Genomic DNA, 72,089 nt, shown 5'->3' on the forward strand with positions numbered 1-72,089 from the left:
GTGAGTTTATTCTGAGCCAAAATGTGACGATCACAGCCTGGGGCCTTCCTTCCCCAAGGAAGGGAGGGCACTAAAGAAGTGGGGTGTACAGAGTGGTTATATACCCTCAAAAAGCATGTTTCACATGATTGAAATGTCCCTTTTACAATAGTCACAAGCCTGCTCTGTTGACACAGCGATTGATGGACACAGCAGGGTGGCAGTTATGTTGTCTTGAGCTGGGTCGTCACAGGTGAGCACAGTAATTAGTTCCTAGCCTGAGGAAAGATGCTTATCTTTAAGGAAATGACAACATGAGGGGAAGTTGCACCTTTATCTTAAGGCAGTTTCTTCTTGTCATTGGGACATAGCCAATGCTCAAAGCAGATATATGATGCATGCTCAACGGCCATGTCAGGCCCTTTTGGAAAAAACAAAGTCAGGCCTAATTAGGTTTACACCAAATGGCTTCCTCATATACTCCAATATATCTTATTGCTTGCCATTTATTTGTCCGGGTGAATAGAAACCTGGCAACTGGGAAAAGGAAAAGGTTATATTTGCTTTGGCTACTTGTCAAAGGCCACCTGAATCTTTGATTTCAAGTGAAGAAAGCATTCTCCAGACTGCATACAATCCCAAGGAGCGCCTACAGTGTATGACCACAGCCTGGAGAGGACAAGGGATGAAATGGGGACTTCCTATTTTGGTAAAATTTCTGTTGCAGCTCAAGTCTCATGATGGGCCATTTAATTGCTGTGTGACCTTGCCAAGAGATTAAATCTAAGCTTCCTCAAATTTAAGAGTAAACATCAGTGGTACCCACCGCATAGATTGATTGTGAAAAAAAATGATGCATGATGCATGGTGAGCACATCATGATGGTAGCTTAGCCTGCTTTGTATCAGTTTTCTTTACTAACTTAGCACACTTTCTATTTTCTGGATTCTACATATATTAAAGTTCCCACAAATATCTCAGGGTTTGTAGAATGCTTGTAAATTTCAACTTATTTGCAGACTATTGCTGATTGATGTGATCAAGATCCAAGAAATGGTCAAGCTCATTTTAGCTCAGAAGATTCTTTTTGACTAATGGAATAAACTGAGATCAGGGGAAATATGAGGATCAGAAAGAATCTGGATGGGGAGGGAGTTACCGTCCTTCATAGCTCAGACCCATTCTGAAGTATGTGCTCCTTCAGTATAATAATCTTAAATTTGTCTTTACAGGGAGTAGGGTCAAGTCATAGAAGAAATGTTATTTCCCAGCAGGAAATTAGATGCTGGACTTCCTTCAAGAGAAGAAACTTCCCCACAGGGTTAGCATCAAAAGAAAGCTTACTGGTATCTGGGTTGAGCTGTCTTTGGCCTTAGGTAATTCAGGAGGAAGCAGTTTCTCTTAAATGATGACTGCATTGCAATGAAAGCCCAGAAGACATCTCTCAATCCCATGAGTGTTCATGAGAAATGCTTTCAAAGGTTAAAAAGTGAACACTGCCTTCCTCTACCTCCATTTGTTGTATTTTAAAATTTTGGTTAACAAATTCTTATAATGTTAACCATATGCTAAGCACTGTTCTAAGTGCTTCACACACACACACAAAATAGCTCACTTAATCCTCATTACAAACATGAAGTAAATACTATCATTCTCCTTTTCTGAGGCACTGAGAAGTGAACTAACTTGCCCAAGGTCACATAGCCTTGGAGCTGCAATTCACAGCCAGGCAGTTTGACTCCAGAGTCTACCTTATTAACCACCACAAAATTCTGCCTTTCAAATTTATAAAGTGGAAAAATATCAAAGTAAAAACTCCTGGCACTCTGTTCTATATCGTTTTGTACTTTTACTTGACCTTTCAATTAAAAGGTCTTTAAAATGTCATAAGAATTCTTTGTGTGTCCAGTTTGGGGAATACCCAAAATTTCAAAGGCAATTTAGCTTCAGAAAAGATAGTCATGGTGTCTTGCTCATGTCAGGAAAAAGACATCCAAGACTTGGAAATTACAGGTCGTTAACAATGGAGTGCTGGACATTGTCTAGCAGATCTTCCTGAGAGTAGCTGATTTTATGAGAGTATACGTCTTTGACTTTCCATTATCCAGGCTATTTTATAACTCTATAAGGATAGAAATAACAGAAAACTGATAATAATGTAGATGGTTCTTTTCTATAACAATGCAAATAAGTGTTACCTATTAGAGATACAACTGATTTCTGCCTGGTGGAAGAGACAACCTCAAACATTATATTATATTGCCCTATAAGATATTGTAAGGCCGCAAGCCCAGCTGGGTTAGGGCGGCAGGATATCTTGCCGAGAGACCGAAGAAACGACCTGGAGACTGCGACCGAGATATATAGGTTTATCGGGCTCTACTTACAGGAGAGTGTCCAGCGGCAGCTGGCTGTACGGAAGTGTGCACTGGCAAGTGACCCCTAAGAGAAGCTTGCTTAAGTAGCTAGAGGAACAAAGGCTGCATGCTTGCCAAAGGGCTGTCCTTGGTATGACCAGCTTTCCCAGGAACAGTAGCTCACATGGAGGGGCTCTGTGTCCCTGTAAGACTCAATGTTCTTCTCGTGGGATAAGGGAGGATCTGGGCTGGCCAGGCCCAGATCATTACAAATCCCGGTAGCGGTGGGCCTGCCCAGAAGGGAGCTAGGAGGACACACGGTTGCAATGGGTCTGGGAGTTTCTGCTGAGTAAGCAAGGCCCAGGCCCTACAGGTATTAATGCATCTATGTCACTAGAAAATTTATTTTAGCATTTCTTACTGCATATGTATCCGTTCTTCAGATCCTTATTTGAACTAATTCCCTCATTGTTTAGTGAGTTGAATAATATCTTTAACATGTTCATTTGATATTTGCATGAAAATCATTTTTAACTTTTTTGAAAATTATACTTTAGCATTAGTTAGCCAACAGGGAAGAGCACAGGCCTGCCCATCTTTTGGACTACCAGGTGGAAAAAATCACATACTAGTAGGCAACTCCCCAAACCTGACAGAAATAGAGTCTAGTTTTCCTGATCCTGTCTACCTCCTTACCCTCTAAAGTGTAATGAGGAACACCGCCCCTGTACAAGAGAAAGAAAAGGATATGACACATTTGAGTGGCATACAATTTCCCAAGTTCACTTTTTTGACTTTGTTTATTCATTCAAAAATATTTATTGAGAATCTGCTAGATTCTAGACCCTGTGATAGGCGTGAGTGATCCAAAGATGACGAAGATAGTCTCTCCCTTCAAAGGCATGCAATAAGATAAAACCATAAAAAAGACAGACATACAAACAACAAATCATTATGCAGTGAAGTAGGTAGACTAATAGAAGCGTGTAAAAGATTAAAGAGTGAGTCATCACTGCAGAAGGGTTCAGGGACCACAGAATACTTACTGTGGAAACAATACTTGAGATGTGTTTTAAAACACGAGAGGGATTTCTTAGGTGGAAAAGTGGACTAAAGGGATTCTAGGCAGAAGAAGAAGCCTCTTCAAAGACCCATTGTATATAAAGAATAGTTTTTGTAAAATTGGAACATAAAATATGAAGGAATAAATGGCAGAAGATAAGACACTAGATTATGAAGGACCTCTACTGTCATGAGTTTGACTTTTATCTAATAAGCGATATGGTTTTATTTGAAGGGATTAAGATGGGGAGAAATGACTAAATTTCACATTAGAAGATTTTTTGTTGGAAGTATGGAAGATAGATCAGAAGGAATTAAGGCTAGATTCAGAGGAAAACAACTATTATACTATTGCACTAGTCCAGGCAAGAAATACTGAACTTCTGAATTATAGCCATGGGGAAGACAGAAGTGGCATCACAGTGAGGAGGATATTATAACAGCGAGAAGGGAGAATTAACAGAGTCTGATGACTGTGTGTGGAATATGACTGAAAAGGAATAACATGGGGTGATATTTAAAGATCTGGTTTAAGAAGTGGTCTTGAATAGGGAATAGAGAAGGAAAAGCAGGTGTGGAGAAAGTGATAGTGTGGTTGATGGAATAGATATATTTGAGTCTGTTGAGTCTGGGGAGCCTTGAAGCATCCATACGAGGATGTCCTGTAGGTAATGGGATGAGATCAAGGCCCAGTAAAGGGATCTGGACCAGAAATTAAAATATTGGATTCTTCAGCACGTAGGTAAAATACAACAACTTGGAAGTTGATGGGATATCCCAGGAGGAGCATAAATAATGGTCTTTCCTGTATATGCCATCCCTTTGGGTGACTTTCTAGATTATAGCATTTTTACTAGACTATCAAAATATTTTAACAAGGTTATAATGTACCACAGGAAAACGATTGTGCTTACCCATGCAAGGAAACTCCAAGCTCATGGGAATTTAAAGCTTTTGTCTTTTTATGTATTAGTATATAAACACAACAGCCAAGGATCACTTTTGTTTCTGGCCATGTTGGGGTAAGTAATACTGGATTTTCCTCCCTGCTGTGCTTAACTAGAAACCTGGGGAAAATGTATGATTCCATTCATTATGCACCATGCTTTCTATCTTTAGGTAATTTCCAGAATACAGCACAGAGGAAGGGAACCCAACAGAACACAGTGGTCTCACTGAGTAGAAGAGACAGAGATTAAAGTTTAAGGATGTGGACGTAGCTATAATTTGCAGTTCCCTTAATTGGAAGGCTAAATTAGCCCTAGAGTAAAGGCTACACTAGACTCACTCTAAAAAAGCTTAAAACCAAACTGAAAAGATCAGGCTGATCTAAAAATTACTTGACTGTCTGCCAAAACTAAATTAAACACTTTTTAAAGGGAAAAAAAAAACAAACCTAATCACCTAATAATACAATATTCACAACGTCCAGCATCCAATAAAAATTTACTGGACATGCAAATAAGTAAGAAAATGTGACCCCTAATAAGGAGAACACTTAATCAATAGAAACAGATGCAGAAATGACAGAGATGATGAAATTATCAGAAAAAAGACTTAAAAACATTTATAAATATTTTCAAGGATTTAATGGAAAGCACTGGCATAATATGGAGAGAAATGAAAGATGAAAAAGAAGCAAATGGAACTAGAGCTGAGAAAGACAATACTTGAAATGGAAAATAAGCTGACTGGTCTTAATAACAAATTAAATACTACAGAAGTAAAAGATAGTTAAATTAAAAATATATACAGTTTCAGTGACCTGTGGAACAATCTCAGGCAGCCTAATCTAACTGATATCCTGAAAGGAAGAAGGGCAAAAAATATTTGAAAAGATAACAATAAAAAGTTTTCTGGGGCTGGCCCATTGGCATAGTGGTTAAGTTCACTCCACTTTGACAGCCCAGGGTTCGCTTGTTCTGATCCTGGGCACAGACCTACACACTGCTTACCAAACCATTCTGTGGCAGGCATCCCACATATAATATAGAGGAAGATGGGCACAGATGTTAGCTCAGGGCCAATCTTCCTCAGCAAAAAGAGGAGGATTGGTGGCCAATGTTAGCTCAGGGATGATCTTCCTCAAAAAAAAAAAAGATTTTTCCAAGTTTGATGAAAACTGACCCCAACAAGCTCAACAATCTCAAGCAGGATGAGCACAAAGAAAACCACATGAAAGCACATCATAATTAAATTGCTGAAAACCCATGATAAAGCAAAAAGTCATAAAAACAGCCAGAGGAAAAAAGACAACACGTATCACAGAGCAAAGCATGACTGCAGAATTCTTATCAGAAACAATGTAATCAGAAGACAATGATGTGGTGTATTTAACATGTTGAAAGGAAAAAAAAGACATTATCAATCTAGAATTCTATATTTAGCAAAAATAACTTTCAAAAATAAAAAAACAATGCAGACTTTTTCATACAAGCAATAGCTGAGAGGATTCATTGTCAGAAGACAAGCACGACAGGAAATGTTGGAACAAGTTCTTCACGTGGCAGGAAAATGATACCAAATGGTAACATACCAACACAAAGAAATGAGGAGCACCAGAATTATTAAATGCATAGATATATACAAGTCTGTTTTTCTATTTTTAATTATTTTAAAAACAATTGACTGCTTAAAGCAAAGAAATAAAATTGTGCTGCAGAGTTGATAAGATATGTACAAGTAAAATGTATGATAATAGTACAGAGGATGTGGGGAAACATGTCGCTGTAAGGTTCTTATATGTGAAGTGGTGTAAGACTATTTGAAGGCAAACTCTGATAAGATGAAGACTGTAATCCTAAGAAAAGCCACTAAAAACTAGAGAAAGGGGTACAGCTAATCATCCAATAGTGCAATACTAAAACTTACTTTATTCGTTCAAAAGAAGATACGATATGAGGAAAAAGGAACAAAGAACAGATGAGATAAATAGAAAGCGAATAGCAAGATGTTAGACCTAAGTCATTATAACTTATCCAAACACTCTAATTGAAATAAAGATACTGTCAGACTGAAACTATTTCCTGTCTATAAGAGACTCACTTTAAATATAATGGTACCGATAGGTTAAAAGTAAAACGATGGATAAAGATACACACTGCAAACAATAACCATAAGAAAGCTGAACCACTTAGGATACTAACAGCAGACAAATTAGACCGCAGAACAAGGGAAATTACCAGATATATAGAGCTCTGGTTCTCCAACTGTGGTGCCTGGACCAGGAGCATCAATATTATTTGTTAGAAGTTTACTAGAAATGCAAATCTCAGGTCCCATCCCAGACATACTGAATCAGAAACTCTAGGGGTGAAGCCCAGAAATCCACGTTTTATCAAACTCTCCCGGAGACTCTGAGTCATTCTAAAGTTTGAGGGCAACAGATATAGAGGAATATTTTATGATGATAAAAAGGTCGGTTGATTTAAAAGACCACACAAGATACCTCAGTGGAATTTAGATTGCAGTGCTACTACTTATCTGGTCACATAACTTTGTGAAGGTTATTTAATCATGGGGAAGCTTGGTTTACTCATCTGTGAAATGCGGCTGTCAAATGATAAAGACCGAATATATGTAAATATATCACTGGCACATAAGCAGTGATCAATAAACTGTGCCGTTAGGGTTATGCAACAATTTCGTGCATTCTTACTGATTCTCCCATGCCATATCAATTTCTCCCCTGCATATTTGTTCTTGCTGTCTCTTCAAAAATGCTCTACTTTTGGTCTCCTACACAAATCCTAACTACCCTTCTAACCACACACAAGTCCTTTACTCATCTTCATCTTCTCTGATATACTTTTTTTCACTTTTTTATATTTTTTTCATAGGTACATCATAATATATTTCGAATTCTGTGTAGATGAATCATGTTCACCACCCTAAAACTAACTATATACCGTCCCCTCACATGTGAGCCTAATCACCCCTTTTGCCCTCTCCCCTTCCCCCATGGTAACCACCACTCGAATCTCCACTCCTATGTGTTTGTTTGTCGTTGTTTTTATCTTCTACTTATGAGTGAGATCATATGGTATTTGACTTTCTCCCTCTGACTTATTTCACTCAGCATAATACCCTCAAGGTCCAGCCATGTTGTCACAAATGGCCGGATCTCATCATTTCCTATGGCTGAGTAGTATTGCATCGTGTATAAATACCACATCTTCTTCCTCAATTTGTCCCTTGATGGGCACCTAGGTTGCTTCCAAGTCTTGGCTATTGTGTATAATGCTGCAATGAACATAGGGGTGCAAGTATCTTTATGCCTTTGAATTTTCAAGTTCTCTGGATAAATACCCAGCAGTGGGATAGCTGGATCATATGGTAGATCTATTCTTAATTTTCTGAGGATACTCCATACTGCTTTCTGTAGTGGCTGAACCAGTTTGCACTCCCACCAGCAGTGAACAAGGGTTCCCTTCTCTCCACATACTCTCCAACATTTGTTGTTTCCTGTCTTGTTAATTATAGCCATTCTGACTGGAGTAAGGTGATACCTCATTGTAGTTTTGATTTGCATTTCCCTGATAGCTAATGATGTTGAGCATCTTTTCATACGCCTGTTGGCCATCCATATATCTTCTTTGGAGAAATCTCTGTTCAGATCCTTTGCCCATTTTTTAATTGGATTGTTGGTTTTTCTGTTGTTGAGCTGTATTAGTTCTTTGTATATTTTGGATATTAACCCCTTATCTGATACATGGTTTGCAAATATCTTCTCCCAATTGTTAGGTTGTCTTTTCATTTTTTTGATGGTTTCCTTTGCTGTGCAGAAGATTTTTAGTTTGATGTAGTCCCATTTGTTCATTTTTTCTTTTGTTTTCCTTGCCCGGTCAGACATGGTACTCGAAAATATGCTGCTAAGACAAATGTCAAAGAGCGTACTGCCTATGTTTTCTTCTAGAAGTCTCATGGTTTCGGGTCTTACATTCAAGTCTTTAATCCATTTTGAGTTGATTTTTGTGCATGGTGTAAGGGAATGGTCTACTTTCATTCTTTTGCATGCGGCTATCCAGTTTTCCCAACGCCGTTTATTGAAGAGACTCTCCTTTCTCCATCGTATGCTGTTGTCTCCCTTGTCGAATATTAGCTGTCCATAAACATGTGGGTTTACTTCTGGGCTCTCGATTCTGTTCCATTGATCTGTGTGTCTGTTTTAGTGCCAGCACCATGCTGTTTTGGTTACTATGGCTTTGTAGTATATTTGGAAACCAGGGAGTGTGATACCTCCAACTTTGTTCTTGTTTCTCAGGAATCCTCTGGCTATTTGGGGTCTTTTGTTGTTCCATATAAATTTTAGGGTCCTTTGTTCTATTTCTGTCTGATATACTTTTTATATCTCATATTTTGGTACTTATGTGCATAGTGAGACCTCTCAAAAATTTTTTGTGACAATTGATAGTACCAGAGGGTAGTTGTAGCATATATACACTGATGCTTAATAAACTTATAGAGCATTGTATAAATATACTGCAATTTACCCATTCTCTGTCAATGATTATTTGGGTTAATAATTGAGGCTACAGAATCTTGTCCATGTCTCATAAAGCACATGTGCAAGACTTTCTCTATGGTATATTTCTAGATATAGAATGATGGGGTTTTGGAATTATAGAATGTTTAACCACTCAGGCAGCTGTGATGTTATGCAATTGTTGCTGATTATTTTTGACAAATGCCCTGAGAGAAAGGTTGATTGTACTGGGTGTGTCCTCAGCCAGATCAAACAAAGACAAGCCTTGTGACTGGGGATTTTCTAGGGAATTTCAGGCAAGTTAAAAAATTCTTTGGAAATAGGGCTTTGAAAGAGCTCTAACCTGTTCCAATTCAAGTGGCTGCTACATTGCTTGTTTTTACTGTAATTGTGGGCTGTTGGGTTTCAAGGCTACTATGTAAGTGTTCTTAGTGAGATTCAGCTATTTTTTTGAATATATGCTCTCTAGATTGTTGTAAGCTTTGGTTAATTTCAAGAGTTATGAAAAAGTTTATTCTGACATTTTTTTTCCAGTGTTCTTATTGTTTTTATGGAAGAGGATATTTTGGAAGCCCTTACTTCTCCATCCAAGCTGATATCACTCTGGAAATTCTTAATTTTGCTGTAGGCAAATTAATCAGCCTTTTAGTCTGCAATGCCATGTTTAAGAAGTCCTTTCCTGTCACAAATCATAAGAATAGTCTTGTATATTTTTCTCAAAATATTCAAAATTTTAGTTTTTAAATATCTGCCTTTTAGATATTTTACATATTTAGATATTTTTAGATAGATATTTTTAACTAAACTTTTAGTTATATCTGTTTATTCATTCTTGATATTTGCGCTTTCTCTCCTTTTTCTTGATCAATACCACTAGAAGATTTTCATTTTTATTATTATTTTTCAAAACCAAATCTAGAATTTGTTAATCAATTTTTTGTACCCTTTATTTCTATGTCACTATTTTCACTTATATATATTATCTCCTTCCTTTTACTTTCCTTAAGTTTAGTATAATGACATTTTTCTAAATTCTAAAGTTAGATGCTAAGTTCATTACTATTCAGCTTTTCTTTTTTCAATATAGACCTCTAAGCTACACATTTCACTTAAATCACTCTTTCACTGTCACCCGTAAGTTTTAATATGTAGTATTTTTAGTGTCTTTTGAATGAATGACATGATAATTTTTTTTTTTATAAAAAGCGGAGGTGCCACTAGCTTACGTGGCATCTTTTTGTGAATTAGAAAAAGACTGCTCTTTGTCAAGACCCTTTATTTCTACCTGATGGAAAATTATTGTAACAAATACGCAAATCTACAATGTCTATTATGCTAATAGAATCTTCTCTATAGAGCCCCCGTGTAGTGTGCAACCTGCACAACAGCATACAGCAGCTTCTGCTTAAAAGCGTGATAAAAATTTTCTAAACGTATTATGTTTTTAACGTTTTTCCTTTTGTTATTTATTTCTTACTTAATTACATTGAGTTAGAGAAATGACAACAATTATTTGAAACATTTTAAAAGCCCTATGAAAGGGGTGATTAAGCACATGTATGTGGTGATGGATTGTAATTAGTCTTTGGGTGGTGAACATGATGTAATCTACACAGAAATCGAATATAATGATGGACACCTGAAATTTATATAATGTTCTAAACCAATGTTACCACAATAAAATAAATAAATAAATAAAAACCTTAGTATGTGGCAAATTTTTATAAATGTACCATGTGTGTTTTAGTGAATCAGGATTCTTAATTGTGAGTGCATAGTTCTATATTGATGTATAATATTAAGCTTATTAATTGTGTTGCCTTAATATTATCTATTTCTTTTTACCATATATTTTATTTTCTGTTCTATCAGTAATTGATAAATGTATGTTGAAATTTGCCACTTGGTGAATTTATTTCTTCCTATAGTTTTATCAATTTTTGCTTTATTTTTTTTAAAGTAATCTCATAAGGAAACAAGTTCAGAAATTTTATATTGTCATCATGAATTGAATATTTCATAATGAAATATTCTGCCCCTATAATTTTTTTCCCCTTCAAGTATATTTTGTCTCCAAAGTAGTTATCTTAGCTTCCTTTTGTTAATTGTTTGCCTGGTATATTTTTTCTTTCGATTTTTACATGTCTTTAAGTTTTAGATTGAGTTTTAGTTAAAGAGTAAATGGCTGACTCTCTTTATATCTTCCCTTCTTTTTAAAGCATAATCTAGCAGTCTTTCCATCCTATAACTGGTGACTTTAGGGCCGTTACACGTATTGTGATATTGATATGTTTGGACTGGTTTCTACAGTCTTTTCATTCTGTGCTTATTGTTTATATCTATGCATTTTTACTCTTTTTTTGATAGACTAAATTTTATGGACATTAATTTTCTTGTTCTATATTTATTTCACAGTTCTGGTTTACAAGATTTTAGCTATCTGTCTCTCTCTTTCTCTCTTTTTAGTGATAATCCTTAAATTTCACAATGCCTATCTAACAAAGTGTAAAGTGTGTTAGCCTCCCTCCTGAACGTGATAAAGGTCTTGAAATATTTTAAGTCCTATTACCATTCTTGAGTTACACGGTATTGTTGTCAAGAATTATAATTCTTTTTAACCGCCCCCACAAATTAGAACATTATTATTATTATATACAATATTTAGATTAATCTTCATGTTTTCCTCTCACTCCATTACTTTCTGTATCCCATATCTTGTGTCTGGAGTAATTTTTCTTTTTCCTACAGTACATCCATTAGAGCAGTGGTTCTCAAAAAGTGATTGGGAGACTCCTGGGGGTTCTTTTGACCCTTGCAGAGATCCTGCAAGGTCAAAACTGCTTTCTTAATAATACTAAGAAATTATTTGCTTTTCTCATTTTAATTCTCTCACGATTCCTCTTTCTCGTGGCAACTAAAAGAAACTATCATTTGTTGAGTTCTTGTGTAATATCAAAGAAGAAAATTCTTTTATTTCCCGAATAGGCTGTTAAAATACTCTTCACTTTTCTAAAGACATTTCTATGTAAGGCTTAGTTTTCTTCATATATTTCAACCAGAACAACAAATCACAACATATCAACTGCAGAAGCAGATATGATAAAATAGCTATCTTCTGTTAAGCCAGACAGAGATTTAAAAGTGTAAAACAATGCCCCTCTTTTCATAAGTATTTTTGGAAAAATATAGTTATTTCTTATTAAAAATATGCCATTTAGGTTAATATTTATTAGTTTATTATTGCTATTTTTAGGAGAATTAATAAATATTTTTCATTTCTCAAATTTAATTTCTAATATGACAAATGTTGATAGATATAACCCAATAAACAAAAGCTCTTCAGAGTCCTCAGTGACTTTTAAGGGTGGAGAGACGTCCTCAGACCAAAAAATTTAAGATTTTTCAAAAGCTTTCGTTAGTGGATTTCTATTGGCCATAAAGTCCTACACTTTTGTTTATTTGAAAATATCTTTATTTACCACTCATTCTTGAAAAATTATTTTTGCTGAGTATATGTTCTTGATTAACATGAATATTCTCAGGCCTTTGAAGATGTTACACACTTTCAGGCTTCCGTTTTAACTCTTAAGAAGTCTAGCACATTTGTAGATGATTTCTCTTTTCCTGCTGGCTAACGTTAAAAAATTTCTCTTTATGTTGCTTCCCATATATGTAAATTCAGTCTTTCTTCCATTTTGGATAATGTTCAGCTGTTATCCCTCTAATAGTATTTCTCTTAATTATTTTTACTTTTTTCTTCTGGGACTCTGATTAAAAATATTAGCTCCTCTCATTCTAATGCCTGAATTTCTTAACTACTTTTTCACATGTGTGTTTCTGTCTTACTCTGCTGCCCTCTAGGTAGCTTTTTCACATCTATCTTCCAGATTAATAGTTTTCTCTTCAACTGTTTGTAATCAACTCTAACCCGTTCATCAAGTTTTATGTTTGACAAGTAAGTTTTTCATTTCTAAAATTTCCATTTGTTTCATTTTCAAATCAGACTAGTCATTTTTTACTTTCTTGTTGCGTGCTCATTTTTGTGATTCCATCTTTTATTTCTTTATACCTTAAATTCCTTGTTATTATATAGTCTGTATTTGATAATTTAAATATCCAAAGACTTTGTGGGTCTACACCTATTGTTTGCTTTTTCTATTGACTTTTACTCCTAGAGTTTGCTTCCTTGTGTATTAAGTGAACTTTGATTGAGAGCTCAATTTTTTAAAATCTTAATTTGTGGCAATCTAGAGAGCCTAAAGAGGGTATGCTGTTTTCTTATGAATATTGACGATTGTTTCTATTAGGAAGCAAGAGGATTTTCTCTCATCTGGAACTATGCTGGCCTCTTTCTAGGATTTGTAGCAGGACCCTAGATGCAGTTTCTCCACCTTACAGATTGCTCAAGATTTAGTATCCTTAAAGTCCTTCTGATATCAGCATTTGATCTTGGGGAATTTCTTCCCCTCCCCCCATTTTTTCCCCATCATTCTTTGTTGGCTACTCAGTCATCTTTAATCTAGCTTCAACTCACTTGTGTGTGTGTGTGTGTGTGTGCATGAGTGCATGTTGAAGCACTAGGGAAGCCCTGGAGGGTTCCATTATCTCCTAAAAACCCAGAAATGCCTTGAAAAGTAGATTTTAAGACTGAAGTTGTTTTTACTGTGAAAGGACCCTTTGGAATACATAATCCGATATACTGCAGGAAGTAGAGTTGTGGCTTATCTCTTGACCTGTTGCACACATCTTGGAAGGCAGAATTATGGGCAATGACTGGTTGTACAAAATCTATGATCGTGATAAGGTAGAAATTTTGCACTCTGACTCACTGTGTGATCTTAGGCAAGTTAGTTGACTTCTTTGAATCCCAGGGCAAAAAATATCTTCCTCTTAGGTTTGTTCTGAGGATTAACATAGGTGAAGCTCCTGGCCTCAGTAGATACTCAACTGAAGCTTGTTTTTTCCCACTCAACTTCCCCTTGACCCAGAATTCCCAAGTTATGCTGCTTTCTTCCCCAAAAGGTATGTTCATATTCTAATAATCACGCTGAACTGTAGGGACAGTAGAGAGCCAATGTGGCCTCTCTTCCATTTTCTCCATATTTCCCTCATTTCCAACTACTAAAGACCAACCAAATTTAGAAATATGGTACAATTTTTTGCCACCACTCTAAATATCTGATTGTTCTAAATAATAATATTATGTGCCTAGAAATTTATAATTATTTTCCATTACATACACCAAGTTCATAGGATAGACACTTTTACTGTCATTTTAAGATTGAAGAAAAAAGAGAATAGAGAAGATAAGCAATTTATTTGATGTCACAGAGCTAGTGAGTGCCGAAACTAAGATTCTAACTGAAGGCTATTTAACCTAAATCTCTTGTTCTTTCTGCTATACCACTTTGATTCTTTTGGCTGATAATCTTTTAATCAACAAGAAGCATAATCTGATACTGTTCACCTCAATTATTAGGGACAAGATAAAATGGTTAACTAATTATCAACAACAACAAAAATCCTACTCCTATTCTGTACTTTTTTGAAGCAGTCAAGTTGACAATAAAATCTTAAGGGAGATGTGACTATAAGTGAGGTTTGAGGAGAAGTTTTTCCACTTATGCTCTAAACTCATGACTTGGAACAGCATGTTCTCATCTTATAATTGAATAAAATCTGACTTTCAAAAGAAACAACAATTGTGAAATGTTTTGGGCCACAAAGGTACCAAATTGTGCGTTCATGCTCAGAAACTTAGTCTTGAATTTTTTTGACAAGCACTTAGGAATTCGCAGCAAGATTTTGCTGATTTTTTCAGGAATTGGAACATTGACCAACCTTGGTGAATGAGGAGGCTTTGGGAATTCTGAATCTTAATGACACACAGTGACTGCTCACAGGCACGTGTCCTAACTGAGTCACATCTGGGCAGCATGAGTGAAGGATATTGGCCAGGAAAGACTAGGCATGAAAAGGCGAGAGGGAGGTTAGAAAGTCAGAAATTGATGAGAGGTGCCCCCCCAAACTGAAGAGTAGTTATCAGGTAGACACTTGGTTAAGAGATGTGTCCAAGATTCCGTTTTCAAGACTGTGAACATTTGAGAGAGAAAATTTGCAGGAAGGGTTAAGTCCAGGCTAAGAGGGTGTAATAAACAGATGAGATGCAGGGATTGGAATTAGTCTGCAGATGCTGCAAACTTGTTTCTCTTTGTTTGGTTTTAATTGGATGATGTTTGCGTCATCTCTGCTACTTACTGTGTATGTGGACTTGAACAAAAGTTTAACTTTTCTGTGCTTCAATTTTTTCATCTCTAAAATACAGATCTTTACCTTGCAATATGGGTGTAAAGATTAGACATGTAACATGTTGAGCACACAGTAGATTATCAATATGGAGTGGTTTTCTCCTTTCTTAAAGGACAGTTTGTCTTACCATATTAAGAGTCAGAGGCATCAATTACCTAAAACTATATAAAATAATGAAAGCTCAGAGCCCTGATTCTATTCTCACAGTATAGTTTTCATGGAGGATAAGCTAGCACACCAACACATACAACTCCTACAACCTCTGTGGGGTTGTATGAGTTAGCTGTGCCTTGGGATGAATCCAACTCTAGTTTTCGCTGTTACTACAACACAAAATTTCATTCTGTCATTCTTACATAATGTGATCCATCCAAAAGATGGATCAACATTAACAAATCATGACTCAAAAGAAGATGAGGTGTCTCAGAGCTGTGGCAAAGCAGTGCCTAGGACCATTACCACAGATTTGTCAGGGCAATGAGTATTACTGGGTAAAGGTATTTGACCTAATCCCCAGAATAAAACACTTATAAATTCCAGGGTTTAAGCAAAGAATTTGTGAATAGCAAAAGAAGTCATTCAGCCAAGGGAAAATACTCAAAACTTTCCTCTATTACAGAGGTGCATAAGCCATGGAGCAGAGACAAATTTTCTAGTGAGAGACTGAATTTACAAATGGACAATGGCCAGACCATATATAAAAATACAACTTTGACCCATAACCTGCAGCAACCTTTGCAGGAAACCAATCCTTTTATCTACAATAAATAACTCAGAAAGCCAGCTTGCTATAAGTCTGACTTACAGGAAGCTGAATTGTTATCTCTAGTGACGAGCCAGGAAGCTAAACAGTAACTCCTGTTACAATCTGCCCAAAATAACCAAGACTTGACTAATAACTGACAACTTCTTTGATTTTTGTCCCTGTTTCCAACTGAAGACCAATCAGAAAAAGTCAAATATGCACTCCTAATCAACTTCTAGTTAGCCCACCTGCAGCTTCCCCATACCAACAGCCTCCATTCAGGATATCTATGAAGGCTTTCCTTTTTTCTGCTTTAAAGTTTCCCACTCCTCTGCCTGCTGTTGCGTCTCTGCCAAAACACTAGTGATGGTGGCTGACTCCCTTGCTATAGCAAGCTCTGAATAAACAGCCATGGCTTGTTCTCATTTGGTTGGTCTTCCTTGATTATGTTCACACCTGTCGAAGATCTGCCAAGTCACAAAGAAAGGAGCTCAACCTTGACTACAGACTAGCTAGTTTCAACTCTTCCCAATTTACAACATTTAATGCCATGCCATGCCTCTTTCATCCTGCCTATCCTTTTTCTGTCTGTATCATCTTTCCTTTCTTGATTCTTTTTACTTATATCTGCAGTCTTTCAGGTGCCCCTTACAACTCACTTGGATAATTATAATAGTCCCTAAACCAGTCAACCTCACTTTCTTCGTGTTCTAATCTGCTTCAATCACCACTACCAGATAAATCTCAGAAAAGAACAGTTTCTATTTTGTCACTGATCTGACCAAAAACATCAAACGGGAAAATTTTCAGTCTAGGAAGACAACTAGCCTAATCAAAATCCCAGCAAGTTGTTTTGTGGATATCAACAAACTGATTCTAAAATTTATACGACTAGGCAAAAGATCCAGAATAGCTAACACAATGTTGAAAGAAAAGAACAAAGTTGGAGAACTGACACTATCCAAGTTTAAGACTTACTATAAAGCTACAGTTATCAAGTCAGTGTAGCATTGTTGAAAGAATACCCAAAAGGATCAATTGAACAGAATAGAGAGCCCAGAAATAGATCCACATATAGTCAACCGATCTTTGACAGAGGAGTAAAGGCAGTACAATGGAGCAAAGACAGTATTTTCAACAAATGGTGTTGGAACACCTGGATGTCTGCATGTAAAACAATGAATTGAGAAACAAATCTTACACGTTCGCAAAAATTAACTCAAAATGGATCACAGAACTAAAAAGAAATAAGATAAGTATTTTTTTAGAAAGAAGACACTGGCTAGTAGCCATTGAAACAGGATTTCTCAAACTTGCACTATGGCACATAAAATGAAAAGGAAAAAAGTTATAACATTGAAAATAATGTTGCTTGTTTTAGAATGAATTTTTCCACTGTTTACAGGGACACTAAAGTTATATTGAAAAAAGAACGATTTGGAGGCCCACCAATGTTTGTCTTATGAAACCTCAGGAACTTCTGGTCCTCTGAAAGAACTAGAAAAATATTTTGTTCCTCACATGCCTGCTCAGGGACCAGGATACATATTTTTCTATGAACTAGAAAACATTGAAGCGATATCTCTACTGGATGAGTGTTGATGTTGGAAAAGAGAAAAGAAATTGTGACCCTTGAGTTTTATACCCATCCAAGATATCTCCTCTATGAGCAGTTAAAAAAAATATCCCAGGTATGCTAAAATCAGTAAACTTCTCTTGAACCACCCTTGGAAAAAAAATTCCATGAAGTCATACAATTGCCAACTGATTCAAAATGAACAATTCCAGAACATATAGGTCAGGTTACAGAAAGCTTAATGGAGCAGCCTTTCCTCGGTTTGTTTGACAATGTCAGTTTTCTAATTGCAAGATGCCTTGTCAGGTGGGTTTGGGAGTTCAGGGTCATGCCTGGTCCATGCTGGTTCTCACAGCAGCTCTCCTTCTGCTTCCACTCTAATCCTCATATGAGAAAAATTTTTTGTGCTACAAACAGATGGAATATACTGCCTGTTGGAGTACCACTAAAAGCTTTGATTTACGTTATTCTGCTTGCACAGTAGAAATATTTATGCCAAGAATATTACAAAATGCTGTCCTTCTTTCCATAAAATCAGAGTTGCCTAGAGACACATAAAGGCCATTGTCATTGCCAAGGAATTTGAATAATGGATTTCCACATTTTTACCACTCACGTTGAGTGATCTGAGTCATTGCACTTTTATAAGTAAAAAAAACCTGAGCCATCCACGTGCTGATATTATCTGTTCCTAATACCCTTTTCACCTCTAGTTTGTCTTCCAACTAAAATGGTTGAAAGTTTCTGTGGCAAATAGGCATAAGTATTAGCAAGTATGATCTTATTTCAACTATGAAAAACATGCATTAAAAAACCCAGTAAGTAACGTGTTTTATCCTATAATTCAAAGGGAATACATTGCCTTATTAGTACTTCTTTCTGACTGGTAAGATTCAAAATTGTGGAAAAAATAGTAAAATTTTATAAATTTCCCAAGATCAGCATGATGTAGAAAAGAATATACAGATTTTTAAAAATTAGAAGAAAATACAGTGAAGTGTTAATAGCGTTTTTCTCCTTGTGGCATGACTATAAATGATTTGTTTTCGTCTTTCTATCTTTCTTCTATATTTTAAATTTTCTGTAATAAAAATAGAAAACTTTACCAAAATATGAAAAATTATATTTAAAATATTTTGTAGAAACATGGCTTTCCATCACCAGCAGAATAAACTAAACATCTTAGCTACAGACTAATGGTCTTCCACAAACGAGCTCCAACCTACCTTCTCACAATTTTATTTTTCATTTTTCACAACTACCTTTCATGCAATTTTTATTTCATTAAAAAATTAACTCTTTGTCATTTTCCATATAGACTCTTAACTTTCTTGACTCTGCGTAGTTGTTTATTCTGTTCCTGGATTTTTCTCCATGTCCAAATCATTTCAGGCTCCATTCATTTGTAGTTTTACCTATGGAATTTTTCTAAAGTAAACACCTTTCCTTCTGCATAATTCCTGTACAACTTCTTTCTTTATTCCTTATAGAATTCATTAGGCAGTGATCATCTCCTCTACTGGATATATATGTTTCCTTTGTTCTTTCATTCCTTTGTTTTATCCTTCCTTCCTTCCTTCTTTCCTATTTATTTATTTTGAGGAAGATTAGCCCTGAGCTAACATGTGTTGCCAATCCTCCTCTTTTTGCTGAGGAAGACTGGTCCTGAGCTAACATTCATGTCCATCTTCCTCTATGTGTGGGATGCTTACCACAGTATGACTTGATGAGTGGTATGTAGGTCCACACCCAGGATCTGAACCAGCGAACCACAGGCTGCAGAAGCGGAATGTGCGAACTTAATCGCTACGCCACTGGGCGGGCCCCCCTTCTTTCCTATTTTTAAATAACTAATTTAGTCACTTTCCCTCTAAATTTCTCTTTTAAATATTATCTCCAAATCTACGCTCCTAGTTTTGGTATTCTGAAGGATTTAAGACTTAGACACTTGATAAATGAATGTATAGCTGAAAGAATGATTCTATCAGCTGGAGGTAGCAAGGATCCTGTATTATCTTGTCTAATTAGTCATGGAAAAGCATGATAAATATGAGGAAAATGTGAAAAGTTACCAGATAGAATATTACCTGAACTAACTGCCACCTTTGAATCCAAGTTTGAATCAGATTGAAGTCAAGTTTATTTCTAGGCCTCTGATGCCTGGAGGTCAAATTTATAAAACCAGCCATTATCTGACCCTTGTGTGTGCTTAGTCATATAACAAATGATTGTTCTGTGGAACAGTGGTCATCAGGCATCCAGACACTTCCAGTTATAGGAATCTTACTACCACTGAGGAATCCTATTATATGTTTTATACATATTGGGTGAAATCTCTCCAATGTTTTTTAATAAACATACAAAAAATAAAACTAAAAAAGAAAATGCAAAAGAGATGCAAATGGGAGGGAGCAAAACTTATTACACGTTCACTAAGTGCACATTTCTGTTCATCATTTTACTTAATTCTCACTCCCAGGATGTTCTGCTCTTTAGTAAACAAAGAAGCAAGCAAGAAAACCAAGAAAAAACAAGGTGTGGTGATGAAGAAAAACGTGGTGCACTTCTTGAATGTTTAGTAAGTGTAAGTTTTGCGCCCTTTAATTTGCATCCTTTTTGCATTTTCTTTTTTGCTTTATTTTTGTAAGGGTAAGTAGGTGAGGTTGGTGGGCATGAAGGGTGGGTGGCAAGAGGATTGTAAAAAGTTTAACAAAGTTTCCTTCTCTGGGAATGTTTAGGGTCTTCCCTACAAGCATTTACTATACACAATTGATATGAGCAGTGCTCTACTTGACAGAGAAAAGGAAAGAAAAGGAAACAAAGAGAAGGAAAGAACAGAGAACAGACGAGAAAAGAGAAAAAAGATGAGCAATATAAAGAGAGAATTCAGGGTGGTTTTTTTTTTTTTTCTGTTTGATGAGGAAGATTGACCTGAGCTAACATCTGTTGCCAATCTTCCTCTTTTTTCTTGAGGAAGATTGTCACTGAGCTAACTTGTGTGCCAATCTTCCTCTATTTTATGTGGGATGCCTCCACAGCATGGCTTGATGAGCAGTGCTAGGTCCGTGCCCGGGTTCTGAACCTGAGAACCCCAGACTGTGAAGCAGAGCACCTGCACTTAACCACTACACCACCAGGCCGGCCCATAGTGGCTTTTTTTTTTTTTTACTTCAAAGTATCTACTAATTTGAATTTAGGAAAGAGGGAACAAGGTTGAAAAATAAGAGAAGTGCAGAGGAGAAAGACAGAGGAGTTCTTCAGTTCAGTGAGCAGTATAATCATTTCAATTTTACTGCTATTTATGGAGCAGCTATGACAGATCCATCACTCATTAATGAATTGGGTACAGAATTCAGACCAGCCAAAGGAGAACGAATACACATCCTTCTTCTTCACAGTCTTTGTCCTATCCTGCCCCTGAACATTCCCTCTTCAAGAACTAACAAATCCAACCAGAAAGCTACAGTAGCGATTTCAAATCAAACATTCAAAAAATGAACTCTCTCTTCCAATTTTATTCATTATTATTTATCACAGAATCTGAGTGTAAACTATAGCTATAAAAATGTAGCTTTTTGTTTACTTACATCTTATTACATTTGACTTTAAATATGTTCTTTTCAAAATAAAACTTCCTTTAAAAGTTCTGCATAATTCTGACTTTTTTGCCAAGTCAGCCTACCTCAGCCAGAGGAAAAAAAATGCCCTAGTTTTCTCCTTAACAAGACAGGAAGCATTTCCTGGAGATTAATCACTGTTTTGACTTGCAAAATTAGGAAGTTTGAGAGAAGTTAGTAGTAGGTTGTATCACCCTACTTTGGACTTTGAATTTTTGGCAATGGTCCCGCTGCCACTTGGATGAAAGTAATCATGAGTCAAACTGCGGATGAACTAAACAAACACTGTCACCGTATAAAAGTTGAGCTCCAGAGGATGGGCTAGAAGCTAGGCAAAGAGCAAGGCATTAAGGCAACGTAGAGCTGAGTAAAGCCATCGGAAATGAAGAATCTTCCAATTCTGCTGTTACTATGCGTGGCAGCGTGCTCAGCCTATCCGTTGGACAGATCTGCAAGGGACGAGGATAGCAACATGGACCTTCTTCAGGTAATTAATGGATACAGCCCTCACACTCATTGACAGGAGCATGCAGGGAAACCCTCTCTACTTTGCATTCATAAAACTCACACAGAATGGTTTGAGCTTACTGGGTAGGAATAGTTCAAGGACTGAGAGTTAAAAAGTGTTGGAAGTGGAAAGGGCCCCAGTATCATGCTGTTGGGGTCCTCCTTTCATGTAGGAAGAAACAAAGGCCAGAAACATTAGATGTTTTCCTAACATCATGCAACAGCACTGGGGCTTCAGGAAATTAATAACAAGTGAAGAGTATATAAAACACTTGCATTGAAACTTCTTTAGGTATTTTAATCCAATGTAAGTTTAGCTAGATATTTATATTGCTAGTGTCATGTTTAGACATAGAGATTTGTCCGATTTTTTTCTTAAGCCAGGTCCTTGTGAGAAGCATAATGTAGAAAATTGAAGGAATTGAATAAATTTACCTGAAATATACAATTATGTCCCAAAAAGCTTGATTGTTTTGTTTTTCTCTTTTAAGTTCACTGGATATATATTACAATTTCCCCCTCTTTTTCATTGCTTTGCTAGTAAACTAAGCTGCAGAGATTAATCAGTCACAAAGATAAAACAAAAGTGAGGAGGAGTCTGTAATTAAAGAATTAAACATACATGACATTTACTTTGGTTTCAGCAAACTACAGGAATAGAGGAAGTGAGCAACTACACAAATTTACTATAAAGGCTAAAAATCATAAGAATGACCTAAAAACTATACTTGTTATTCTATTAGGACTACCTAGAAAAATACTACGACCTTGGAAAAGAAATGAGACAATATGTTAGAAGAAAGGACAGTGGTCCTATTGTTAAAAAAATTCAAGAAATGCAGAAGTTCCTGGGGTTGAAGGTGACAGGGAAGCTGGACTCTGACACTGTGGAGGTGATGCACAAATCCAGATGCGGAGTTCCTGATGTCGGTCACTTCACTACATTTCCTGGCATGCCAAAGTGGAGCAAAACTCACCTTACTTACAGGTAATAGGCCCAAAGAGGTTTTGACATAATATTGAAAGTTTATAAATCACTATCACAGGAGAAAATATCTTCAATTTTTTTTCATACAGGATTGTGAATTATACACAGGATTTGCCAAGAGATGCTGTTGATTCTGACGTTGAGAAAGCTCTGAAAATCTGGGAGGAGGTGACTCCACTTACATTCTCCAGGATTTATGAAGGAGAGGCTGACATAATGATCACTTTTGCAGTTCGAGGTAAAAAACAAACACAAACAAGAAAAACAAGAAATGCATCCATTTATCTGGTGCTGTTTCACTGGAAAATGTTCCAAAGAGATTCTAATTACCTATCTTTCCAATAAAAACATTTTCTCTATTAGAACATGGAGATTTTTTTCCTTTTGATGGACCTGGAAAAGTTTTGGCTCATGCCTATCCACCTGGGCCAGGGGTGAATGGAGATGCTCATTTTGATGATGATGAACACTGGACGAAGGATGCATCAGGTTAGTTACACATCTCTCAGAAAGCTTTTGATGTTGACTCTTTTTTTATTGGGAAAACTCTTAATAACTAAGTATATTCAAGAAATGGGATGTTCTGGATTTCCCAATGGGTCAAAGATCAGCAGAATATATTTTTGTTTCAATTATTGTTGAAAACATTTTCAGATGTTTAAAAAGTTTATTCTCAGTCTTGCTAAGCTCAACATAGGAAGCATCATTAAGTATTTCTTTGATGATTGTAGTTCTTGTGCGATCTTGGGACCACCATTAAAAACATTTCTTTGGGCCCTGCCTGGTGGCACAGTGGTTAAGTTCACACGTTCCACTTCAGCACCCCACGGTTCGCCAGTTCAGATCCCGGGTGTGATCCTATGCAGTGCTTGTCAAGCCATGTTGTGGCAGGCATCCCACATATAAAGTAGAGGAAGATGGGCACAGATGTTAGCTCAGGGCCAGTCTTCCTCAGCAAAAAAGAGAAGGATTGGCAGCAGATGTTAGCTCAGGGCTAATCTTCCTCAAAAAAAAATTTCTCATTATGTCAGAGTGCTGATATCTAAGGGATAGTATATTGCATTGAATCTACACTAACATGAATGCTGGATATTGCTTATACCCAAATGGTGGAAATTTCCCCTAATCACTTCTTTACTCTTCAAAATAGAAATGAGATTTAAATTCCAGAAACTGAGATTCCCATTTAGATTTTTCTGGTTAAATCAACATTTTACTCTCTCTAGGTTACGAAGAGTTTTTACAGACTTATTCTGAAGGAAAGGATTAACTTCCAAATACAGTGTCCAAACCACTTATGTAGAAGAGTATTACTCAGCTTGTAACTGTATACTTTGAGAAATGGCTTCCAAAGTTTTCAGACAATTGGCTGAAATGAATAATACCATCTCTGAAATTTAGTCAGGATTTATAATTAAAATGCAAACAGAATCTCTGTAGAGAGTGCAAATGTGGGGTTAGTGCTAGATAAAATTCTTGGTTTGATTGAATTAACAACTTCTTCTTGCAAAGTCTGAAACAGAAACTTTGCTAGGATCACAAGTTACACAAATAAGCCCTACAAAAGTAAAGTCGACTTACTTGTTATGTCAATTATAATTACCCAATGCCTTCCAATTTCAGCATTGTTTTTTTAATAATGTGAAGAAAAAAATCTGAATACAGCTAGTGTTTATGTCATTATGCAAAATCTCTTTTGTGACAAATCCTAGACGTGATCCGTCATGTTGTGTTTTAAACCAATCTTGCAAATTCTATGACATCTATTCTTATTAATATTTTTGGACCTAATATGTACTTAATAATGATCATGAGCCTGAAAAATTATCCAGGCAATATTCCAAGGAAAATAACAGGAGTAAGATTGTTTAAGGATTTCCGAATTGAGATGAATAAAGTGTGATTCATTTAACTGAGACTGCGACCAGCACATGTGACACATTGAAACACTGTTTAGCTTTCCATTGACAAAGAGAAATATTTACTGACGTGCTAAACAAGCGGGTTCATTCCATTCTAGAGAACAAGAAAAGGGGCGAGCTTCTCATGCTGTTAATAGAATCCGAGGCTGGACAGGGGAGTAGTTGCATATGGCTGGACACTTTGTCTCCAAGATTGATGTCAAGAAAGAGCCTTGAAAAACACTTGGCTTTCCATTAAGGGTGTAATCAAAGCAACGAATTGATCAGTTAACGAAAAAGCAAGGCAAAAAAACCCCTTGTGTGCTTCCAGGAAGTAAACAAATATAATACACAGCTGACCTATGTAAAGTCCATGTATTTAAGGTATAAGCAACTACTATTTTTGATTTCTTAAATAGGGATCAATTTTCTCCTTGTTGCTGCTCACGAACTTGGTCATTCCCTGGGTCTCTATCACTCGACCAACACCGAAGCTTTGATGTACCCACTCTACAATACACTCAAAGGCCCGGCCCGGGTCCGCCTTTCTCAAGATGATGTGACTGGCATTCAATCCCTCTATGGTGAGTGATGCTGGAAAAATTAGGCATTGTAGCTTTGCAATGATGGTCTTCAGGAAAGCTCTAAAATGCTGCATAAAGCATTTGCAATTCAACTCAAATCACTTTGAGAATGTTTGGAAAGCACATAAATTGACAGGAGCACCACATTTCTCCTAATGTTTGTGTCCTGGCATCTGTTCCCTTTAGGACCTCCCCCTGCCTCTCCTGATAGCCCCGTGGAGCCCAGGGAACCTGAGCCTCCCGCCCCTGGAACACTAGCCATGTGCGATCCTGCTTTGTCCTTTGATGCAATCAGCACTCTGAGAGGAGAAATTCTGTTCTTTAAAGACAGGTCAGACCAGAAAAATTACATTTTCCCATCTATTCGTTTAATGTACAATGCTTAGAAAGGAAAACAAACAGAAATTTGATAGAGATTTTTGAACGTTTAAAACAAAAATGCTTTCTCTAAACTTGAAATCATTCTAGTGCTGCACGTTCCACATTTTCCTAAAACTGTCAAGTTCACCTCCAAAGAACTTATACAGGATGATTTGATCCTTGTCCTCGAATTGTCATTCCCAAGTGTTGTAAGTCATGCTTGCTTTTCAAAAGGCACATGAATTTAGAATGAGAATTTTATCGTTACCTCCTTTAAAAACGACACCAGGATAACATTACATTATGAGGGGATGGGGAAAGATGAGTGAGGCAGGACAATGAGGAAAATATGCTAAAAGTGAAAGACTGTTTCTCAATTTTCATTTTTTTTCACATATATTTCAGACATTTTTGGCGCAAAACCTTCAGGACACTTGTCCCTGAATTTCATCCGATCTCTTCGTTTTGGCCATCTCTTCCTTCAGGCATAGATGCTGCATATGAAGTGACTAGCAGAGACAGTGTTTTCATTTTTAAAGGTAATTATGATGTAATAATTTCTTTAATTGATGAAATAAACCCTCCCACAGGAAAACTAAACAGGACTTTAATTTTCTCTATGACAAATTTTGTCCACTTCATTACTTTAGGTGATGAAGAAATAACTGGGACTGGTATTATTTTATTTATATTTTACAGATGATAAAAGTGAACACAGGAATGCAAATTGCTCAGAGTTGTAAATTCCCTTGTTTGATCTGTGTTCATTCACTCGATCTGCACATTTTTGTCAAATGCCCACTCTGAGATGGTGACTAAATCTAAAATTCTGGCTTCCTCTTTATGATGAAAATCAAAGGTGCTAAAAAGTCTTTCTAAAACCCAAAGGCTTAGCTGTTATAAATTCAATTGTGATTCTACATTATTTTTTTTTTAACAGGAAATAAGTTCTGGGCCATCAGAGGAAATGAGGAACAAGCGGGTTACCCGAGAGGCATCCACACTCTGGGTTTCCCTCCAACAGTAAGGAAAATAGACGCAGCCATTTTTGATAAGGAAAAGCAGAAAACATACTTCTTTGTAGAGGACAAATACTGGAGGTAAGATGCGTTTGGAGTGACTTTGTATGAACCTAATTGGGGAAATTATTTTCTTTCTCGAAGGAAATCCCCTGCCTCACTCTTAGTCTTGCTTCTCTCTCAGTAGGAAGGACGGGGCCTTAGACAACTGTGGGAAAGTGCTTACTTTCAAATATAGAAGCATCTGATAACAGGGGTTCTTAAGCACCCCTGTTTTGAGTCCCACGTGCCACAGGCTAGAGCTTCCCGCTGTGCTATTGCCCTGCTTGCTTGGATAGCCCTCTTTTTCCCTCCCCTTACCCAAATCCCACCCATCCTTCAAGTCCTATATGATTCTCAAGGGCTTCTCTTACCCTCACCCATTCTTTACCTCTGCCGGTTTAAGAGGATGATGAGCAGTAACAGTCCGGTTTCATGGATAGAACCTGGGACTCACAGAGAGACTGATTCCTGGGCCATCTGCCCAGACTCTGAGACATCTGGGCAGACCAACCAAGGTCGAGCCAATAAGTCCAAAACACGTTTACTGTGTTTTACTTCTCGTTCCAATCCTTTTTTCCAAGGAGGCTGCCATAGGAAATCCAGATGTGCAGGTTGGGGAGGGCACATATGAGCCAACGAAGGTAGAGAACTTGAAATTTGTATTTATTTGAGATGAATGATTCAATTCACTTTAGGTATCTATTCACACCTTAATGACTTTGTGATAGAAAGATGATTAAGGTTCTTTCTGCCCAGGCTTAAGAAATATGATAACAAACAACATCTGCCAAATCAGGATGTTGCCTCTGTTCCTGGTGGAGATACAGTTTTAAGAGCTAAATTTGCAGTACCATTAAAGTCACATATTTCTGTAGTGCTAAACATGTTTGACATTTATTTGCAGTACTAGGAAAGTTTACTAGAATTCCACGTTAAACCTAATGTAATTTATGAATTTTGGTAACATGGCCTCCATGTAATGCTGAACTGTGTTTCTTTTACTTGGTGCAGATTTGATGAGAAGAGACAATCTATGGAGCCAGGCTATCCCAAGCAAATAGCAGAAGACTTTCCAGGGATTGACTCAAAGCTTGATGCTGCTTTTGAATCATTTGGTAAGAGGATACTTATTTTATTGTCAATACGGTACTTGAAACATTCTATGGTATCAGAGGGAAGAGGAGAATTGAAATAATTTTTAATAACAGGTTTTCTTTAACCCATTCCCTCCTTCTTTCCCTAAATTTCAACTTACCAATTTTGTACTAATTATAGGACTACTTCATAAAAGTTTTGAGTCATAAAGATAATTAACACAAATTTCCGTACTCTATTTTACACGCGCAGGTAAAACCAAAGTGCTCAAGTGTCACTTCCTTACACTTAGAGTTATTACCTTTCAGATTCCCATGTCGTAATAAAAAATCTCCTCAAGTGGTGCGTCCAAGTTTAGTACTGGCTGGCTGGCCTCTCCTCTGCTCCATCCTATTGCTGCTACCAATTCTCAGGGAGATTTTCTCTGTCTTTCCTGAAGAGTCAGTCATTGCCCACGTTAGTCAGTTGCAAATACTTATCTTTCCAAGTGCCCAAAGTTAAAAAAAAAAAGAAGATTGTTTTTTTTCCTATTCAAGGATAGGTGGGTGGAGGCTGATGATCTTTACTGAAGGGTAACCTGAGCACCATGATGGCAGAGCCATGGAGGGTCCTCTGGTGTTCTGAAAGACTTACTGTGCTTCTCTGAGACCAGAAATGCCCCTCAGGCTGCAATATAGGGAAAGGGGAGGAGGAGCATTGGGAAGACAGAAAGTAAAGAGATTGTAGATTCCAAAGAAGCAGAAAATTGTATCTGATTGGAAGCAGAATACCCTGATAGCCTGGAGCCTGGCTTTGCTGTCAGATAGAGCTGGAATGGAGCGCTGTCTTCATCCCTTCCTTGTTGAGTGAACTTGGGAAAGCATCTAAATGTGTCCAAATCTCAACTTGCTCATCTGTAAAATCAAGTAGATACACTTACCTCATAGGATTGTTGTAGAAATAAATGGTAAAAAAAAAAAAAAAAAAAAAAACATGTAAAACGCTTATAATCCCTGGCACATTAGTAAATCTCTATAAGCACTTCTTTTTTAGTTATCTATTATTCTGAGTTTTGCATGTTGCCAAATTTATTTGTTTGAAAAAATATTTCACTTTCTCTTGTCTGTATTTGCAGGTTTTTTCTATTTCTTCAGTGGATCTTCACAGTTTGAATTTGACCCAAATGCAAAGAAAGTGACACATGTTCTCAAGAGTAATAGCTGGTTTAATTGTTAGCAGAGATGCTTAGCAAGCACAACATGGACATTTTAAATGAAGCTAATAATTTTGCACCTGAGTCTTTGTGAACTGGAATTCGTTTTCTTCTGCATGTGCAGTGACTGAGAACATAAGTGTGAACTGTGTGTCTTGCCAGTCAGCTTCATATATTACAGGGCATTCAGACGGGCTGCCGAGCTTTGTCACATGGAGTCACCTTCCATAGGAGAAAGGAGACACTCGTGTGCAACAGACAAGTAACTGTATATTTATAGACTATTTGCTTGTTATTTAATAAAGAGGACTTGTCAGTTATTTTATTTTATTGTTTTGTTTGTTTGTTTGTTTCAAGAACACATCATCCTCACAATCTTGGGCACATTCTGTACTGAGCAGAAGATAGCCTGAGATCCTCAGACACTGTTAGGATTAGGGTCTCCATGGCTGGGGCCTCACAATGGGCTCTTCTAGAACTGAAGACAATCTACTACTTGCCCTACTTGCTTATTTCCACCACCCAAACATCATACTGTTTCTGAAACCTCCTAAGAGAAAGACTAGGAAAGTTGTCACCTTGTAGGGCAGGCTCTGGAAAAAAATCATGAAGCAGAATCCTATGATTATAGCAAATAACCTGGTCCACACCCCTCATTTTTCAGGTGGGGAGATCAAACCTGTTCTTCTTCTTTTCCTTTGTCTTGTATATTTCCTCAGCCAAGCCCCTTTCCCTGCCCTAGGAAACAAACATGCTCATATCCACCCTATTCACACATGACAATATCCTCTTGTACTCTCCATGTATCTGTGCATGCTAGAAGTCCACAGGCAGATGCTTACCCTAAGACAGATACATCACCCCTAAGTAATGTGTCTAGCACATACTTGCTACACAGTAAGAGCTCATTCACTCTTTACTTATTCATTCATTTGAGAATAATTTATTAAGTAGATTCCATGTGCCAGGCATTGTGCTGGGTTGTAGGCACAGGAACCTGAGAAAATGGACACAGCTCCTGCCCTCGCTGAGATTATAATCCAGCAAGAAAGAATATAAGCAAACAGTGACAAATATGTACATGCAATTGTAAAATTAATGAGTTATAAAGGAAAAGAATAGACTTATTTAATAGAATAATAGGAGGATCTACTTTGAATTAGGTGATATTAGAAGAACTTTTGAGGGAGTGGCATTGGAGAAGGTTTTTGAGGGGAGACGTGGAAACTAGGTGAGAAGATGATGGCCTTGGATTAAAGTGGTGACACTGGAGAGTCAAAGACAGAATATAATATATATATATATAATATATATATATATGATAGAAAATAGGACTCTATGATGGATTAGATATGGAGTTTAAGAGAGAGGGAAATGGCCAGAATAATTCCCAGATAGCTTCCTTAAGCATAAGTGTTGATGGTGACAGCATTGACTGAGATGGGAGTAGACTTGGAGAGAAGCAGTTTTGTGAGGAAAGGGTAAGAGTTAGGGAGAAATGCTTAGTTTTGCCAATTTTTGAAATGTCTGTGAGATATCCAAGTAGGACATGAGGTAAACGAGTCTGGAAGTCAAAAGAGAAGATATAGTAACAATGTGTGGTGATGGATGTTAGCTAAATGTATTGTAATCATTTTTCAATATATACATATATCAAATCACTATGTCATACACCTAGAGCAAATACAATGTTATATGTCACTTACATCCTAATTTAAATAAAAGAGAAGATATAAATATGTGGGATTTTTCACATTTAGATTCTTCTTAAAACTATGAACATGAAAGAGAGCATATGGGAGATTTTTAAATGGAATTCTAGTAAATAGCAATATTATGCCAGGAATTGAGCATTTCTTTATTTTAAAAATTACCCCAATTTATTTGGTTTATCTTTTTGGATAGGTACTATGTAGTCAAAACACAAACTCAAAAGGTAAAACACATTATGCAATGAAAAGCTAATTTTCCTCACACCCTTGTCACCACTATCTAGTTTCTTTTCTCAGAGGCCACCAAGTAGATTCTTATGAGTCCTTTCAAAGCTATTTTATACATGTATAAGAATTAATATCATCTTTTCAAGTCAAAATGGTAACATGCAAATTCACACTGCTTTTCTCTTTGCTATTTTCACTTAACTTATCTTGGCCACCCTTCCACTTTAGTACACGTGGAATTGCTTCATTCTTTTATTGGCTGCATTCTATGAAAGAAATATGTAATTTACTTATTCAGTCTCCTATTGGTGACTAAATTAGTGATTCAATAAATGCCTACATCAAAGACATAAAACAAAAATAAAAACAATAAAAAACAAATAAAATATATTTGAAATAAATATAAATACTATGTAGAGAAATCAATAATTTAACAATATATAAAATATACATTTGAAAAATATATATTTGAAAGAAAAATAATTTTAAAAAATCAAATAGTGCATCAGTAGATTATTTTCAGAGATATATATAGATATATATAACAGAATATTATTAATCCTTAAAAAAAAGGAAATCACACCATTTGGGACAACATGAATGAAAACTGATGGCATTATGCTAAATGAAGTAAGCCAGACAGAGAAAAGAAAATACTGCACGATCTCACTTATAGGGGAAATTTTTAAAAAGTCCAACTCATAAAAGCAAAGAGTAGAATGGTTGTTGCCAGTGGTTGTGGGGGTAGGGGAAATATGGAGATTTTGGTCAAAGGGTACGAAGTTTCAGTTATGCAGAAAGAATAAGTTCTGGAGATCTAATGTACAGCACAGAGACCACAAGTAATAACACTATCCTACCAGGTTCAGACATTTGGTGTATGCTCCTTAGACGCGCCAATGGGGTGAAGCTACCATCTGTAGGATTATGACTGAACGCCTCTAAGTCAGAACCCCAGCCAGGCTGAATGATGCGGCAGTGCTGGGGCCGGAGCCTAGGTTGGCCTCAGATGGCTTCAGACAGCCAGTCCCCCACTGACTAATTGGAGGGTCCCCAGGAGCCCCGCATGTTGCAGCATGCCCCGCCAGCATCGGGACTGGGTCTGATGCGAGAGCTCCTTTCTGGGAAATGGGGCACGATTGGAAAGGAGGCTGCCCCCTTGCTGCTCATGCAACACATATTTGTGGGGAACCTGGTACTAAACCATTCACAGATGACCTGCTTCTGGTTCAGGGGTTCCTATGTAGCAGAGCAGCTCCCTCCTTGAGATCTATTGAAAGTCATCCCTCTCTGGACACAAAAGTTGGTAGAAAAAAACAAGTAGAAAACATAATAGTGTATGGTATACTTGAAATCTGCTGAAGATAGATCTTAAGTGCTCTCACCAAAAGAAAAAAGCAAACTATGTGAGGTGATGGATATGTTAATTAGCTTGATTGTGATGATCATTTCACAGTGTACATGTATATCAAAACATCATGTTGTACACCTTAAATATATACAATTTTTATTTGTCAATTATACCTCAATAAAGCTGGGAAAAAAGTTTTCAAAAAGTAAAAATATAAAAATAAAGGCATTTATTGATTCACACTATTTAGAAGTCCAGGAGTCAGGCAGTTTTCAGGTTCAGTGTGATCACAGTTCTGGCTCCTTCACTCCACTCTTATCTTGACTCTCTCCTCTGTGTCAGTTTTACTGTCAAGCTGGCTTTCCTCATGGCAGCGTGGCATCTATAGCAGTTCCAGCCATCATGCCTCCACAAAGCACCGCTCCCAACCATCAAACCACACTTCTGAGTCTCCCCTCTTTGTATCATCTCTAATCATGTGGTTGTCCTACCACAACCACTGTGGCAAGGAGGATGGGCCAGCTACACCCCAGCCATGTTGCTGTTACATAGTCAGGTGGGGGAAAAGATGTTGAGGCACCAATCTTTGTCCATCCCCACAAAGAGAATTTGGGAGGTAAGAAAGTGGAAATAATAGATGCAGATAATTCTTAGGAAAGTTGTGCTGGAAAGGAAGCGGGACATATTTTCCTTTGTACTGTCAGATCTGATTCATAGGTCTAATGCATGCCTTTGCTTGATTGGGACAAGGAAATAAACAGCTTTTTATTTATGGAATATCTGGTTTTTGCCAGGCACTGCACTCCGGGCTTGATGTGTACTGCTTGTTTAGTCCTCGTAATGACTATTGCATTGGTGGTTTGTTTCAATAGTGCAGAAATATAGTTTCGAGTGATTCGGAAACTTTGCCATGGTCACGTAGAACGTAGTATAGTCAGGATCTAATTTTATATTTTCCGTATTTAAAGGTCATGTTCTTATTATGTCCAGGGTAACACACATTAAATCAGCCTGGATGGCCTTAGCTTATCTAGTTTTGACTCCGTTCTGAACTAGATGTTCTGCTATGTCCCACTGTGACACGATGAGAGGGTGCTGATTCTTCCTCAGTCCTGCAATTTAAAACCCTCCAGGGCTAGGGCCAGGGTTCTTCTATCTGCATCTGACATTTGGGCTCTCTAAATTCCTCTGTGCTATCTCTAATTATAACAAACAATGAGGAACTTCACACCTGCTGCTGTTTGCCCTGTAAATTTCCCCAAGCAATCTTGTTCCAGAAAGACCTGAGCGTATTAGTATGCTGACAAGCCATTCAATTGTGTTATCAACACTAACCAGAGATCAGAGATAGAGCACCAGAAGCCCAGACTTGTAGCCCATGTCAGGACTAGTCCAGCCCTAAGGGTGATGTGATGCTGAATCCCAGAATGATGTTCAAGAGCTGGCTCAAGTCCTCTCGCGTTGGAAACATGGAGTACCTTTACATTTACAGGAAGTGATCCAGTGACACTAGTTTAAGGGGGAGGGGGAGGAAAGCAGAAGCTGAGAATCAGGTTGGAACTTGGCAATAAACCAACAGAATGGTGGATTTAACACAGATGAGAAAATAAAAAATAAAGAAGGTACAGAATCTCACCAGTCAGTGAACAAATGGATTACCATCTCAGAAGTACTTAAGAAGCCCATCACCAAAAACCAAGCAATATGGAGATTTACTGTCATCCCATTGGGAAGAGAAACAGTGGGAAGAGAGTGGTGAATCTACTGAAATCCTGCAGGAATAATTTGTGAAACCAGTTTTCTGTAAAACTGAAGAAGTTGGCACGGCTTAATTATAAGAAAGTGTTCGGTTTGCTAACCTGAGATTTGGGTAGAATGATTCTGGAAGCAGTATAAATGTCCTTTATCTTCATTTACAATTACTCATAATAATCAGTATGTGTAACTTCATTGGCTGTAGTAGACTTGAAGTACTAATTATCTTCCCTTTGGTTGGGAACAAATAAGTCACTTCTGGAGGAAGGGTATATAAACATGTTTAGAGATGATAATAAATTAAATATTGAGACTTTTATTTACACGGTGTTATTATGCTGTGACATGCCTTGTAGTCATCCTACTGTTGTGGATATGATGTTTCTGGGGTTTTTTGTTTGTTTGTTTTTAAAGATTGGCACCTGAGCTAACATCTGTTGCAAATCTTCTTCCTTTTATCTTTCTTCTTCTCCCCAAAACCCTCTAGTACATAATTTTATATTCTAGTTGTAAGTCCTTCTGGTTGTACTATGTGGGACGTCACCTCAGCATGGCCTGATGAGCAATGCTAGGTCCACGCCCAGGATCCGACTGGCAAAATCCTGGGCCATTAGTGGGGAGCATGCGAACTTAACCACTTGGCCACAGGGCTGGCCCCCTTGATATGCCTATTTTTAAGCTGTTTGGAAAGTGTATGAAAATTTTATTTAAGGCATTCAATTCTTTGTGATATTTACAAGAGTTGCTTAAATACTTAGAAATACTCTGTTTGTTGGATTTTAAGTCTGCACAATGGATTTGAATTATTTGAAAGAGATATATTAAAATCAAAACTGTAATTAGAAGTGTTGATGAAAATATTATTTATGAATGCAAACAGTATTAAATCTTTAAGGATAATTCAATATTTTAACCATATGAATCAATTAAATATTAATGAAAGAGCTAGTGAAAGTGACGGTACTTATTTTTATATACATTTGCCAGATTAGTAAACAAAAAAACAAGATTAGAAAGTTGAATTTAAAGTCTCCACAAAACTTAAGATTTAAGTCTTTAATAAATTGAATATCAATTATAATACAAGTAAAACTGTTTTAATAGCCATGCAAAAAAAGCTGGTCTCAGACATTTACAAATCCAGTTGAAAGACTGATATATTATTTGTCCTATTTTGATGCAGAAAGGAAACAAATACTTTACATATATTGTCTCATTTAATTCTCATTTATGAAATAGATGTTATTAAACCAAGTTTACAAATTTAAGGATTGCTCTTGCTCAGAGAGATTAACCGTATCCTTAAGGTCATACAGACAACAAATGGCAGAGCCAGGGATCTAATCCAGCTTGTCTGACACCAACCTTAAGTCTAATCCACTCTGTTGCCTCCCTACTCTTATCGTTGACCTGAATTAATCTATACATTGATTAATGGTGTGGGGGACTGGAATTGCCCTCCCTAAGATATTTCTCTTGGCATGAGGAATATTTTGGGCTGGTTACTTTAAAAAAACTGCAGACAGGAAAGAAACTCTGAAAAGTAGACTTTACTTACCCTTTGTTAAGCGACATTTACAGTTATGAAGGAAATTGCCATCTGTAAAGGTGTCTCCCTCTCTGTACCAGGAAAAAAACGGATGACCTTATCTCTAGAAACTCTTAATCAATGTGGAAGGCAAGGACTTAAACCTGCATGATAATCTTACTCTTGTTTAATGTACTTGTCTGGTAACCTCCCCCAACATCCTCCTTTGTCTTTAGCTGAAGATGATATTTAAGGTGGTGGCTTCAGACATTTTGGTGAGGTGCTCAGGTTGCCTGAGCCTCTCCCATGTATAGATGTTATAAAGCTTTGTTTGATTTCCTCCTGTTATTCTGTCTCATGTGAATTTAATTCATTCTCCAGCCAGAAGGACCCAGAGTGGGTAAAGGAAATGTCTTCCTCCCCTACCATGGCAAACAGGATAGAGAAAAGGAAAGATTGACAGAGGTAACAGTGCAAGAGTGGAAAAGAAACAGAGGAAGGGGTTAGCTCTTTGTAGCAAGTTAAGTCAAAAGGGGTAGGTTGGAGTGGCCTGGGAATGGGTGTATAATATAGACACTCAAAAGCCAAAGGCTCACAAGTTCCTCTAAGTGCTGCATTATATTATTTTTCCATTTAGATAAGGAATGTTAAGTCAGGTAATAAAATATTTTATGTGCATCTAAGTGTATAGGTATATAGTCTGTTATTAACACATAAAGTAGCCATTTTATAATTCAAGAATATCTGATGATTTGTCAGTGGGGATGAATCGATTAAGAAATCACTGTAACATCTGATACGTAGGAAAGGGCATGAGTGACTCATAAAAGAACGTTGTGGAGGGCCTCTTTACTCCTGGGACAACATGTCACACCTGAGACCACAACTAGATTTTTAAAGGCATGAAAATATTTTATAGATCAATTACGGAACATCAAATCAACATCCTTGACAAGTTCTACATCTGAAAATGACAATTCAATCCTTAAATTTTTCTGTATGTTAACTCATTTTGAATTTCTTTTCCCACGAAGTCCTAATATGTTACCATTTGACCCTGAGGCAAATGAAAGGGTCTTTTCCTCAATGCTCTTAGCCCACATCAGTCTTGTGATTAAGTAGATTCAAATTACATCCTTGTGAGTGAGTGATAAATTTATGAGGATAAATTTATGAGGAGAGCGACAACCACAAGACTAGAGTTTGAAGAAATTTAGGTCAAAATTCTGCTCTGCTAAGAAAGGACAGAAATGCTTCTTACTCTTTTGGAGCTCACCCTTTGGAGATGATACCACTGACATCAAGATAAACATAAAGGGCAGACATGGTAGGAGATATTTATTTGTTTCTTCATTCATTCACTCCTTAGACAATATTTACTAAGAACTCATTATATGCCAAGCACCCTGCTAAGAGCTTGGATAAAGCAGTGCACAAAACAGACAAAGATTTTTGCCTTCTTAGAACTTAATTCACAAGCAAAGCAGATAAGAAACTGGAATTATAGTCTATAGATACACTATATTGTCTATTAGAAGGAGATAAGCACTATGGGAAAAAGAAAAAGAGTAGAATGAGATAAGGGGCTTGCACATGAAGAGGGCTGGGGGTGGTGATGGGTTGCAGTATAAATGATGTGGTCAAGGTGAGCTTCACGGAGAAGGTGACATCTGAACAAAGATGAAGGAGGCAAAAGAGCTTGCCAAGTGAATCTGGGGGAAAAGAAGTCCAGGCAGAGAGAACAGATAGAGTGAAGCATCCTGAGGTGGCGTGTATTCAGCATATTCAAAGAACAGCAAGAGGACTACTTACAGCAATGAAGTAAGGGAGTGGTAGGGAGTACTAGAAGATAAGGTCAGAGAGATAAGTGTTGTGGCAGGGAGCAAATCATGAGGAGTTGTATGAACCAATGTAAAGCTTTGGTTTTGGGTATTAGTGAAATGGAGGAGCCATCGGAGGGTGTGGATCAGAAGAACCTCTGGGTGCTCTATCACATTAGATTGCAAGGGAGCAAGGGCAGAAGCACAGAGACCTATCAGGAGGCTATTGCGGTATTCTGCGCAAGATGGGATGCTGGCTCCAGCCACAGTGGTAGCAGCGGAGGTATAGAGAAGTTATTCTGGGTGTATCTGAAAGTAGAACCGACAAGATTTAATGATGGATGGACTGCAAAGTGTGAGAAAAAGAAAAGAGTTTAGAATGACTTCAGTCTTTTGGACTGAGCAACTGGAAGAATGAGGCTTCTGAGCCACCATTATCTGAGATGTGAGGACTGTGGGTGGAGCAGGATTTGGCGGCAAGATGAGAAGTTCCATTTTGGACATGTTGTGTATTTAAGCTGCCTGTTGGACGTCCAAGCAGAGATCAGATATATGAGTCTGGAGTTTAAGGAGAAGATCTGGATTGGAGATATAAATTTGAGAGTCATCAGCTAATAGATGGTTTTAAAGTTTTGAAACTGGATAAGTTTAATAATAGAGTAAGAATGTAGGAGAGAAGTGGCCCCAGAACCAGGCCCCGAGGCACTGCAGTATTGAGATACAGAGCATGTGCAAAATAAATATATATTTGAGCACTTTTCTATAGTACTGAATTGAAGCATCACAGCCATTAAAGAAATAAAGCAGGACAACAGGTGTATCATAGTCTATAATTATAGATTGCCTCTTCTGGCTATTTGTGAGAGTCGAGGATGTGAATTACTATATTTATATAAATGTGTCTGGCATAGAGAAGGGGATGTGACGTGCTGATGGTATGGACAGTTTGGGACAGGAAGTGTGGACCGTGATAGATAACCCAATGATGAGCAGATGATGAGTGGAGGAGTGTTTCGGCAGGTCGAGGGGGGAAATCAGGGCGAAGCGAGTGAAGAAGGGGAAGGATTAAGATGACGAAATACAGAATCACTTTAGAAAAGTGATCTAGATTAGTCATGTAGAAAGCGGACAGGGAGCAAGGAGGGGAGAGCTGTCTGGAGAGAATTTTTATCCAGAGTCCTAGGGTTGAGACCAGAGGACCTGTAGGAGGGCTTTCATTCCTCAGGGACTAGGGTCTAAGAGAGCACCAGCTGGTCGACCTAAGAAGTAAAACCAAAGTTGACCTTCGAGCAAGGAAAGCACTGCTGCTGTGGCTTGACTTCCCTCCATCTCGTTCATTCATTGAGTTATTCATTCCTTAAACAGACATTTACTGAATGTCTAAGATGACCAGGCACCGTGCCTAGGATAAAGATACACTCAGACAAGCTTCCTGCTTATATTCTAGTGGAATAGCCAGAAAAGTGGACAGGCAATCAGAATATAGAGTGGGTTATGAGCACTGCTCAGAGCAAGCACGCAGAGCTGGGAAACACACAGCAACTAACCCAGCTTTAGGAGCTCAGGAAAGAATTTCAAAGGAGGTACATCTAAGCTGAAACCCCCAGGGCAGATACCTAGTGAGTAAAGGAGAGGAGGGATGGTGTCCCTCCAGAGAGAAAGCACACCATGTGTAAAGGCTGAAGGGGAGAGAGTTGGCTTTTTATCTCCATCAACTCCTTAGCATGGCATTGTGGCCCTTCGTAGTTTCAGCCCTGTTTGGTTCTTTATGTTATTTCTCATTATGTCCCACCCTGAATGCTATACTCTAGCCATACTGAACCACATGAAGTTCCCTATACATGCTAAACTCTCTGTATAGGGAACTATGAGCCTATACATAAGGTATAACTAAGCCTATACCTCCAGCCCTTCTATCCTCCAGCTAACTCTATCCACTGCCTGGCATATGGTGGATGACATATTTGGTACACCTGCCCAGTTTGTTTTCCCTTCTTTAGACATATCCTCCCAAAGTCTCAGTGGACGTGACGAGCCTAAGCAACTGTGTACCAGCAGTTCGACAGTTGTGCCTGCAGCTGATTGGATTAGAGAGGGACACTAGCATAAAATAAAATAGAGTCTATCTGGTGCTGTCTCCCAGAATTAGAATAAACACACCCAGAACACATGGTCAGACCCTGTTGGGGACAGGATCTATAAGATCATCTGGGCCTGGAACCAGAATTAAAACCACAGGATGTCAAAGTCCTGTACAGGCTGATGTTATGGGGAGCATCATCCTTGAAGCAAAGCTGGTCTACAGAAGGAGAAAGAACAGAAAACATCAGACTAAGGCTGAGAACATTAGGGAAAGAGAGAGACTGAGAGGGAGAGACAGAGATAGAGAGAGCCTGTAATCTCCCCATTTCTCAGGAAAACTGTCCTGAGATTGGATTCCATGAGCTTCCCCAAGTTCTTTATTATAAATCCAGTGTAATTAACCTCCAACAAAATGATTCGTGGCTTAGACATAAGTTGGGAGTGGGCTGGCAAGCCACAGACCTTCAGAGAATATGTGGAATTGCCTGTGGGGTCCCAGCAGGGCAAAGGAAAATGCCATGTCAAGGTGAAGCCAGCAAGTGAGGAGAGGAGAAAAACCAGTTGGTTCATCCGCTCTCTGTGTTAAACTATCTCCCAAAACTCAAGCCATGGGCTCCCTGAGGGCAAAGTTTTAGGATGTTGGGATGAAAAGTAAAGGTGTCTGAAGTTGCTAATTACTCCTTGTCATCTAAAGACTACAAAGAAAGGGACATATTACAGTCCAAATTTCCTTACGGAAAATAAGGAAAACCAGTAGATAACTCTGTTGGCAGAAGACCTTACAGCCTGTTATTCACATTCAGACTATGGAAGTATGCTCAGAAATTAACCATGGACCTGGCTGAACTGCAATAGTTCAATGCTCTGCTCTCCTGGGTGCTGACATGGAATGGTAGTGTTCTCTGAGTGGTGAAAAATGGGATGGGGACAGTGGAGAAAAGCTGGTGGAGAGGTTGGAGGAATCTAACTCTATTTGCCCAACCCATCCCTTCAAACCAATTCTCATTATTGGATTTCAGGAGATTCTTCTGATTCTTTAAAATAAACTTCCCTTTAATTCACTTTGTCATTCTTTCCAATCACATGGCTCCTCATGAAAACAAACATGCCGTTCTCCCAGTTGACTTGCTCTTGAAGACCTAGCTCAGCAATTATCTTCTCTGGGACACTTTCTTTGACCTTCCCACTCTGCCCTCTGGCTCTGTTCACTCTTCCTCTTAGGTGCACCCATTAAAACACAGCGTGCCATATCTGTCCTCTCAAATATGTCCCACATTGGACTGCCCCCATTGCCCAATACAATGTGTGACACTTACTCATTGTTTGTTAAGATTTTATTAAATAGATAAATGAATGAATGAGTTTGGGAAGGAAGCAAGCTTGATCCTAGGTATGAAGAACCAGTAGGAGTCCATCAAGTCAAAAGTGGAGAGGAAGGGAATAGCGCATGCAATGGCATGAAGATATGAGAGAACAACCCATATTTGAGGAATCACAAAGAGTTCATTTGACTACAGTGAAGAGCAGATTTTTTTTTCTGAGTCACATTGTAGAAAGAAGAATATGAAGTATTCAACTTGCTAATTATATAATTAAGAACATTAAATTTCATTTAATGAATGGAACAACTGAGAAAATGCTCCCCAAAGCATATTAAGTAATCAATTCAGTCCGTGACTAATTCATCAGTAAATCCATTTTGGAAGAGTAAGGCTATAAATAATAAATTAAACTATTAACTTACTCAGCTAACAGGCATTACCTCCTGCACATAAAGTAGATTTCTTAAGCATCCTTGAAGTTGATTAAAAGTGCTTCAGCGAGGGGTAAAGAATATAGGGGCATAAGCACCCTTGCCTTCCAAGGATTTACCAAAGGAGGTGCTTGAGGATCCATCAGCCATTTAATCCCTCTTGATCGATAGAAAAAAAGCTGCTTTGGGGGAAAGTTCCTCCCTGGGGTATGGCCCTGGTAAGTGACAAGACATAGAACAAAGGCTGATTCTTAACATAACTATATTTATCAATAAAATTTCCTCAGTATGATTAAGAGGAAAATGAGTTTCACTTTCCTAAGATAAAACTAAAGGTGAGTATGTATGATACACGACTTCCTGGCTGTGATTTATGCAACTAAGACAAGCATGACGGACATCGTATTTGGGGATTTAACTAGCCCCAAAACTGTCATGGCAGGTCTTATTATTATCTCCTTTTTATATGTGAGAAAATGAAATATCAGAGAGGTTAATATGCCTAAGATTACAGATCTAAAAAGTTGCAAAATCAAGTTTTGAATCCAAATCTGCCTTACACAAAAATTAGATTTCTTTCACATCAGAATGTTATTTCTGGTTCCATATTCTGTTTCTGTGTACATCTAATAATTATACATTTGCAACCAAACTGCCTGGAGGATCAATCAATGGGAGTATATTGAATTTGTAATGTAGGTATTTTGGTTAATATTCTAAGGAAAAATTTACCTTTTTATTTCAAGAAAATACTAACTATAGACCCAGAAAATGAGTTTCATGTCTGTGAACCCTGTTTATCTTGTATTGCTATGTCGTATCTGATCACAGACACAGTCTTAAAGGTCAGAAGGTAAGGGTGGTTACGATACCTAGTCACTCAATTTACAAAGTACCTGTCAGTTCAATTATATCATAAAAAAGTGGGCTAGGCATTATCATTTCCTTTTTGCAGACAATAACATCCAAGATTGCTCAGCTCTGATTCAAACCTACATCATTTGATTCAAAATTCTCTTCTTTTTCTACCACACCCTTTGGAGGGTACTTGAAAGAAGCTCCTCTTGCAGATCCCCTCCCCACATACAAGGTAACTATCCTTGCTCATTACAATTAGAAAGCCAAGGTTTTGTGTAGAAAACACTGATAGTGGAATGTGCATTGACTTTGGAAACAGACCGCCCTGGGCTTAAATCTCACTCTGCCATCTACTGGCGCTTTGAAGAAGATATTATCTGCGTTTCAATTTTTTCTCACCTATATTGTGGAAGGATCCAGCCTCCCTAGGTCCACCTCACAGCCACCTCAGGAGCTTCCACGGAGCCGGAAATTGAATAGGGGTCTTTATGCCTGGTGGGAACTGCCCAAATGTTCTGCCTTGCGGTTTAAGAAAACTGCTCCTCTCTCTCATGCTTCCCTCAAAACTTTTTCCTTTCTCTTCTTAGTGAGGACATCTGCCATAATCTCCTCAAATGATCTTAGGTTTCCCCAAGTTTGGAAAAAGATACTGCCTTCAGTCAAGTAAATTTTGATGGCAGCCCTGAAGAAAGCTCTGAGATTAGGGAACAGAGAGTCTTTGGCAAGGTCAGGGGCAATTATGGAGCAAAAAATACAATTTTATATCTCAATATATTATCCTATTATATAGTCTCTATAAAATTATATATATTCTTTTGAAGGCCCTGTATGTATAGTTATCTCAATATGTATCTTTACAGATGAGTCGTGAATATATTATATGTAATATTCAATACACACTGGTCTCTTCTTATATAGAGGCTGTGCTAAACCCTCAGTATCATTGAGTACGTAGATTTGCTCTTACAACCTTGAGAGCAGGGCCCTGGGAGAGATAAGAAACAGAGGACTCTGGGGGATTTGAGGGTGCTCTATGACCTCAGGCTGAGCTCCAAGAAGCTCAAGAAAACAGCCTGATGCTCTAGTTATGTAGCTTTTAGGATAGAGCCTTCTAAGGGGTTCTGGCTCTTATCCTTGGAGATTTCTCTAAAAACCCTTATGTCCTGTTCATTTTCTCTGTAGACATTCTCCTGCTCTTTTGAAAGCCAAGTAGCCTAGGAAGCTAGTTTCCTTTCCCAAAACCATGGAGGAGAACCAGGCTTGTGCCTAAGGGGAGAGCACTGTCCTTTGTGAGCTTCTGTACAAAAGCCATGCCAGGCCCAGCCCTCCATGGAATCTGATTGGAAGTGATAGGCTAAGCTCTCTCTATACTTTATCTTATGTTGAATTTAGTTGGTAGAGAACAAATAGTAATAAAACCAGTAAACCTAACTCTTCTTTAGCACATACTTGGTTATTCTGTGCCAGAAACTGTTCTAATGGCATGTGGCTTATTTGGAAAAGAGTATTTCATTACCCTAACTTCAAAGACCACTAATATGAAATAGAGAAGCAAAAGTTGGTTTCCTTTTCAATTGAACTCTAAGATTAAACTATTTCATGAAGTAATTCAAAGACTGGCTAACTTGGCCCCCTTTTTGTAACGGAATGAATCTCCAAAATTCTCTGCAATGTAATACAGGATTCTGAAATTGACTAGTTGCATGTCCTTACTGCTATGTCAAATTTCAACTAAATTTATCCACATTTTGGTGTACAGAGTGGCTTGAGAGGCCTGCATTTTCATCAGCTCCCCAGGACCCAACAGAAGACCCTCCAAGGAGGGCTTGTTGAAAGATAGTCCAGACAACTATCTAACCACACAGCTCCTTTAAGACCCCCTCCACTTACCTCTCCAAGAATGCCCAACTGATGGTAATTAAGCCAATATGACAAAATCTGTTACCAGTACGAAGGAGTACCAGAACTAAAAAAGACACGCTTACATGAGTAGCACAAAGAGGCTTTGATTAAATTTGTTTTAGCTATTAATAGATTTCTGGATAAATTGGCTGGAAAGCACATATTTGTATTTTGAATCTTATATTTCCTGTTGCCTTCCATAATAATTTTGGAGATATTTGCCTACAGAAATATTTGTAGGTATAATATAAATTACACCTAAGATTTTAGCAGCTACTTGAAGAAATGATAATTTATACAATAAGGCTGCATCCATTGCATGAGAGAAGTAACTTCTGAGAGTAAAATTGATGTTTGATTATTTTTACAATTCCTAGTATGTGGCCTGATGCCTCATATATCATACCTATTTAATAAACGGGAGTGAGTTAAGTCTATATGCATTCAATTTTTTATGCAAAATTCAGGGGAATAGTTAACTAATGTGTTCTTGTCCACATATAGCATGGCAATGGCAACCTGGTAATTATAATTTCTTTAGGAGTTCCCTGTAATTCCTTGGGTTTAACTATTTTAGCCCTCATAGTGATTTGCTTCCTCTTGGGCTTGCCAACTGGAAGAACTCTTTCTGAAAGAAGAGACACTTACCCGCAAAACTGTTAATGTGCCACTTTTTTTATTCTGTTAAATTTAACCTAACATTCTCCATATCAAGCAAATTTATTTAAAGCCCTGGAAAATGGACAGGGACACAAACACAAATGACACACCAGCCCTCCTTTCAACAAATTACCTTCCCTCAGGAGACTGAAGTTGAGGTAAGGAAAATATGAAAAGTGCTTTAAGAAAGTGTAATGTTCTGTGAAAATTCAGAGTAGAACTATCTCAGAGAGGGAGGAAAGGGAAAACTTTGTGAATGAAGTAAAGTTTAAACTGGACCTTGAAGAATGGGTAGAATTGTATTAAGTAGAAAGAGAGGGGAATAGAAATTACAACAAGGTAGCAGACAAGGTGCGAGCACATTGAGGGAGCAACATAAGTCAGTTTGTCTGGAAGAGTGGGAACTGGAACTCGGAAGTCATTTTTCAACCTGAGCATGGCAGGTCTTGAGTGCTACAATTAGTTTCTATTTGCTTTGGTAGATAATGGAAACCAGGGAATGATTTCATTTACAAAAATAGTTACAAACCTTTATTTTGTGTGTTCACTGTGTCCAGTCATTGTACTAATATATTGTACATGTATTATCTTATATCAGTCTCCGAAAAACCATCTAAGGAAGATGTTATTATTATTTCCATTTTTAGATGAGAAAATCAAGACATAAAAATATTGGGTAATAGGTCATTTAGTTAGTAATCAGCAGAGCTTGTATTTGAACCCAAGTCTGTGGTTTAGGAAGCTCTGTGCTAGATAAGAAGTAGAGAAATGAGGATTAAGAGTTCTGTTTTAAAAGGAAATGATACCAGATATATCCAGGTGGAGATGTTCCAATAGCAGTTGAAACTGAGTTAAGAATTCAGGAAAAAACTTTGGGCAGAGTTTAGGGTGGAATTTTTGTGCGGATGTTGGCTGAAGTCATAGAAGTAGATGACACTGTCCTGGAAAAAAGTGGTGACAGATTAAAGATGAGGACTCAGAGTAGGACCTTGGTGAATGGCTAGATTCCGGAGGAGGGAAAAGGAAGAGACGCCAGCAAAAGAAAGAAAGTAATCAGAAAGGTATAGGGAGGAAAAGCAAAGTGCAGAACCTCCCAAGCCAAGGACAGAAGGATTCTCAAGTCTGAGTGTCAAATGCCAAAAGGAATCAATGAGGACATGAACTGAGAAAAAGCCATTTGACTTGGTGGTGGGAGTTAGTAGTAACTATTGAGAGCGCAGTGCTAGGAGTTAAAGCCAAGGTTAAGCTTAAGTAATAAGATTGATGGTAAAAAGAGGAAAGATGCTCAAGGAATAGTGGGTTGAAATAATAATTATCGTTGTAGTCATCAATCTACTTTACAAGACAGATATGTTCACAGGAGAGAGAAAAGATCTGTACCAAAGGAAACACATATGGAAGAGAGAAGGATTGAAATCACAGTGGGAGACATCAGCTTAAGCAAAAAGCGACTGTGCCATCTCATTAGTTGTTTCAACAATGGTTTTCTACTAGAAGTAAGAAACACATCCCAACATCAAGTATATAAAGATTTCCACATCGATTAATGTTTTGCATTAAGAACTGAATCACCTGATTTTGTAACTAAAGACCCAATTTCAAGTTTCTATCTATACCCCTTGCTAGTGGGACAACCTGAACACAAGACTTAATCATGGAAAGTTGCCACAATTTCTTCATAACAATTTCTTCAGAAATAATAGTACGTGTCCTAACTATTCCACAGGATTGTTGTGAAGACAAAATAGTCATACATATTAAAGTTGTTGAGGGCCCAGTAAATGTTAAATGCCGTTTCTTTCACCCAGCTCTCATAAGTGTTGACTGATTCAGAAAAACAGCTGACCAGCTCAACTGCCATTGCGATGAATTATAGCTGGGGCATGAGTAGTTGAGAGAAATTAAAAAGAACTGGATAAAAGGTTAGTGGGCTTAGTGAACATTCCACTTTGTCGAAAACACAGAAAAATTGTGCAGCAATAGAACATAAATTGAGACTTGAATCATAGAAAAAGTTCTGAAGGCAGCACAGATATACATCAAAGACTCTCAAACAAGCAAGTCATAGTCTGGGCATTGCCGCGTAATCAAATCGCATAATAAAAATCTCACAGGGAAGTCCTGAGCTTCCTGCCATATCTCAAATCTATATGCACAGACATGAGGGCTGGGAGAGAAGGTTCCAACATGTCTGAACTGAGCCATGGTACAAGCAGCATTATGCCCACCAGGGCCCTTGTTTTGAACTTCCTTAAAAGAGAGCTACAGCTGCAAAAGTCTGTAGGCTGGTCTCAAGGATGTTCTCCCTATAAGCATTTTCTAGAGTGTCTACTAAATTATCCAGAAGAAGAAATATTATTGGCAAACAAATTCATAAAATGCTCAAAATAGTCAGAGACTAACTGGTTATAGTGTGTGCAAATAGACAAAAGTAAATGCAGTGTTTCATTCAAAATCTCCACTCAATGGATATATCCAAATTTTTCCTAGGATATTTTAAATAATTTTAATCTTAGGAGAGTAAAAGAAATAAAAATCTAAACATCACCATGAGACTTTTTGCAGACAACTGAGCCTGAGAAACGGCCCTTTTATTTGTGTTGTTTAGTATCTATGTATTCATTCATTAGTTCATTCAACCATCATTTGTAAACACCTACTAAGTGGAGGTACTAAATATAAACTGCAATTTCATGAATTTCAGTAGAGGAAATAAGGGCGATTGAGTAATAGCTTGAAGGAGAAGTGTCTTTCGGGCCTGAGGGACAGGGTGGCGGCATGCAGACATTGTAGACATGATGAAATTAATGTAAACAGCCTAGTGTCTTACAACATTTTCTGTCTGCTGAGGGGGCAAAATTTCTATACCCACTGTCATGTCTGGTGATAGGAGTACCATGAAGACCGCTAGGAGGTGGACTGGAGTCTCACGCACACATGTCAATAAGTGACGCAGAATTGATACATCAATCATTTCTACGTGGAGGGTAACCATGAGGACTGAAGTAACCAATAGGTGTAAAGTGTCTGGCACACAGTGGTTGTTCATAAAGCTACCACGGAGCCATATGTAGTGAAAATATATGGGGTGGGAGAAATCTTTCCCTCATGGTACTCCCAAAACAAAATGGCATTAAATATTTAAAATTTCTAGTTAAAACTTCATTTCAAGACTTGTAGGACAAAAGGAAAAATTGAAAAATAGCTGAAACTCAAATTGAAGTATAAAATTAAGAACGTTGAATTTGCAAGCATAAAAAAATATGAAGCAAGATGGAAATTCCAAGATTGAGTTTATATTGAAAAATACAAACATATTTGAGTCCTTCCACATAGCAGCCAGTGTGAAGCGACCAAGAAAACCATGGAAATAATTTGCGTATTTGGAAATAGTCAGGAGTCAGTTGACGCAGCCACACTCATGAGAGCCCTCTTAAGGCTGTCATCCTCCCAGGGGATGAAGAGTAGAGGGATAATTTTCAAAAAATTACATCTAGAAGTGATTATGGGGAAAGGAAAAGGTCCCAGAGAAAAAACATCCGGATGTGAAGAACATTGAAATTTTAACATGTCTTTAGCTTATTGGAAACTACGCAGTCCAGGCATTGCTAGGATTTGAGTCGGATTTAATCCCCATCTTTTTGTTCTAGATTTTTATGTTTTATTTTTCACTCTCAAATAGATCACACACTAGCAGTAGCCCAGAAGTAACAAGTGTTCTGCTATGAATACCTAACTGGAAATGTCAAGATTCGAGACCCCACGAATCTTTGAGGCTTGCTGCTTAACGGAAACTTCGTTTAAAATTCTTTGTTATTTTAGGAAGAAATTTAACACAAATCTATTTCAAGTAACTAGTTTCCAATCCACGTCAGCATCCCCGAAGTTGAGAGGAAGGACTTATAGCTTTTAGGTCAAGAGCTCTGGATGCAGACCAGGAGAAAAAGATGTTAGTCCAAGCTGTATCCTCTCTTTTCCCCCACCCCTGTGCTCCCACCCCAACAGAGGTGTGACTCTGGGCCTGTGGGCAACTTCCCTGTCCTTTAGTTTCTTCATCTGGAAAATCAGGATGCTGGACTGATCCGTGGTTTTTGAGCTTCACCGCACTGAGCCCTCACTGTTCCATATAAATTGAGGACTTTACCAGAGAAGGTGGACAGGGAAAAAACTGAGAGGTGGGACTCCCAGGCGCCATTCCCCACTTCCAACAGAGCACTTTTGCTTTCATCGGGTTTACAAATTGGTTTTCCAAAAGGGAGATTTTGTTTACAATAGTTTGAAGCTTCTAGACTAGACTGTAGGATATATAGACTCTTGCCAGATTGAACATTTCATGAGACTCTTCCAGGGTGACATCTTACATAATTTCTTGCCCAATTCCAGGCGGTCACAATGCTCTTCTCCTGAGTTAAGCTTGTGACCCTTGTTTCCCAGGCTCCAGTGGAGCTGAGGCAACCTATTCACACTGACCAGATTCCCTGATATAAAGGTGTGTCTGCCACCTCTTAACTTTGAAAACACAGTCTGTTGAACCTCTAATATAAAGAGGTGCTTTCAGTATTTTCCTCATCTATGGTAGAGTCACTTCAGTTGCTGGTGTTCTTTGGTCTCTACCCTACTCTCCATCTGATGCCCTTGAGAAGAGAATTTCATCTTCCTGGGAGCTTCCTCCCATTCTGCGTATCATCTTGAACTCACATATTATTCTTCTTAGATGAGGAAGTTGTGGTCAAATGACTGGAGAGGAAATACGTCCTTCACATTAATCCAACATATGTTGAAATAATATTTATGTGCAAGATGTTGTTCTTAGTGTGCCAGGAAAAATAGAAATCACTAAGATGAGAAAAGCCCTGAGAAAGCAAACCTGACATGGTGGCAAAGGCGGGAGGACCACTAGATGCTGAAGTGGAAGAACGTAGCAAGTGTTTCTCAACTTTAGTCTCATTTAAACACTTTCAAGGAAGGAGGGTGGGGTATGAGTAGAGGAAGCTACAAATTTAGATGAACTTATCTCACCAAGAGTGGAATGGATACCACTGGTGGCCCTCAAGACACTTCAATGTGGAACATGAATACACAAATGTTCATTTTTCATTACATAGCCATGTATTTACTTTAGTGTGCATACAAAAATAATAATCCATTAAACTATGATTTTACAGATACGATAGCCTATAATGGGGCAAAACTTTTAAAATAAAGAAAAGTACAAAAATAATACTAGCGGTAGCATTAAGATTTGGCAAAAATCATGAAGGAGGTAGGAGGATTAAGGAAGGTCAGGAAACAGGACTTAACCAGCTCGAGAGTCTCTCCTATCGCAACACTTTCTGGCAAAACTAATCTTTGTACAACTTTGTACAGACTTCTGTTAAAGCCATCTTAATATGTCCCATAAGATGTGTATTTACTAATTAGCCCCCTCCCATAGTAACTGGTGCACAGAAGATGCTAAATAAGATCTTTTGAATGAATAAATGCATAAATATATGAATGAATGCTTGCATGAAAGAATAAGTAATTGCTGCCGAGCCCCAAGGAGCAAAGATGCGCTCACATAAATGGGAACAAGGATGATTAAAAATAAGACGCCAGACTCACACATGGTCTTTTGCCAGCCCCTGTCTCACCTGATGCATTCTGACAGGTTTCAGAGAAGGGTCCCATTTGTCCCATGATGCTGATGAGCGGTGTCTACACAGGGTGAGGAGTTATCGCAAACCCCACCTATAGACAGAGGTCTTCTCATCAAGGTTCTGAAATCCTAGGGCTGAATGAAGATTAAGGGAACCATGGTACTATGGAAATAGTGTACCAGGCAGCTTAGCAAAGGCAGAAGGGAACCCCACTTAACCCAGGAGAGCCACCCAAAAGTGAGTGCCTGCGGAGGTAAACTTTACACAGTACAGGAGCTGAAGAGCCACAGAGCATGCAGTGTCAGCAGTGCAGCCCTCTGTCCCGGGAGCAAGGTGTGTGCAAAATCCTGAGCATTTTATGACCAGCAGAAGCAAGTTGCAATGCCTGTTTTTTCAAAAGCTCATGGAGCACTGTGATCTGTGTATATAATAAGGCCTTTTTCAAATAGGATAGAAATGAATTGGAGAAAACAACAGTTTACACAGTGGAGTGTGTCCCCTTCTCGCACGTCCTGTTTGATCTTAATCATTAAGATTACAACAGCAAGCGAACCCAAACAATCTGCTTGGAGTCATCATTTCTGATGATTGCTTAAGCTACTCATTGCTAATCAAGAGGATGTTATGAAACGTGAGTCAGAGAACCTCCAGCCTTCTGTGAGTGCAAGGACTCTATATAAAAAGAGAGAGCTTCCTAGTCGAGTTATTGGAGCACCAGGAAGTAGGGAGCTATCAGACTGCTTTATCGGAGAAGGAAGACAGAGGCCAGCATGCTCAGCCTTCCTCTGCTGCTGCTGCTACTCTGGGGCATGGGCTCTCACAGCTTCCCAACAGTGCCTTCAGAAACACGAGAAGAAGATGTGGAGATGGTCCAGGTAAATGCTGAATTTCACATGCCAGAAATGCAAAAGCCTTTATTTGCATTTCTCCACAGTATAACAGAGTAGAGATAGTATAATGGAGTTTATTTAAGGGTGGATTTCCTACACAGAGAAATTTTTGTCAGAAAGGGCACTCTCCCAAAAAATGCGTCTAGCCAGGCATAGACTCTCTTTTTCCAGTTGGAGGTGAGAAGAAACTAAAAGAACAATATGCAAATTCGGCTCTATAAATTGTAACTTTGACTTCATAGTAACTAATGGTAGGGAGATTTCTATTCTGAATTTACACTTTCCACCAATAATAAGGATACTAAGGACAATGAAATCTAAACGCAATCTTTAAAAGTAGTTCTCTGTTTCAGCTAAAACTTCATACTGTCAATCTTTAGAAAAATGAGAAAGATTTCCCATCCGATGTTTCAATAATTTTATCTTTCATCAGAAATACCTGGAAAACTACTACAACCTGAAGAGTGATGGAGAGCAAATTGAAAAGCAGAGACACAGGAGCCCAGTCGTTGAAAAGCTGAAGCAAATGCAGGAATTCTTTGGGCTGAAAGTGACTGGGAAGCCAGATGCTGAAACCCTGAATGTGATGAAGCAGCCCAGATGCGGGGTGCCTGATGTGGCTGAGTTTGTCCTCACTGAAGGGAACCCTCGGTGGGAGAACACACACCTGACCTACAGGTAACCAGACTGAGCACCAGAGGGAGAATGCTATTTCCCATCAGACCTGTAAGAAATGAGGTTCGATATGTCTCTATTTTATTTCATTTTAAGGATTGAAAATTACACACCAGATTTACCAAGAGCAGATGTGGACCAGGCCATTGAGAAAGCCTTTCAACTCTGGAGTAATGTCTCACCCCTGACCTTCACTAAAGTCTCTGAGGGTCAAGCGGACATAATGATATCCTTTGTCAGGGGAGGTAAGCTCTTCTGGTGGCATGAAAATATTCTCACCTTAACTTCACCTTGCCCTTAAATCTCTTCACCTTTGCAGCTAGAATTCCTTGTTTAAGAGGAGTGTTGATTTTATGGGCTTAAGGAAGGAAACTGGTATCACATTTGATGGAAGTCTGCTAGCCTCTAAGCAAAGCTAATGCTTTCCCTCCAGGGTTAGCCTTAAGAAGAACCAAAAGGGACATTTCTTGAATTCTGTCTCTTGCAGATCATCGTGACAATTCTCCCTTTGATGGACCTGGAGGAAACCTCGCCCATGCTTTTCAGCCAGGCCCACGTATTGGAGGGGATGCTCATTTTGATGAAGATGAAACATGGACCAGCAATTTCAGAAGTAAGTCAATTAATCTTGCTTCTCTCAATTCCCCCACCCCTTCTTGGTTCATTGTGGTATTGGTTGATTTGACTGAAAGAGTGCATTAATAGAAGTATATATTTTTCTATTACCACTTACAAAATTAATCATACATTTAGAAAAGTGTAAGAGAAGGATATTTCTGATAGTAACAACATCTTAGTAGCTACAAATAGGTCAGTCAAACTTCTATTAAGAAAATGTTGAAAATCTTAATGTTTTCCTTGTGGGCATCTACCTAGGATCTTTTCCACTAGACACACCAAGATTTGACAGTGTTAGTAAGATTATGTGGAAATTAAGGGAGGAGAGGCTGTATGTGTTTTCCAAAACTTCCAGCATTAGGCAAGAATCCGTTTGTAAACAGGAAAAAAATACATGAATAGAACTCTACTGCTTCTCGGTGAAATAACATATGTCATCTAATCGTTGACAAGATTGGCTAATCTGTGCTAGATTCTTAGCTAAAAAAGCAAAATCAGCTGAGTTTGCTTTTCAATTGTATCAGTGTCATCGCAGAGTTTAGGTTTTAACGTCTCTCCCTTCACTATTTTTTTTAAATCTTTTTTTCCTGCTTTTTCTCCCCAAATCCCCCCAGTACATAGTTGTATATTTTAGTTGTGGGTCCTTCTAGTTGTGGCATGTGGCACGCCACCTCAGCATGGCCTGACAAGCGGTGCCACGTCTGTGCCTAAGATCCCAACCAGCAAAACCCTGGGCCACGGAGGCAGAGCGTGCAAACTTAACCACTCGGCCACAGGGCTGGCCCATCTCTCTTGATTATTAAAAAATGCATTCCTCCCATCTTCGGAAAAAAGTTTTATATATATTTCAAAAACCTATAGAGAAAATATGAGCATCTGTCCTTGTAGACTTGTAGATTACTTCTTAATTAAATGTCTCAAAACTGAAAACATTTCAAATAATTGCAAATGGATTTATTGGCCCTTTTAGATTACAACTTGTATCGAGTTGCAGCTCATGAATTTGGCCATTCCCTTGGACTCTCTCATTCTACTGATATTGGGGCTTTGATGTACCCCAACTACTTCTTCACTGGTGATGTTCAGCTATCTCAGGATGACATCAATGGCATCCAGGCCATCTATGGTGAGTATAAAGAAAAACATTATGGATAAGAGCCATTAGAACAGCCATTAGCTGTATCCTTTAAGGAGCTGTCTTTCATTGATTATGTAGTTTTCCAATGCCGGGCAGAACTAACTACAGTTATTGGATGTCTATTTTTTTTAGGACCTTCCCAAAATCCTATCCAGCCAATTGGCCCACAAACCCCAGAAGTGTGTGATAGTAAGCTAACCTTTGATGCTATAACTACGATTCGGGGAGAAGTGATGTTCTTTAAAGACAGGTAAGACGTTAGTTCTTCTTTGTGTTTTGTATCTGTAATAACAAGAACACTCACTACTATCGGTGTCTATGGGCCACTACTATGCTTCACAATTGTTTATCTCACATTTGTTTATATACATAACTATAATTATAATTAAATGTAAGCAATTGCTTGCTTTTGCACAACCTAATAAATTTATAACAGCTTTTTTCCTCACATGTATTCTGCTATATGATTCTTAGAAAAAATACCATTGAAGTAGAAAATAAGTAAATATAATCCCATTTTACAGATCTGTAAAGTAAGGCAGAGAGTAAGGAAGCGATCCTTTCAGGGCCTAGAATTCATTGGTGACTGAGCAGTAATTTAGTCTTCTGAGCCCTACTCCAGGGCTCTTTTCATTTATGCTGCTCTTTATGATGATAAGTGTCTTAGTACTTTATTAGGGGAAATCAGTCCTTTTCATAGCGCCATCATGCTGACGAGGGTTGTGTAGCTACCCCTTATGTATTACACTTTCTATTGTGGAAAAGACAGCTCTTCCAAAGCCTGTGATCATGACAGGCCTCTGTTGCCCCCTGGGAGACCTAGAGAAGGGGAGAAACCATCATGGGGAGAATCCCCAAGATTTCATGAGGACCCTCCCTTAGGGGGATATGGGCAGTCCCAAGGTGCTCCCCTCCTCAGAGGAGGATCCTAGAACTCCCTCTGCAGCATGTGGCCTCAAAAAGGCTAGGGTTCCCTCAGACACAAGGGACAGCCTTACTCTACATATCCTGCTGATTCCTAAAGGATCAGGCAAAATAATAATATAGTCTTTTTTTGAATGATGCAGTCCATGGCACATAGAAAGTAAGGTTGCTCTGAAAGGCTCACTCCTTGGTCACTCTTCTTGGAGTGTTGTTGGTGCTGTTTCACTGCTTCGTGGTCGTATTTACTGCAGAATGCAAGGTCTTGGCTCCTAATGCTTCCCATCCTCTGCTTTACCATTTTTGAGTGTAAAAGATAAGGCTAGATATAAACTATAAGGGTGTGGGCAACACTGAAGAATGCTAAGGAACTACGTGGTTTTAAAGGAAAGTGCTCAATATAGCAGGATGCACCTTTCAAAGCAAGTCTTTGAGGAATTACTCCAAGAAACAGGACCAAGTCTAGGATTTGCAGGAACTGAAAGGGCCCTGAGATCACTTAATGCTACCAAGACATAAAGACGTGAAAGGCTGGAAACAGTAATACTAACTGACTTTACCAAGGTCTCACAGTCAGGCAGAGGCAGGACTGGATCTAGAAGTGAGATTTCTGACTGCCAAGGCCACAGTCTTCCCTGTGGCCTGGAACCTAGAATACTCTTCTGTCAGCCCACATGACAGTCTAGGCTTTATTGTTATCTCAGTCCATGTGGACTGTAGAATCAGCTTTGTAAACCGCCAACCAAACGAGAATAAAGGGAGTGGCTGCCAGACCTGAGATGAAAATGAACCCTTGCCTCTTCTCAGTTGCACAACCTTAGACACCACTCCGGCCTTCCTGACCTCAATTTCTCATCAGTAAGATGACAGTAGCATTCTCTTGTAGGGTTTTTGTGAGGTAGGGCATGATGTAGGTAAAGGGCCTTTGTGTTGGAATTGTGCACTAAATGTAGGATATTAGCATTGAGTTCCAGCCAGAGGTGTGCTGCGCGTGGCTCCTAAGGGTTCGCCAAAGCTCATTGTTACATTTTGAGAATTTTGAAAGCTGATTGTTAAACAAAGCCATTATTAAAAGTTAAATTATATAAACTTACAATTATATTTAAACCAAAGGTAATAAAAATAATCAAAACTCATCTCTTTGTAATTATTTTACCACATTTTACTATTTATTTATATTGTTGAGGTTGTTTATGCCTAATGTATTTGTATGATGAGAATAAGCAAATGTTACAAACCAGGATTGCTCCCCTCCCACATCTTGGAGAGCCAGATGTTAAACATTTACCAGCACACCACTAGTGCCAGCAATAAGAAGGAGCTGGATGTCAGCCAGAGCTTGCGATCAATTACATCAAAAATTTTTTTTCTTTTTCTCAAATTAGGTTCTACATGCGCATAAATCCTTTCTACCCAGAAGTTGAGCTCAATTTCATTTCTATTTTCTGGCCACAACTGCCAAATGGACTTCAAGCTGCTTATGAGGTTTCCCATAGAGATGAAGTCCGGTTTTTCAAAGGTAATGCTTCCAGTTATTTTCCCGTCTTTATGAATTAATTTTTCACCTGCTTTTGGGCTGATACATAAGAGAGTACTAGCTGCTTTCTCTCTGTGGACTTTCGAAAATCTAACAGTCTCTCTTACCAAATCAATGGGAGTCCACCACCTTAATTAAGAATTGCATAGTGCATTTCTGAGTCATTTTAAATAAAAAGCATATGATTGGAGGTATAAATTTTCTGCCTGTTTATGAATCTGGACTTAGGAAAGCCTTTTTTGTGCAAACTATTGATGTATTTTCAACCTTCTCCACATCCCTGGGGATGCTTAGGAATAAAACTGAGAGACTCAGGCCCATACTATAGAGAGGATGGAACAGAAACATTTGGGTTGGGTGATTTCCTAGACTCTATTTTAAATACAAATGATTCTCTTGAGAGAGAGAGAGGCCACCATTGGGCAACCAGATAGAGGTGCTGCAGCCTTGCTGTCAAAATGTGGTCCTCAGACCAGCAGCGTTGACATCACCCATGAAGTGTGTTAGAAATATAGAATCTCACTTAGCATAATGCCTATAAGGTCCATCCATGTTGTCAGATCCCAGGCAATTTGTCTGTATGTTAAAGTATGAGAAGTCATGAAATACCATGAATTGAATGGGGCAAACTTCTTTGATTCTATCAGCATGAAATAGAATCCAATGATCAGCTCCTAGTTTTGAAGACACTGTGCCAAACACCAGTATTTCTGCAAATCTGTGTTTGGCATAGTACAGACAAATATGAAGACACTTGACCCAACATACACTCAAGGCAAAGAATTGAATGCAGATCAAATGGGCAAAAACTTTGAAACAGGTTTTCTAGCCCTCATAGCATGAAATTAAACAGGATTTTAGATAGACAAAATTTCAACCTGCTTTTTCCTGAGTGGGAAGTAAGCATATTTCTGCAATGAGAACAATCCTGGCTTCAAAATATAAGACCAGTTTTATGTGATGTGGACCTACTAAGTATAAACATAAAGGATCTGGACACAGCATAAATTCAAGTATTTAGAACTATATTCTAGTCGGATGCAATGAATTTTACCTAGGGTTGGAAGTCATTGCAGATTGTGAGTCATTGCAACACTCTGGCCCTTGGGATACGATTGGTGTGAACTTCCCAGCCCCTCGGCAACCTGGAGAAGTGAACTTTCTATCACTGAGGTGGTGTGATGAACTCTTTAGTCATTTGAACACCTGGCTTTGGAAAGCAGCCCCATAAACCAATCATTCTAAAAGCCTGAACAGATTAAAATCATCTAAGAAACTTTTAAAGATATATAGATTTAATTGGTCCAGGGTAGGATACCAGCAGCAGTATGTTTAAAAAATCTCCCTAGATGATTTTAGTGTGCAGCCAGGACACTGCTCTAGCATGTGAGATTAAGAATTTAGCTGGAAATCTGCTTACTGTCTACTTATGCCCTGGGCAAGTTTTTTCATCCCTGTTTCTTGATTGACAGGTAATAAGTACTGGGCTGTTAAGGGGCAGGATGTGCTCTACGGATACCCCAAGGACATCCACAGATCCTTCGGCTTTCCTAGCACTGTGAAGAATATCGATGCTGCTGTTTCTGAGGAAGATACTGGGAAAACGTACTTCTTTGTTGCTGACAAGTACTGGAGGTAAAGACTGGGTGCAGAAAATGTTAGGGTACCAGTTCTTTCAACATAGAGAGAAAGTTCTAGATTAAACCATTTTAAAATGAGCTCTCATATTGCCTTGGCTAGCTGCCTTTTCTGTGAATGGCTGCAGCCAGTCCAGCATCCAAGTCCATTGACCAACAATCATCAGGCAATACCTGTCCCAGAAATCCAGGGAGCATGTGGGGCCAAATTTGAAAAAGAAGACGTGAAAAGGAGGGCATTCCTCTTCAGAGAGTTACTTCAGCCAACAGTAACTTATATATCATGACATTTTACCTTAATAAGACATTGTGTGGCCCCCACTAGAGAATTAGAATTAGACGTTGGAGTTCAGAGAGACCTTACAAATCTTCCAGTCCACCCAACATCCTGCCTCACTTCATGCTACCTCCCCATTTTACACAAGATTTATGGAACTAAAACTTCTTATTACTTTCCTGCTGGTGAATTCCCTGTAATGATTTTGAGAAAGCTACACGTTTAACAAACAGTCTGACTTTTCCAATTATCTTTTGACCAGGTACGATGAATATAAACGATCTATGGATGCAGGTTATCCCAAAATGATAGCAGATGACTTTCCTGGAATTGGCGACAAAGTTGATGCTGTTTTTCAGAAAGATGGTAAGTGAATACATATGTATTTCCTCTATTTTGCTGCCATAGAACAGCAGCAGTATTGTTATTTAGAACAGGAAATGCCAAAAGTATTTGTTCTCACAAATGACTTGGGTTTTTTAAGAATTCAAGTTAAACCTAGAAATTATTTGTATAATGTAGTAAGTCTCTTTTGTTTCATTTCCAGGATTTTTCTATTTCTTTCACGGAACAAGGCAATACAAATTTGATCCTAAAACTAAGAGAATTTTGACTCTCCAGAAAGCCAATAGCTGGTTCAACTGCAGAAAAAATTGACCGTTACAAAGTTGAACAGAAAAATATATTTTGAGAACCCAAGGAAGATGTTTTCCTGAAGAGCCATACATTTAAATAAAATACAGAGCTGTTACTTATAATCTTATTTATATCTCATTCTGCAAATATTTTTTACAATTTAGAATGCAATGTTTCATGTACTGCTATAATTTACTTCCACCAATGAGGGTGAAGGAAGGTCAAGTTCTGATTTATGGATTCATATGGGCCAATTTTGCAAAGAGAGAAGCTCTTTTCCAAAGTAGAAGACTCTGACATTGATACTGGAGAGCAGCCTCAGAGATGGAGAGAAAGAAACAAGACATACGAGTCTTCACCAGAGGAAAAGCAGCTCAAGAACATCTGAGCTGCTACTAGTATTATCCTAACATGCAAGGGATAATTTTTGTTACGGAAAATAAAATCTTTTATGTTTGGAATAAAGCCATCCTTGTCTCTACTGTTTTATAAACTTTCTATTATATTTAAGTTACTATATTGTTATTCCCTGATTATGAAGTCTCACTTGTATAGATTAATTTTCAAATTTGAAATGGGAAGTAGACAAATACGCAAAATATTCATCTTAGAAATTAGGATATACAAAAAGTTCAAATATTCTCCATTCTCATGGAGTTTATATCATAAAGAAGGAGAAAAAATCTATTTCCCATGTCCCATATACGGATTCCAAAATTGGTTTTAGGTAAAAGCAGGGACAGCATAGTAGAACTTTCTAAGGGTGTATCCCGTTGTCTCCTTCTGAGCGCATGCAACTCAGGGGAGGGTTGTGTTTTCCCACAGTCCAATTCCCTGCAGTTGTTGAGGAGATGGGAGGTAGGCAATGGCATCTGGCTAGTCCTGGCCAGTGGATTGTCCCCAGAAGTGACCAATATCACTTCCAGATGGAATCATGTGCTTGCTGGTGCCAATTTCTCCGTGCTCTCCCTTCTCTGCTGTGGTGATTGTAAAAACACATCTTGAGAGCACTTCCACAAGATGGAAGAAGCCTGATTGCTGGGCCACCACTCCAAACAGTTACCCCAAGCCTCAGTAGATTTTGCCTAAGAAATAAACTTTTCTCGTGCTAAGCCACTAAGATTTTAGATTTTGTTAAAGCTGCATAATCTAGTTTTTCTAAACAAACGTTATCTAGTTCGTCATGCTTAATTTGGGAGGATATTAATGTAGGCAGGAGTCATGCCGATAGTTTCCAAGCCCCACGAGTTTTATGAGAGCTCAGAGGGTGCTCAGGGCATTTGCAGACTTTCCAAGGACATAGAGAGTCTTGAGAATATTTTGAAGTGCTCATCATTCTGAAGCAGGCAGTTAGTTCTCAACTCAAGAATTTGGAGAGAGAGCAGTGTGACTTCTCCTTTGGCCAAGTCTCTCTCTCTCTCTTTCTCTCTGATAAATATTTTTATATTAAAGTATAACATAAATGCAGAAAAATGTACATATTATAAATGTTCGTATCAATGAGTTATCATGAAATTAACAACACCATGTAACCCTCACTCAGCTCAAGAATTAGAACATTACTAGCACCATAGCAGACCCCCTTGAGTCCCTCCCATCACTGCTTAACTCTATCTTAGCTTAGTTCACCGGAATCAGAACGTGAAATAGAAATTCTTTGGTGTGATCATCGGGAGACGAGTGCTCTCAGGAAAAGAAGAGTGAGAGAAACATTTTAGAGCAAGGAAAAAGCCTAAGAAGGCTAAAAATGTGGTCTCAGACACAGATTGCTGTGATCTCATGAGTGAGGAGCTCTGGAGCAAAAATTGAATCATAGTTAGTTCCACCTTGAGGCAAAAGAACTAGCCTTTTTCACCCTTTTGTCAATCAGTCATCAGTTGAGGTCTGGTTTAGGGAGAGGGGTGTAGTCCCCCAGCAAGATGGCTCCCATTTGGCAAAGGAACAGGGGACAACTGTCATAGTAGCCAGGAGTATGGATGAACTGGTGGTGATCGACTCTGTACGGGTTCAAACCAGCTTCTAAACTAATAGCTGTTTTCATTGGGCCTGTGCAATGTGCTTCTTGCTTCCTGCCCTAGGGCTTTTCTGCCTTTTCTGTTGATGTTGCATCACGCTTTGCTGTGGAACTCCCTCAGAACTCAGGCCTATGCAAACGGAAAGTGAGAAGAGCAATCATTTGTGGAGCAAATAGTTTACCCATGTGAGAGGAATGAATGAGTAAATGCATCTCCCTTTCTTTCCTCAGAAAGATGTCCCTAAGACATATTTCAAGTGGGTCCTCAGACAGCCCCTACTAAGCAAAGCATTTCCCATATCTCTGGCCAGCTGACAATTCATCTTTGTATTGTCTCTCTCAGTTCCCCTGCTTTGCTTTCCCTGGCCCTCAATCCAACTCTTTGGATCACATGCCTCAATAGGTACTTACACTTAAACTTCTGTCTCAGGCTCTGCTTTCTAGGAATACTAGATTAAGTTATTTTGTGCTGGAAGTGGGGTAGTGATAACCCTTGGTATGTAATGGCATCACAGTTACTAAGATCCTCATTTGTGGTTGATTGTGAAGAGATAAAGTTGAATGGTAAGGTGTTGGGTTATCAGGTGACTGTGACACTTCAGTAGTATGAAAAGAATGGTAATTATAGGAAATGTGGAGTGGCCTGGTTAACTGCACTGGGAAATGGATAAAAGAAAATAATCGGCTCAGGACAGCTAAATATCAACTCAAGTCACACTGTGGAAGCCAAAATTAACACCAACATTTTAGGAAGTCCTTGTCTACTATAGACAGGGCTGAAAATCAGTCCCAGACCTAACTGCAAAGTTAGATACTTTCTATCTGGAATAATAGGTGGACAGACTTGGAAATCTTGAACATCTAAATTTCCCTGAGAGCTCCACATGAGTAGAAGTAGTACCTCCTTCTTGCCGGAGGTGAGGAACCTACCCTTGCATAGAGAATCAACAAAAACCTTACCTGAATCAATACCTGACCAGATAACATTTGTCCTCCCAAATCGCTTCCTCCCTCATTGTTTTCAGGCAAATGACTAAGGTCAGGTCTCAGCGTAGTTCAAATCCTAGCTATGGGAGCAAATCACCCACAAACCAGAGGAATTAGAGGATCTGCCCCTTAAGTATCATCAGGAACCAGGGGAGCATGTGTGGGAGTGGATCTTAAAGACATTCATCTGGGGTAGGGGAATAAAAGGCTGGATAGAGAAGAATTTATTAACACAATGCATCCATTTATGACTCGAGAAGTTGATATTCTGGCAAAGAAAACAAAAGTTTGTCCAATACTCTACTGATGTGGCTTCAAAATCTTGGACACAAAGATGTCCTATCGTATCTGAGGTAGAGATGCCAGACTTCTATGGCGTTGTATTAAGGAAGGAGTCAGAAGGCATAGGGAGATGGAAACCTTAGAATGGATTTATTGTGAGATTGAAGAACCCCCCTACTGGACTCTTCCCTCAGGAGGCCCAGAGGGCACTCCCTTCACTGAGGCTGTAAGGAACACACTAGTGAGGGGACGTACTGGTGTCTCAGAATATACAATGATGGTTGTTCTCTGTGGGCTGGGGGTGATAGTATGAGGTGTTACTTGGAATTAGGCTCTGTAGTGCATTTGGGATGATGGGATCTCAGAATGTTGAAGGACAAGTGGCAGCACTTAACCATCAGAGGCAAGGAAAATGAAAGCAACTCTAATGGACAGAGAGGCTGGAACAGCTACCAGACGGCCTTGATCTCCATAGATCATGTGTGTCTAGTAGTGAGTAGATGAATGGCCAATAAAGGTACTGCTAAACTTATATTTTAAAAAATTGAGAACTGGCAAGCAGTAAGCTAATATCAGTTACTGCAATAGAAAATCCTCATTTCTCATTTCTTTCCAAATCTAAAAAGATTACAGATTCAAGACCCATTGATTGCAGAGGAATCTAGATCTCCTTGAAGAAGGAACTTTCTTCACGTATACATACACACACACACAAACACACAAATATATATATGCTACTACATTAGAAAGATCTTTCTTCAAAGGGACTGTATTAGTTTGCTGTGGCTGCTGTAATAAATCCCATAGCCTGGGTGGCTAAAACAACAGAAATTTATTTTCTCATGATTCTGCAGGCTAGAAGTCTGAGATAAGGTGTTAATAGGATTGGGTTTTTCTGGGACCTCTCTCCTTAGCTTGTAGGTGGCTTTCTTCTCCCTGCGTCTTCATATGGTCTTCCCTCTGTACGTGTTGGTGTCCTAATCTCCCCTTCTAATAAGGACATGAGTTCTATTGGATTAGGGACACCCAAATGAACTCATTTTAATGTAATTGCCTTTTTAAAGACTCTATCTCCAAATGAAGTCCCATCCTGAGGTACTGGGAGTTAGGATTCCAACATATTAATTTTGGGGGAGACAGAATTTAGCCCATAACAGGCACTTAGCCTCGTGTGCTTGTGTGTGTGTATGTGTGTGTAGTAAATTATCCCCACAAAGAGACCGGTGGCCAGTTACCAATGTAACTGTGCTTTGGGGAGAGAGAAGTACCCAGATTTTCGAAAGACAGTTGGATACTAGATCTGGACTGGCATGGATATCAGAGGTCCCAAAATAGAAGTTGATCTTCTGGTTTGGAAAAGAGCCTAAGAAATTCTGACTCAAGATCTGTTCACAGTGGGTCCAATGGGTCCACAAACTGATCCTGTGGCTGTTTTCTTGGTCAGACTCTCCTCTTGTTTCCCTGACTTGTAGAGCAAGAAATTTATGATAGGATGGACCAACTGGAAGCCCCTGAAACTTCTCCTCCTTAAACTCTTTGGCCAAGATGCTGCATCAGAAACAACAAAAAACAATACCACATCCTGAAAGGATTGCACAGACTGGTGATACCACCAAAGACTTAAAAGCAACAGGGGAGGTGGTTCTTATCATAACCCCATTCGATTTATCATTCCAGCCCTTGCAGAAACCAAATGGATCATGGTGGATGATGGTAGATTTCTATAAACTCACCCAGCAAGTAGCTCTCATTTCAGTTACTCTGTGACAGACATGACTTTTTTTTTGGTGAAGAAGATTCACCCTGATCTAACATCTGTGCCAATCTTCCTCTACATTGTATGTGGGATGCCTCCACAGCATGGCTGACGAGTGGAGTATGCCCACACCCGGGATCCAAACCTGTAAACCCTGGGCCACCGAAACGGAATGCACAGAACTTTAACCACTCAGCCACAGCATGGGCCCCTGGACATGATTTCTTTACTGGAGCAAATCAATACAGACTTAGAATCTTGGTATGGAATGATTGGGGAGCAGTGTTTGGAGATTTCCCTTACTTTCTATGACCCCAGATGCACTGAAAAGAGTATTCATTTATTTGTATTTTGTTTGGTTTTAACCAAAACTCTCGCCTTTCTAGTTGGAGGCTATTTGGATAATTTAGCCCCAAACACAACTAGAGAGGGAAGTAGTAGCTTTTTTTTCTAGGCCTGTCCCATGTGTCTTGAAGAGGCAGCATTCTGGCCAGTAAATTGTAGTGCAAAGCCAGATGATGTGCTCTGCCACTCAACTCTCTAAGAAAATAACTTGACCTTTCTCAATCTTAATTTCCTATTTGTGATAAAGGGAAAATAATACTAACTCCCATGGTTGTCATGAGGATGATCAAGGTTAAATCACCAAGCATAAAGCCTGCCACATAGAAAATACTGAATAAATGATAGTTGCCTTTTCTTCCCCACATTCTCCTAAGGCCAGAATTCTTCATCACAGTTATTCTCCTCCCTAACAAGCATCTTCTCACCAAAAATGTCCACCATACTAATGAACCAACCCAAGAATGAACCTTAATCCAAATTGAAAATATAGTAACATTATTTTATGTATCAAACTATTATTAATAATAATGGCTATTTTAGGTTACAATACATAATCATGCTTTCTAAAATTTATAACAAACACTGAAGCCACGATTCTGAGATATGTCTAACCCTTACTTTGATGCTTTGCCTCCTTCAGCTGATAGTCTTTTTTACAGCAAGGACCAGTGACCTAAAATATTTAGCTAAATTACTGGGAGGGAAATAAAATGGATAAAAACTCAGCAATACACTGTGTTCTCATTCTGAAGCAGTCAAACTGGTATTAAAAAAAATGGGAAAATAGGTGGACTCCTCACTTGTTCTTAGTCCGTGATTTGGCACAATAACCCAATGTATAATAAAATCAAGAGTTTCCAATAAAAGAAGAAGTTGCAAAATATTGTAGTTAGTATCCTGTCACAGCTGATCCAGGATCATGTGTGTATGTCTACAATCTTAGAATCAGAGGTTGCTGGATGTTGACAATTGATAGCTTGCCAGTTTTCTGAAGAATTGAACTACGTAAAAGTGAGGATTTTTGCAGTTAAATGCAATGAAATAAAATAAAATAAAATATATTCATTTACCTGGTGTGGTCTTATTGAAAAAGGGCGAAAGGAAATTCTAAATACTTATTTTCTGTTAATTTTTTTCTGTACTGGAAAGAGAGAAATGGAGACTTTAAAAATTTTGATGGACTAGGAAAAGTTTTGGTTCCTGCCCATCAACCAGAGCTGGGTTTTTATGGAGATGTTCACTTTGATGATGATGATGAACTGTGGATGGAGGATACATCAGATGGGTTGTGAACCTCTCTGGATGATTTCAGAAGTAATGTCTAACACTATGAAAGAATACTTTGATTCTCCAGAATGAACAGTAAATGGAGCATCCTAATAGCTGAAATTTCTGATTACTCAAGTGATAATAATCAGAAGCCCTCTTTCTTTCAATCATTACTGAAGAACTTTATAAAATGTCTGTATTTCCTTCTTTGCCCCAAGCAAGCACAATATTGTAAGCACCAATCAATCTTGTTTCCTCAACTTAGGATCTTATGGTAGTTTTGGGATGAGCATATTAACAATGCTCTTCGTTACTTTAACTACAGATGATTAAGGCAGGATAAGTTGCATTGAATCAGTTCTGACCCTAAAATGTGCCCTTGGGTTTCTTCTTTTCCTCCCAGTTGCCTCCTTTTCTCTTAAAAGATCAGGAAAAATGCCAGAAAATAAAGAAAATTGCTAGGTCATCTGTTTATTGCTATCTTTAGCTTAGAAGCTTTCTTCCTTTTTCTTTTTCTAAATTGGTTCTGAAAGACTTTACTAAGTTTAAACACAATTGATGCGGGGTCGGTGAGCGAGGAGTCGAAAGAAAGATTTCTTAGACTCTTAAGATCTGGCAGTAGTGCTCTTTTATTTAGAGAATAGTGTGGAATAGCATGGGGACAGGACCCATGGGCAGTCAGAGCTGGTGCGTGGGGACAGGACCCACGGGCAGTCAGAGCTCCTGCTGCTGCCCCCAGTTGAGGGTTAGAGCTAAATTTAAGGCATAGGTATATGATTCATCTCTTTACAAGACAAAGGAAAGAACATGAAAAAAAAGTTAAAATGGTATCAGTGCAGGTGGGGTCTGGTCATTGAGTGATCCCATGACTTTTAGACAAGAATCAAATCGGATTATGTAAAGGTTAGAAAGGTTAGACGCCACCACCCTAAACCAGTTACATGAGATTGCCAGACAGCAACCAACTTAAGTTCTTGCCTTCCCCATTAAGAGCTTCTAGAGATAAGACCATTCCCCCTTCTTCCTGGCACAGAGAGGGAGGCATCTTCACAGATAGAGGTTTCCCTTAGAAATGTAAATGTTTCCCAACAAAGGGGCAAACAAATTCCACTCCTTGGAGCCTGAATCTCATCTGTAGTTTTAAAACTAACCAACCTAAAAATCCTCATCATAAGCCATTTTAAAATTAAGCAGCCTAAAAATCCTCATCAACAATGACCAAAATTAACTGTGTTTATTTATTTGTTTTTTCAAGTGACTTCTGAAGTTTGGAAATACACTGTTTGAAACTGTAGGAAAGGAAGAAATATTCCTCTACTCTCCTAGGTTCTTCTGGCTGGTCTAGGAATTAAATGGACATGTGAAAGAATAACAAGAGAAAATCAAAAGAAATTTAACAACATGTATAAATGGGAGAAACCCAGGAAAACTGAGTAATTTGCCAAAATGGTCAAAGCCACCATCTTAAATACCATCTTCAGCTAAAGACAAAAGAGGATGTCGGGGATAGTGGTTTGGGACTTTAAAGGGGAAGAAGGCAATTCATGTGGAGATGGAAAAGCAAATGTTTGGTAAACAAATGTTTGCCATGCCCTGTAGAGACAATGGGACATGGAGAGGACTTTGATCAAATGGGCCTTGCTAGGTTCCTCCCTGTCTACTACACTTAGTTCATATTATTCTATAGTTGTCTATGGTGATAGCTCCTTCCTGGAACAGGCCTTCTATCTTAAATATTTTCAGACAGTTAGGGGGAAGGTCAAAGTCTCCTCCTGAGTGTGTTGTTCTTAAATATAATCAACCCAAAGAGATACATTTTGAAGTAGTAAATTCTGCTCCCCTACAAAACAATTGTTATTTTTAAGATTGAGATCTTCAGTGCAAAAGGAAAGAGTATCTTTACTGAGAGTATAAACTTGAAGTTTGTGCTGCATGAAATGATCTTGTTTTATTTGAACGACAATTCTTTTCTGCATAATTGCTTGGATCCTTGGTTAAATAATTTCTATTATTAATTTCAATAAAAACTCTTTTTATAATATAAAAAAAAGCTGAATCCAGCTTTGTTTGTGCTTCAGAAAACTGTTATTGAGTACATTTCTGTCTTAAATTAAAGATTGTGCACACTGAATATCTCCTGTTACCAGGAAGTTTTTTGACAATCAAAACTTACTTGATTACAAAGAAGAGGAGGAAGACAACTCAGGCTACATCCCCACAGGAAACAACCAGAGTTTTTCTTGCTTAAGAGTTTGAGGAATAATGTGAGTACTTTGTGATTTATGTCAACTGAGATTACAACTAGTGCATCTTACTAAGTTTGAACAATAACCAACTTTTTATTTATAGAGTTAATAAAGAGTTACATGAATTGACAGGTTACTAGTCTTGGTCCCTCCAAAGAAGTATCTTTTGGAAACAATGTTTATCACTGTCAATATAAGTGACTGAGTTTCCCTGAGCAAAGAGAGAACCAGGAAAGGATATGATAAAAAAATACCTCTCATATATTGACTTCTAGACAACCTCAAAAAATACATGAATTTCTATGAACTATAGAATATGCCAATCAACGATCGAATCCACAAATAAGGAAAAGACACTGTGTGAGTCCAAAGATGGCATTTATAGCTGGCATGTGTTCTGTACATATACTTATGGAATAAATAGCTGTTAGATCCTGAACATTTATGGTTTTTCAGGTAGGGATCAATTTATTCCTTGTTGCTTCTTATGAACTTGGCTATTCCCTGAATCTCTTTGACTCAACCAACACTGAAGCTTTGATGTGCCCATCTTCAACATATTCACAGACTTGGCCAGCTTCCACCCTTCTCAAGATGATATGAATGACATTCAGTCTCTATATGATGAGAGATGATGAAAACAATGCCTATTCATTCTTGATGTTCTTTAGGAAAGCTTCACAATGATGGTCTTCAGGAAAACTTTAAAATGGTACATGTTGCTTCATCTCAAATCACTTTGAGAATGTTTGGAAAGCATATCAATTCAACAGAAGTATCACATTTCTCCTAATGTTTGTATACTCACATCTGTTCCATTTAGGACCTCTCCCTGCCTCTCCTGATGACCCTGTGGTGCCCTCCAAGACCTGAGACACCAGCCATGTGTGATCCTACTTTGTCCTTTGATGCAGTCAGCACTCCAAGAGGAGTAATCCTGTTCTTTAAAGAAAACTGCATTTTCCTATCTATTTTTTTGATGTACAATGCTTAGAAAAGAAAACAGAAAATTGACAGAGATTTCTAAATAAAATATTTTCTCTACATTTTAACATCATTCAGATCTGGTTCTAGTTACTTTATCATCTACTTAAAAAGGTCCAGATCAATTTTTATATTTTATAGACTTACAAATGCAGGTTTTTGGACACTAGGATGTAAGCTCAATGAAGGCAGAGAATTTTACCTGTTTTGTTCACTTTTCTATTCCCAGGGCCTAGAATTGGCCTAGCACATGCAATGAATGTGTTGACTAAATGAATGAGTAATTATTGCATTTAAATGGCATAAATTACACAGCTTCCTTAAAGAGCACTGGTGGATCTTTAGAAACAGGTCTGTATCTTTATCCTGGCTAACAAATGCTACTATTTAAATTAATTAATTTTAGAAAAAGTTATATGTGCTTATGGCATAATATTAAAACAGCATCAAAAGATAAGAGCAAAAGAAAAATCTCTCTCCCATCTCTGACTTCTACCATCCCCAGCTCTCCCCATAGTGCAACCACTGCTACCCATTTCCTTTATCTCTCTACAAAGATATTCTATTCACATACAAGCATAAATAGGTATATATTTTTTCTGCTAATTTTTTCAAAAATACTAATAGGTGCATAATATACATAGTATTTTACAGACTTTTGGAATGGACGCCAAGCTAAATCATTACATTATTAACACATTTCCTTTCATGGACTTCATAACCGTGGGATCATATAGAGGAGGACAGTCCAATACAGACTTCTGAATTAGCATTGATTGAAAGAAAGAGAAGAACATGCTCTTTTTTAAATTCATGTCTAAAAGAGAAGGATAATTATAATTAATTTTTGTGTATTACAGATATTTTGGTGCATATTCCACTGGAAACTCGAACCTGAATTTCATTTGATTTCTACATTTTGGCCCTCTCCTCCATCAGACTTGGATGCTACATATGAAGCAAATAGCAAGGATATCATTTTTATTTTTTTAAAGATAAATATTATATAAGAATTTTAACTTGTTGAAATATTGCAGAAATTTCATCAAGACGTGAATTTTCTCCATGTCTTACATTAAATTTTAGATGGTTTATTACTGAAAGACCTAGTGCTAATGTTTAAATAAAAAGTGTACAAAGAACATTACAAGTTTTTTTAAATATACAATGAGACTTAAATAATAGATGATAGCCTATACTCATGAATAGAAATTCAATATACTAAAAATGCCAATTTATCTATAGATACAAGGAATTTTCAATTCATATGCCAAAATATATTTTATGAAACTTTGTCAAATTAATTCCATAATTTACATAGAAGAGCAAAAGCCAAAAATAGCCAGGATACTCCTGGAGAAGAGCAAGATGAGGAGAAATGTCCTGTATTACAAAGCTTTAATAGATAAGATAATGTAGTACCGGTACAGGGCTATTATTATGTCCATATTACCATTGCCCTCATTTTTGCTTTCTTGAATTTATTCTATTATTGTTTTTTATAACTTAAATTTGATATCTACCTTATTAACATGTAGCCTTTCTTCTTTCCTAATGTAAGCACTTTTGCCTATAAATATCCCTTTTTTCCAGCTTTTGCTTCATCCCACACGTTTTGACGTGCAATATTTTCATTTTGCTCATTTTTAAAGTTTTTTTTATTTTCCATTTTTAATTTCTTTCCTTGACACGTAAGTTATTTGCAAATATTTTTAAATGTCAAGCCGTATGGGGAATTTTTAAAAATATGCATTTCTGACAATCTCCTTTTTATGAAAACTAAGTCAAATAACGTGAAGTTGCATTGGAAATTGTAAGGGGTTATATAACTCTAAAGTATTTCTATTATTCATTAATTTATAGAACATTTATTTATTTCTTGATATGTGTCAGGCATCATGCTCATTAGCAGAAGTCAAAACTAAAAGGGGTTCATATTCTAGAGATGGAGCTGTCAGCATACCATACGATAAGTTCTGGAGTTGAGGGAAGCCAGGATGCCATGGGAGCACAGAAGGAGAGCACTGGACCCATACCTAAGGTTCAGCAAAGATCCCTGAGATGACCTGATGTTTAAGATGAGTGTTAAGGAGAACTTTACTGTGTGGAGAAGAGCTGAGTGTGTAGAGAGTGGAAAAGTCTTTAAGGCAGAAGGAATTGTCTATATAAAAGTAAGAGTGTATCTGAACTGCTCAGACAGGTACAAGTCATTTAGCTCAGGTGAAGCAAGGAAAAGACACAATAGATTGGCATTTGAGGTTAGTTAACCTGGCAGTGATGTAAGGAGGGGATTCAGTGAGGTGGGAAGGGTGGTGTGACAAAGTAAAAGCAGAGAGATTGATAGGATTCTGTTGTCCTAATTCACTCAAATTTGGGTGGACACCTAAGGCATTCAGAAGAAGCACAGACTGGACTAGTAACTATGAGATATCCAAGAGGAAGTGTCCAATAGGTAACTGACTTATTGATTTGAAGCTTAAGAGAGAGTTCTAGGTTAGAAATTTAGATTAAGAAGTCACCAGTAATTAAAGAAATAACTAGAACTGGTCAGTCTAATTTATAGATAATAAATATAAGACCCAGAAAGGGCAGTGGACCAGAGATATCTACTCATTTATTTGTTCACTCATTCATCCATTCACTTATTCAGGAAATATTTATTAAATACCAGCTATCAACTGGGCATTGGGTTATTGATTTGAATTAAAACCCAGACTCCCCGTTTTCCACAACGATGTATTAAAATTACTCTAAAACAAAAAAAGCTTCACTCAAAATTTCTTGGGTCTCTTTTCTCAATAGAAAATAAGTTCTGGGCTGTCACAGGAATTGAGGTACAAGGGGGTTATCCAAGAGGTATGCACACCCTGGGTTTTCCTCCAACCATAGGGAAAAGTGATGCAGCTGTTTCTGATAAGGAAAAGAAGAAAACATACTTCTTTGTAGAGGACAAATACTGGAGTTAAGATGCACTAGGATGACTTTGTATGAAGCCTAATTAGAAAGCCATTTTCTTTCTCTGAGGATATCCTCCACTCCCACTCTCTAACTTCCTCTAACTACGAACTTTCTCACTATGAGGAAGACGGTTTATAGTTATTCGGCTTTCCAGATATGATAAAGCGCTCTCAGAACAGTTGATCACTGGGTCATATATCCAGACACCAAAGACTATCAGGAGACCAACTGAGGTCCGGACAATGGGCCACCAAAGGAAGCCCAACTGTGTCAGACTGTAGAGATGAGGTCTACAGGGCAAGTGTGATAGAGAAGCAAAAATTTATTTTTAGCCAAGTGATTTAATTCATTTTGCATCTTATGTGTATTCAGTCTTCCTGCATTGTGACAGAAAGGCACTTGGGCTCTATACGTCTAGGCTTAGAAAATTGGCTTCAGACTTACATATGGAATTTCCTAAAATAACATGATGTCCTTGTTTGTGGAGAAAATCTTTCTTTATGTGGTAAGTTTATAAGTCGAGGAAAGTCACATATTTTTATAGTCATAAAAATGTTTAACACTTCTTTACACTACTTGAGAGTTTTATCCAGGAACATTAACACTACATCATACTGTTGCATTTAATGGGGCCTCTGCACCATGTTGAGCTGTATTTCTTTCACTTGGTACAGATTTGATGAAAACAGCCAATCTATAGAGCAAGGCTTCCCCAGGTTAATAGTTGTTGACTTTCCAGGAGATGAGCAAAGGTTGACGTTGTATTACAGGTATATAATAAGAGAACACTCATTTCATTGCCAATGGGGACAC

The 72,089-nt window shown here is 38.1% G+C and overlaps 2 protein-coding genes across 2 annotated transcripts; both read left to right on the forward strand.

Moving 5' to 3' along the window:
* Positions 1-21,426: 21,426 nt before the first annotated feature.
* LOC106843118 (stromelysin-1) lies at positions 21,427-29,138 on the forward strand. Its single transcript, XM_014860021.3, has 10 exons — positions 21,427-21,617; positions 22,381-22,625; positions 22,715-22,863; positions 22,989-23,114; positions 24,946-25,110; positions 25,297-25,441; positions 25,876-26,009; positions 26,411-26,570; positions 27,543-27,646; positions 28,741-29,138. Exons 1-10 carry the CDS (start codon positions 21,513-21,515, stop codon positions 28,839-28,841), a joined length of 1,434 nt encoding a protein of 477 aa, XP_014715507.1. The 5' UTR covers positions 21,427-21,512; the 3' UTR covers positions 28,842-29,138.
* A 21,554-nt stretch (positions 29,139-50,692) lies between these two features.
* Positions 50,693-58,915, forward strand: MMP1 (matrix metallopeptidase 1). Its single transcript, XM_014860019.3, has 10 exons — positions 50,693-50,981; positions 51,430-51,674; positions 51,768-51,916; positions 52,159-52,284; positions 53,260-53,415; positions 53,560-53,677; positions 55,734-55,867; positions 57,358-57,520; positions 58,062-58,165; positions 58,347-58,915. Exons 1-10 carry the CDS (start codon positions 50,877-50,879, stop codon positions 58,454-58,456), a joined length of 1,410 nt encoding a protein of 469 aa, XP_014715505.1. The 5' UTR covers positions 50,693-50,876; the 3' UTR covers positions 58,457-58,915.
* Positions 58,916-72,089: the final 13,174 nt, after the last annotated feature.

Source organism: Equus asinus, chromosome 20 (genome assembly GCF_041296235.1).
Source record: "Equus asinus isolate D_3611 breed Donkey chromosome 20, EquAss-T2T_v2, whole genome shotgun sequence".
In the NCBI taxonomy this organism is placed as follows: Eukaryota; Metazoa; Chordata; class Mammalia; order Perissodactyla; family Equidae; genus Equus; species Equus asinus.

Excerpts from the sequence above, each read along its gene's own strand:
- LOC106843118 (XM_014860021.3), top strand. The coding sequence starts at position 21,513 with ATGAAGAATCTTCCAATTCTGCTGTTACTATGCGTGGCAGCGTGCTCA. Across the intron at positions 26,571-27,542 it reads GTAGAGGACAAATACTGGAG|ATTTGATGAGAAGAGACAAT; the intron begins GTAAGATGCGTT and ends TACTTGGTGCAG. Across the intron at positions 27,647-28,740 it reads TGCTGCTTTTGAATCATTTG|GTTTTTTCTATTTCTTCAGT; the intron begins GTAAGAGGATAC and ends CTGTATTTGCAG.
- MMP1 (XM_014860019.3), top strand. The coding sequence starts at position 50,877 with ATGCTCAGCCTTCCTCTGCTGCTGCTGCTACTCTGGGGCATGGGCTCT. Across the intron at positions 53,416-53,559 it reads TGGCATCCAGGCCATCTATG|GACCTTCCCAAAATCCTATC; the intron begins GTGAGTATAAAG and ends TATTTTTTTTAG. Across the intron at positions 53,678-55,733 it reads GTGATGTTCTTTAAAGACAG|GTTCTACATGCGCATAAATC; the intron begins GTAAGACGTTAG and ends TTCTCAAATTAG.